We start from the raw sequence: 70,195 nt of genomic DNA on the forward strand, positions 1-70,195 counted from the left end.
GCCCCATGCTATTTGCGATAGGCTTGCAGTGACCCTGGGTAAGTGACTGGTTGGATGGATATTACTGCATGTCTCTGTTGTGTTTCAAAATAGAAGAGATATTCGGTTTCAGATTTTTATTGTGAAAAACAGCCAGCGTTCTGCCTAGTTTGCAGCATCTTCCGTGTTCGATTTGCATTCATTGTCTCCTCGACGAGAGCATCAGTCCCGGAGGGGTGTCGGATTCTGGGCAGAGGAACGCATTTCTGAAGATCAAAGACAAGCAAGTGACATGCTTTGTTCTAGCAGATTCCGAGCAATGCCCCGAGCGTGCAATCACAAACTTCTCTTCCCCTGTTCTTCTCGAAGAACATCTCGGTGAGGACAGAAGGTGATTGTTTTTCTGAAATGCTTTGACAGACTCTGCACACTTCACAAAAACACAAGCCGGCCAGTCTTCAAACAAAGAGGATTTGTACGTTACTGCAGTAATAAATATTTCAGCAGTCTCAAACAGAACATAATCCCAACAGGTCTATGAAGGCTATTCCAAGCTTTTACATTACAATAACATAAAACTTTTAATTAACTGCCTCATATCATGAACCCGCTTTAAAACAGGACAGTGGTTCATATGTTTTGGAAGGTTTTCAAAATTGTAGTTTGATGGTTATTAGTTACAATCCCAGGAAGGACCCTAATATTTTATACTTGAGAAAAGGACTCAATGCGAATAATTCCAGTAAAATATGCAGCCGGGGTAAATGCGGACCGTTTGATAAAAATTATTTCTTTCTTGTGGCTTGTGTGAAGATATTTACAGTTTTGTTTCTTGTTAGAGCTCTGTTAGTCCCACTTTTATTGGCCGCAGAAAGCACTAAAATCTTCGGAATACTTCCTTGCTCGTCCTGAAGAGATCTTACGGAAGCAGACACCACAGATGTTGTTTAGCTTATTAAGTAGGTGCGTCAGTACAATGAAATCCTCTTGGATACACTGCCGTATTAAGGTAGGGAGAGGTGCTTTGATACGGATCGACTGTCGACACCAGCCACGACCTTCACGTACACAAGCAATCAGGAAGCCTGGCGAGGACATTTTTTACGTATTATTTATTCAGCTCGTGCTTTTATCCAGAGCAATGTGCATTTTTGAGAGCAGCAGAGTCGATTGTGGTTAAGGGCCTTGCTTAGGGGCCCAATGGTAGAATCACTCTGCCGATGCTGGGTTATAAACCAGCGACCTTCCAGTCACAAGCACAGCGACTTTAGCGTGCAGAGCCGTACACCGCCCCCTGCAGGTCAGTCTCAGTGAGGAGAAGTAGTGCAGGGAGCACTGCAGTCATTCCACCGTTTATCCTCCATTCTCTGCATGGAAGGCGTGAGACTTCGGAGGAGCACCCGTGCGTCGTGCTTTTGTCTTTCATCCAGCAGGGAGGATCGTTGAACAGACTCAGACATCCCTGTTTCTGGGGGGGGGGGGGGATTGTCGCCCTTGGCAACGGCAGACAGAACATCACGTCTCCCCCGTGTTGCCTGCTTGGGTTTGTACACTTGTTTGTCATGTGTTGTCTCAGAGGGAATTTTGCTGTTGCCTCTATATTACTTATGAGCTCAAACCTTGACGACAGCAGGGGGCGTAGTGGTTAAGGTTCTCGGTTAAAGTCATAGGTAAATCGTGTTGTACTTCCCCTAAGCAAGCTGATAAATCTGAATTACTGCGGTAAAGTACCTCCGTGCAGCTTGATTAAACGTGTAGGCTAAGGAACGTGTTTCTTCCAGGTCCTTTTGAATTTGTGGCTTAGCGAATTCTGAAAAAAAAATGCCCGTCGGTTTCTAACCCGAAAGTGAGTTAAGCAAGCAGCCGGAGACGTGGTACCAGGATGCCATGCTGGCGTGGGCATTTGGGGTGAGCACCAGTGTTTGAAGTGTGCCATAGGTCTTAGGGGGTAACTGTATTATTAAATCACAAATCTTTCCGGAGGGGGGGAGACTATTCATTTGGGTGGCACTGCCCAGACCCTGGCCACCCATAACCACGCCTTTGCCTGAGTCACATCCAACCATTGGTGGATCATCTGATCAGACGATTTAGCCTCCCCCCAGGAGTGTGGTAAGAATGACCAGGGGTATCGGTGGGACTTAAGGACCCTGGGAGTTTCAAAGCGCCCAGAATACATTGAATTATATGGACAATAGGGTGTGGGGGGGGGAAACCAATTGTTTTCCAAATTTATACCTGCCCGTCACCCAGGGGCCATTGGAATCGTCCTGATCCCCCCCCCCCCCCCATGGCAAAAGTAACATATTGTCTGGGGGGCCAGAACTCCTAGGTACGATGCAGAAACACATCTTGCCATTTCTATGCAGCCTTTGGAGAGTTATGAATACAGTGGCCCACCCTAGATTTCCCAGCATGCATCACAACCTGCTCTCCCCAGCCCAAAGATCTTGATGGATTCACAATCATGGTCAGACACCCCCCCCCCCCCCCCATCCCGGACTGACTGAACGTCTAATTAGGCAGGCAGATTTAAGGCCATGCGCATTCACCAGCCCTCGTGAATACATTTACATAATGTTTAACATTTAGCATTTTACCACGGTTGATTTCCAGGACTGCAATTCATGTGGTCTCCCTGTCTGCGAAATCCATATCAGCATCCCGTTAAACTCAAGGCCTAATTAAGAGCAATCAAAATCACCATGGGTTTCTAATTAGCTTTAAATTTAGCACGGGAGGGGGGGGGGGGGGTCAAGCAAATTTTAAAAAGAACCTGGACATTATGTAGTTCAAGTGTGATTTCCTGGCTGCAGCGTATTGATGTGAGACAACGGCGTCTCCCCAAGCTGCCACACTTGAACACAATCATTCTGAGTTATATTCGTAAGCATCCTTCTTTGCCAAAGCCAATTCCTGTCACATTAGATTCAAACCCCTTTTGAAATATGCAGTAGGCAGTAATTACCACCTGAAAAGCCGCTCATCCATTCAAATCCCTGGTCAGCGTCAAACACCGGCAGAAACAAACCCCATTACCTTCGGAAAACCTCAGCATCCATTACTGATAATTTCATTAGATGCATCAGCGAACGGGGATTCATTTCATATTCAATAAAAAGGAAAATAATAGGAAACAGAGGGGTGTCATGTCAGAAAGGCAATCCGGGATGTTTGGTAAGTTTTAGTAAATGATGAGGGAAAGGAGACCAGTGGGAATCAGTGAGCATTCAAGCAGCCGAGGATTGATTGGCAATGGGAAGGTCCTGCTTTTTCCCCTTCGCCCAGTCACAGTGTTCGGTGTTTTTGTCCCCCTCCCCCTTTATCTGATTGGTTGAAAGAAAAATGTCTTGGAGACTATACTTGATGATTGCTCTGTCTTTAGACAGAATCAGAAAAGCTTGAGGCAGGATTATTCCCAAATGAAACCTTAAGTAGAATTAACAATCTTGAAGGATTTGGGAAAGCGATCTCCGTTCAGACCTGAACTTGTCCAGTGGAATTTCTTGGTAAGTGCTTAATCGCTTCCCAGTTCATTCAGCGGCATCCTTCTGAAGACCTCTTTATTTCTGGCACACGTCACCTGTTGGAAAGCTCTTAAAATTTGTTCGGCACAATACAAGCAGTAAAAAGGCATAACGTCAACATTTTTTATGTCGAGTGACAAACATATTTCTTTGTAACATCCTCCACCCTGAGATCCACTGTGAAATGTCAAAGCACATGCTTTACTTGCTGCATGGCTGCAACATCGCATGGCTGCATGAAATACAGCCTTTTGTATAAATCACAAAAGGTGAGCGCAGCCAGTTCTCTCACTCGATTCAGTTTTTCAGTCATAAGGTATGACTTCTATACTCTATCTATCTATCTATCTATCTATCTATCTATCTATCTATCTATCTATCTATCTATCTATCTGTCTGTCTGTCTGTCTGTCTGTCTGTCTGTCTATCTAGTGTAGGGTACAATTCACATCTCATTAATGGCTAACATTCCAGTTATGAGTTAACAGGAATGCCTCAAAATATTGTGATACTATTAATAATGTAATATATATGCCCTTTTTCCCTTCAGATGATTCATGCATATTGACGCAGATCACCGGTATCTGCGTGGATTTCGACCAATCAGATTGTGGCGATATAACCAGCTCGGTTTGGTCACACTTTTGGCCCTGTCAGCATGGTTCTGGTTCCGGTACGGCTTGCATACTTTGAAATGGAAAACCGTTTCTTCACCCTTCGGCTATGGTTTGGTTCAGTTGCTGGCAGAGAAGCACCATAATTCAACTTACTGTAACTTAACCTAGAGTACAACTGCCGGGTCCCGCAGACCTCATGGGCTACAGCCTTGTTCGTACTCGCCACTGCTCCTCGTGTCCAAAAAGATATTTAGATATAATTCTAAAATAAAAACAAGACAATTGCTGCATAATAGTGTTAGCTTCACTTTTCAAAATTAGTCTATGTAAGATAAAAATTAAGCAGCAATCAAGAATGTTAATCCATAAAATAATTCTATTCTTTTTTTACAACTGCTTATAAAAAAATTCTAATACTTTAAAGTATTTATGAGGATTAGACAAATTAAAACATTTAACTAACATGGTGCTAGATTAAATAGGAGCATATCACAAGGGAAGTTATATTTCGAGATCATTAATGAAATATATTTCTAATTAAAAGTTACACCCATGCTGAGGAAAAAGGCTTTCGGTTTGGCACAATCATTACATACGGCTCTTAGTTTCTTAGTAATTCATGATCACAATAACTGCAGTTTTTGGGTTTGACCTTGAAGTTACTTTATGCTTCCTGTCTAACCGCGTGATATTATTTTCAGTAAAGCCAAGTGATGAGCAGGGAAATGGAGAAGTAAAAAAGAAGGCATTTAGGTAAACCTGTCAAAGAATCTAGGCTCACGTATCATCGAGCAACTTAACTGGAATTAAAAGTAATTCTGTATCCAGCTTTTTGGAAAGTGTCAAGGGTTTAATATTCTGTAAGATATCTGCTGAAGAACTTCTTCAGAATTCCCGTGTAAGTACAGCCTGCCCGTGGAAGAGCCGCAAGAGGCATTCAGACGTTTTTAGATGTTTCAGAAATATCTTAAGCATGCTTCATTTCGTATTCAGCCATTAAGTAAATGACAATAATTATTGGGTTTTATATTCATGAGGATGAAAAAGGGAGTTCGGCAGCCCTGAAGAACTATCAGTGCCTAAATGAAGGGATCTGAATTTGGCTCCTGAGCAGAGCCACAAAACTCCTTCAGGAACTTTGTAGAATCCTTGCCCAGCATCAACAATACATAATTATGCATAAAAATATTGCTTTTATCAACAGAATACAAAACAGGTTACTTATTACTGTAGCCATTTATGTAATATATTACCCACATACTTTTGCAGCGTATTTGTTGCTTGCAAGAATTGAGGAAAAGCACTGAAATGTAGGTATGATACAATAGTCCATATAAATGACATCCATCCATTTTCCAAACCGCTTATCCTATTGGGTCGCGGGGGGTCCGGAGCCTATCCCGGAAGCAATGGGCACGAGGCAGGGAACAACCCAGGATGGGGGGCCAGCCCATCGCAGGGCACACTCACACACCTTTCACTCACGCATGCACTCCTATGGGCAATTTAGCAACTCCAATGAGCCTCAGCATATTTTTGGGCTGTGGGGGGAAACCGGAGTACCCGGAGGAAACCCCACGACGACATGGGGAGAACATGCAAACTCCACACACATGTGACCCAGGCGGAGACTCGAACCCGGGTCCCAGAGGTGTGAGGCAACAGTGCTAACCACTGCACCACCATGCCGCCCCTCATATAAATGACATGTAGGATTAAAATCGAATCCGTTAAAGTAGGGGCTCCGGACTTCTGCAGAAAGGCTTGTTAATTCCCAAAAATCACATTCACATTTTTAGTTTTTTATGACCTCATGTGTTCTGTTCTCCTCTGAAAAAAATGGAAACGATTTAACCCATGAAATCACTGATTCCATTATTCGCTAGTAACCCCAGGCCAGTCAGTGAATTGCTTGTACAATGTAAAAAGGCCCACGGGTATCAAAAAAGTGGGGAACCCCAATGTTGAAAAACAGTATATGTAGAATGGTAGGACTCCACAGAAGAGGTATTTTGCTTTGTCTACGAAATCCACACATTTACATACAGTAACTGCTGTCCTCAGTGACAAGTCGGCCACCTCAACATTGTGCTAGATGCACAACAACTGAAATAAAGTGCAGCTGGGTCCAGAATTAAATATTTTTGATGGAGCTGGGATGGGGAAGAAGATTTCTGATCCTTATAGTCCTTCTACCAGACCCCTGAGGGAAAACATCCATCCATCCATTTTCCAAACCGCTTATCCTACTGGGTCGCGGGGGGTCCGGAGCCTATCCCGGAAGCAATGGGCACAAGGCAGGGAACAACTCAGGATGGGGGGCCAGCCCATCGCAGGGCACACTCAGACACCATTCACTCATACATGCACACCTACGGGCAATTTAGTAACTCCAATTAGCCTCAGCATGTTTTTGGACTGTGGGGGGAAACCGGAGTACCCGGAGGAAACCCCACGACGACATGGGGAGAACATGCAAACTCCATACTCATGTGGCCCAGGCGGAGACTCAAACCCAGGTCCCAGAGGTATGAGGCAACAGTGCTAACCACTGCACCACCATGCGGAAAACATCTGGTAGTGATTTAGATCATTGCAGATCTGGTCAATGGATGACGCCTCATTCCTCTGATCTTCTGCTCCTACCTCACAATCCTGTATTGCTTTCCAGAGCTGCTCCTCCACCATACCAAAGTAATTCAATTCATTTTTTATATAGCGCCTTTCACGACATAGCTCAGTGCCCCAAGGCACTTGACAAGAGTGTGTGAAAATCCATCATCTATACAAAATTGTCTGTGAATTTTATTCATGGGAGTTTTACTTGCACAAGAATATTCTGAGGGCAGAAGGAGAAATGATTGATTCAGAGAGATAACCAATCAGATTGTAGAGGAGGTGGGTCCAAGCAACTAGAGGAGGCAGGACCGACCAATCAGACATCTCGGTCCCACCTTCTGTAGTTGCTTGGACCCACCTCCTCTACAATCTGATTGGTTGTTTCTCTAAATCAATCATTTTTTTAATTCTGCCTTTTTTGTGTATGCAAAACTCCCACACGCACAACACCATTGGTGAGGACTTTCCATAGTATTGCCGTAGAAGTTGGTATAGGAGGTCCTGGCCCACTTCAGCAGGAGAAGGCGCTGACAGACTCTTGTGAGGATCCCGATTTTCCCTGCCCACCTCAGCCTCTCTGACGTCCGGAGGGCGAGAGGGTTGAAGCTTCTGACGTGCCCCGCTGGAGAGCCATCACTGGTGATTGGTGTGCGACTCGTAACATGAACACCGAGGGCCCAGTCGGGGTTTGCGGGACGGGGGATGGAAGCCTCTCTGGAATATAAAGCATCGCCGCTCCTTAGAAGACATCAGGATGCTGCTTCTCCGATCAGGATTACTGGGTGCCGCTTTTCCTTTGAGGGATTTTAGGATGCAGCAGAATCTCCCGACGGCCGAATGTGGCTATAGGACACATCTGGCTCCGCCATCATACGGTAGCAAAGAGTGATTTCTACCACTTACCTCAGTGACAGGATACCTTATACGGTCAGAGCTTCTTTTTTTTTTGTTCCATTAAATCTAAAGTCAGTCTGGTTAAGTGACATATTGCAGTTGAAACCACAGCCTGTCTCATCTGTACACTGTCAGAAAAAAAAGAGTATAAAAAGAGTGTCAATTTGTACCTTTGCTTGTCACCAGGGCTGTACCCTTAAGGGTCTGCCAATTATACCCTTAGCTGTAGGTGCTTGTACATTTTAAGGTACAGAAATGGACTATGAGGAACATTTTTGTACCATTGGGGGTACATTAATGCTATTTGTACCTTGGGGAGTCCATTTCTGTACCTTAAAAGGTACAATTACATATAGCTAAGGGTACAATTGGCAGACCCTTTGAGGGTACAGCCCCAGTGACAAGCAAGGGTACAAACTAGCTAGGGGATTTTTTCTGGATGTCTGCGGATGTGCAAGACAAATGCACAACTCAATATTGGACGTTCAGAAGACGTCATAAAAAACATCCTGAAAATTTTCATTCGCCTCCTCAGAGGACGTCTTTTCAACGTCCGGCAAGACACTGAAAAGACATATTTTGAACGTATCTTAGCTCGATATGTCTTATTTCACAACAACCACAAGAACAGAAAGTGTCTGAAATGGCGATCGATAAGCCTTTTAATCTGCTTGCAGGTAAACCAGCACCGGCCAATGAAACATAAAATACCCATTTAATAAAACTGTATCACTGGTACCGGCTCATAAAATGCATTTTAAAAACAGAATCCAATTGTACCCGACCGCTAAGAATCAATGGAGGTGGTTTGGGCAGAATTAATAAGCTGAAACAACAGGACTTTTGAAATCTCTCATTTTCAGAAGCATATGAAATGTTCTTAGGATATAAGAACAAACACAAACAGCAGAAAAATGGCCTTAATCTTCTTACACAGCTCAAGAAAAGTAAAATTATTATAAGAAAATTAAAGCTTTAAATAATGTTTAAATAAGTAGCTTAGGACAAATAAGTAGTTTTAGGACAAAGTGGGGCACGTAAGGACACCTGGGGGTAACAGTGGCTAATTTTAGCGCACTGAGGCTGCACACCAGTAGGGCTATGGGTTCGAATCCCTCCCCTGTTGTACATGTGTGCCCCTCCTGAGTTGTAAGAGTTTGTATGTGTCTCATGTGTCTCCATTTGCAGGAATACAGGTACATTGTTTGGGGGGGGGGGGGGGGTCACAGCACAGGGTCATCCAATGTATATTAATTTGGGGGTTAAGGGCCTTGCTCAAGGGCCCACAGACATGTGACCTTTCTGCTTTGGTCCAAACTGACAGTTTTCCAATCACAGGCACAGAGTTAGCACACTGAGAAAGAGAGAGAGAGAGAGAGAGAGAGAGAGAGAGAGATAAAACTTGTTTTATTGTGTTTTATACGTCCAGGCTCATCAACGCTTAAATCAAATCTTACAAGATTGGTGATTCTGGTGAAGTAAATGAATGGGCTTGTCACATGATCGCACCCCACCCCAGGTCATATAACCCCCCCCCCCCCCCCCCCCCAATCTTACATCTGATGTAATGCGCACCTCTAAGTACCCAGGATTTTGCCCATTATTGCTCCTAGATGAGTATATCAAACATTTTAGTACTGAACCTTAAAATTATAAATTTAACACAAACCTAAATGACTCCGTCGCACTTGGGTCCTGGAGACTCTCGCTGTTTCAGCCAGTTGTCTACAGACGTCAGGATTTAAACAATTAACGTAGCTGTCAGAGGAAACAAATTAAAACAGTCGCTGAACTGTGCTCACATGTCTGTAAAAATTAAGTAATTATTATGATTATTTTCATGACAGACAATTGACAAGAAGATCTACGGGTGGAGCGGAATAAAGCCGGTTTTACTTGGACGCCGCAGATTGGTGCGCCCCGAACGCCCGCAAAATACACCTCTTGTTTCTCGCCATGTCTTCTCCCCGCCGCTTGGTGGCGCTCTATTGCGGACCTTTTTCAATAAAGCCCTTTAATTGACCCATGAATTGCGCGCTCTTTCTAACTCTTTCGGGTGGGGCGGGCGGGGCGCTCGTACAATCGTTGTGAAGTCCATCATCCAGCATCAGTATACAGCCCCCCTCGCCCTCACCAGCACCCTACTTTCATGTTCTATGCACTCTTTGATGTCTGCATCCAGTGGGCTGAGAAGAAATGAAAAGGGTTGAGATAATTATTTCTGGAACGCAACCAACCCCTACGCTCCCAACAAGCAGAGAATTAAAATAACGAACCGTTAGCAACAAATGTGCAGGCGGGTTTTTTTTTGTAATTATAAACAATGCCGCAGAAATTCTCACATGAAACAGATAGGCTTTTCGCTGGCATTGTTTATAATTAAATCGAATTAATTAATCCGTTTAATTAAGGTTACAGTCTAAACGTCTGGGCCTTTAATTTCTGTAACATTAATTGATGTATCTGAGCTGAAAAGCATTGTGTTTTGAAGGTTGTTTAATTAGCAGTTTTACATAGCAATCAACTTAAAAGTGGTAGCGGTAGTATTCTATCAGTAATAATACCCTGTTTTGATGTGATATGTTATTGTTGCAAATAGTTTTAACAGGATGCAAACATTCTATTGCTGGCTTCATATAGAGGATTAAGGTTATTTGATTCTGCGATGGGCTGGCCCCCTGTCCTGGGTTGTTCCCTGCCTCGTGCCCATTGCTTCCAGGATAGGGTCCGGACCCCTGAGATCCAGTAGGATAAGCGGATTGCGAAATGGATGGATGGGTTATAGGACTTTTTAACTGATATTCTTATATGTCTTGCTAACAGGCAACTACTTGCAAATGTATTTGCATAATGTCACAAAGGGATTGGGAGAAGAAGAGGCGATCCAGGAAGCAGGAAGTAAACTTTACCGCAAATAAAATATAGAAACAAAAGGGCCACATGTAGGGCCGGGAATCACGAAAGAGCACGCTAATCTAACACTGGCTTAGGTAGGGCGGGGAATCGCGAAAGAGCACGCTAATCTAACACTGGCTTAGGTAGGGCGGGGAAACGCGAAAGAGCACGCTAATCTAACACTGGGTTAGGTAGGGCGGGGAATCGCAAATGAGCACGCTAATCTAACACTGGGTTAGGTAGGGCGGGGAATCGCAAAAGAGCATGCTAATCTAACACTGGGTTAGGTTAGAACTGGGTTAGAACCTAACACAGCACTCACATCTATAATGACCAACAAAGGAATAAGGCAGGGATATGTACATATACACTCCGCTAATGAGGGCTACATGAGGGACAGGTGTGAACAATCAACTGATTACCTACACATAAGGACTGGGAATAGGGACGAAAACGGAATGACCAGCGACATCTGCTGGCCAAACAGGGACATGACAAACATGGTAGGGATAGAGTCTGACACATAACATCTATCTATCTATCTATCTATCTATCTATCTATCTATCTATCTATCTATCTATCTATCTATCTATCTATCTATCCAATCTGCCTTATGTACTGTTCCCTGTGCATCATAAGCGGTTCAGGAATACAGAAGGATTGGTGGGTATGTAAAACACTGCTGGCCCCTGTCTCAGACTCTGTGAGTGACATCTTGACAGCAGAATTTATCACGGTATCTTGGGGTCTCACAGTTTGGTCACATTCACACTGTGTCTGATGTCTCAGTCAGTCATGGAAGGTATCGTGGTTCGTCGCATAGAATAAAAATGAGCTCAGGTAACCAAATTAGGCCCCTATTCTCTTACTCTTTCTTAAGTGACGTGGTTGCATCTTCATCCGTCCATCTTCTATGACCAATTATCCAGTACAAAGTCACAGTAAACCTGAATTCTATCGCAGGAGCAGCTAATCAACATTCTGCATGGGATGCTAGTTCTTCCCAAGGTACTTACTCGCATTATGGGCAATTTGGAGATGCCAGCTTGCCTAACAGCATATTTTGGACTGTGGCAGAAAACCAGATTAGCTGGCGAAAACCCAGGTATCGCCCACCTTATCTTGAAAGCCAAGTTCTCTAATAAATTCCACGTGCTACTTGCAGCACCACTGTGCATTAAAGAAGTTGTTCTAATCTAAAGCGCAAATCCAGTTAATATCAGTAATTGGAGTGCTTTGATTAGTGTGAGTTGTACCTCTAGCTACTTGGCTTAAAAAAAAAAAAAATCCCATATGGCACAGTGCTTGTTTGTTTACATTCCGAATTAAATTAATTAATTACTAGAATCCCCATCGGCCTTTATATATAAACTGAGCCCTTAAATAAATCAATATTTTATCTAAAGATTAATCTCTGCCAGCTCCTTTTAAAAAAAAAAGAATTAAAATTCACATTTTGTATTTTTGCTTTATATAGCGAGAGCACAGAGCAATCAATGCAGATGAAAATACGCTAATAACACGATGCATTAGTTAATTAGCAAGCACCGTTCGGCCTGCTCAGAGTGTTTAATCCAACAGCTGATAGTGTGCTATACGTGGTCTAAATATAACATTTTACAGGGGGTTGTTCTGAAATGGAGGAGGCTTCCATCCTGAGAGTGGTGAGCTGAATCAGTCTCTGCTCAGGGCATTGATGTCACGCCCCTGCATTCCTGTCCGCTTGTCCAGTCTCCGGTGCGGCTCTAACAAGCGACGCCTGTTGCTAATTTGTCCTACCTCTCGTTTCACCCCTTGTGTGCCTCACTCCAGCTGCCTCTCGTCTGCTCCCTCATCAGTGCTGTATAAGAGTGCCTCCCAGTCCTGTACTCCCCAGTCCGGTCACTGATGTCATCCCAGTGTATGCGTCACTGTCTTTCCTTTAGCTAGTTGTGCCTTTTGTTTGACTCCATGTGGTCTGTTTAGTTTGCCCCACTCCCTTTCTATAAACCCCTTATTGTTTACTCTTCCACCCACTCCTTCCTCCTTTGTGTTCGGCACATGCCAATAGAGACTGACGATACTCTCATTCCTGAATTTCAACCATCTTGATGTCTGGTCGCATTGCCATGTTACTCCTAAAATGACCCCCCTGTTCTGTGTAAGTGCCGGGGGGCATGGGACCGAGGCTGACATCAGCACGGTCACTCAAGCGTTGCTGATTTTTTGTTTCTCAAGGCGGGGCCCGGATGTTTGCCAGGCCCCTAGGGTATAGCCTAGGGCAGCTTCAGCTTTAGTCGCCCATTTTTGAAATAGGAATAGCAGTTTGAAACTGTACAGTCTGTCAGTGCCGATTTGACCTAATTAAGATTCTTCAGTGAGGGGCTGCATTTCATACCGCAGTGATTCGTAAGCATTCTTGTTAATACCGTAGTTGTTTTATTAGAGCTTATTCGGGCGACGCAGACAGGATACAGGAGCAATGAGAACTCGGAAACGAAAGCTGTCGGAAGCGGCACAGCAGCACATTTTCGTCTGCGAATGATCCGCTTTCGTCAGCTCCGGGACAAAATAACGGTTTTGGGTTCTGCGAGTGTCATCTTGCCAGTGGGTTTTGAAATGCGATCTGTCATCACCTCCCGCCATTTCTTGTGCCTGGAAGAAGCTAATCATCACACTGCGTCGTTAGCGCACCTCTCAGGCCTTTGAAGGCGACGTGGCATGCGCACCGCCTGCGTTCCAGAACTCTGATCAGGAGGAACCGCGTCCCACACACTCATCCGCCTTCCTCCCCGCTGTGTTTTGATCTCCGCCTCCTTTTCTCCCCCGATCCCCGTTGCTCAAATTATTTAAAGCTCAGGGCCTAAACGAAATGGTTTCGTTTGGTGATTTTCTGCATTGTATTACATGCTGGAGGAAGGGATACAGAGAGAGAAGAAAACTAGCATTGTCGACTGACTGCTGCTGATCCGGTGCTTTCTGACTCGCCATGACAGTATAGAGAAGCCCTGTGCTGTTAGCCGGGTGGGGCAGCCTCAGGGGCTGAAACTCAAACCTTTATACATTTCGAATGTTCTCTCACTAATCCAACCAAGCCCTTCTACAGAATATGAAGAAGAATGTGTAATCTTCATTAGGTTCATTTTTGATTATTATTGACAGATGCGGTACCTTAGTAATGTACCTACAAGTTTAATGTTCTTGTCTATCTGCTTCACCACGCTTGTGTTTATATATTTATCTAGCAAAGAAACAAAAGCAGCTGAAGAAGGTGGCGTGGAGCTCGGTAGGTTAAGCTGCAGTGCTTGTAATCAGAAGGATGTTGGTTTGAAACCTGCCATCGGCAAACTGACTCCTACCAATGGGCCCCTGAAAAAGGCCCTTAACTCTCAATTGGGACAGTGATACACATTCTCAAGAATGTGTATCACTTTGGATAAAAGCATTTGCTAATTAATAAAAGTATATGAATATTATATATATATGTTTTATAATAAATATATGTAAAAACAACCCTAATGGACAGATTTCTGTAATAAGGGTTGGGGAATTAGCTTAATTGGGGATAGTAGTTATCTTATTACGGTTTCACACCTACACAGAGGCAAAACACGAATACTGAAATGAAGCGCATGTGTGAAAGTGTGCTGTATATTGCGAAAGTGGACCGGGCAGGAATCAGAGTCTGGCTGTGTTTACCACGGCAGATAAACGAAACGCAAAGAATTATCACTCCACCGACAAATAGAGACAGATGGATGGAATCGACCAGAACAGCGGCAGTCATGTGACATTTGGCTGCCACCCCTCAGAAATAAGCAACCAGAGCATCCAGGCCACCTGCTCAAGGGTACAGGAAGAGGGCAGGCTGCAGATGTGTGAGGCCAAATAATTATTTTAATAAACATTCAGTCCATCCCTGGCCAGGCACCTCACCATACGGCTGGAACTGCCTGTTTGTCCCCATTTCGAAGGTGTCAAAATCCAAAATTCAGCCAAAATATCTGGGTCAGGGTGAGACATTCTTGTTAGTGTGGCTCACTTCTCCTTAGCAAACTCAAATAGAATCTAGTTGGCTTCTTCGTCATGCCATCCATATACAAATTCGAGTTTTATTTGTCACAAACATAATCATATGCTGTATATCTCCGGGAAACCTGCTTCCAGGATTGTGATTGTGGAAATGATTGGTTCAGAGGGATTAACCAATTGGATTGTAGAGGAGGTGGGACCAACCAATCAAGTCTGCCTGCTCTAGTCGCTTGGACCCACTACTTCAACACCCCTTCTACAATCTGATTGGTTTTCTCTCTGAACCAATCATTTTACCTTCTGCCCTCAGAAGATTTTTGTGTAAATAAAACTTCCATGAGCTGATCTCTCACCTATTCTTAAGATTAGAACATTATAATATTTAGAATATTTAAGCTCAATCTAGTAAAGCTACAGGACTGTTCTGTGGAATTTATTAGTAGCTTGGTGCATCATTCTGATTCTGGAACTTTCGACATAGAAACTGGGCAATGCAATTAATCTCCGTTCATGAATGAGATGCCCTGGATGGAAACATCCAGCCATTCTGGTGTCTTGAGCTCCTGCCGGAGACCTTGGTGATTAAGCTACGAAAATACAGAAGGCAGCTTCTTCTGTGATTCCTCTTTACTGTGAAATTCGTTGAAACTGCAACCCCATTACCATGGTATAATAAGCAATGGTGTGACTTTTTTAAGCAATTTGTTCTTGGGAAGCAAATCGCTTGCAGGGACTATACACACACGTTGACGTCCTCGCACAGATTCGTCCTCGCACAGATTCGTCCTTTTTCGTTATTTCCTTTTGTCCTCAGAAATATGTCGTGAATTCTCCTTCCCTCCTCGACTACGGCCAACGTGAGCCAGTGAGGCATATACGGGTGTGCTGTAAGTGAGCATATGATTGGCTGGAAACTAAACGTGAGACTGAACGTATAAGCCTACAGTGAGCAATTCCTACTGAACGAGAGACCACCTACTGGTGTAGACCTCTCATATGCTGCAAATTGATGTTAGAGATGCAACATTTTTATGATTTAAAGCAATTTTAACCAAAGATTGTCAGCATTTGGTCTAATTAACTGTGACTGTGATGAGCTGTAACGCATCATTTTTCTCACCAATAAGTGATATTTAGCTTACTCATTGGCACCATTTAAACCCAATATAACCCTAAATAATAGGCTTTTTCGACATTCCGAGTGTTTCCAATCTATTTTATGTGAACAGGAATAGCCACTGAAAGAGTTGGTAAATGAATCGGAATGAATCTTTTAGGTTGAACTGGATCTAACGAACTGTCTCCCTCCCCCCCAAAAGGTAATTTCAGCCATACTTAAAAATAAACTGGGGGAGGAGGGGTCCTCTGTAGGCGACTCAGAAGGCCCTGACCAGTTCTTTCCACAATTGGGGCTTAATTAAAGATAAGAAATTATTTAACCAGATCAATACGCGTACTTTTCTTCAACGAATTCAGAAGCTGGAAGAACTGGTCTCTCTGCAGTTGCCTACCATGCCTGCATAACCGCCAGGGGGCGCCATCCGTACGCGGCGAAGTCAAGGAACAGCCTTTACGCAGCAAACGTCTCAGCCGTTCCACGTTGAACTTCAATAACTTGACACTTCATTAAGGGTCCAAAGCACGTAGTGCAATGGACCCTTATTGCTTTTCATAGGACTGTTATTTCCATTGAAATGTCATTCTTTGTAATTGCTTTTTTTAATCATTTAGTTTTTCAAAATTAGCATAGTGCTCACATCCCTCGTTAAAATACTTTTTGTTAATCTGAAAAAGGAACTTTAAAGGGAATTTACAATGACGGTCAGATCCGAAAAGAGTTTTGTTTATATCCATATACTGCAGGTGTTGAAAAACTAGATACATGTGGACACCTGTTTGCACAAACGTCATATAGTAGTAGTTTAATTGTAGACATATTTTCAGCAAAAAAGTGTTTACACACCGTATGTGTACCATAAAAACACAAGATCTGTAAAAATAAAATCACCCAGCGGAAAGGACATCCTCTAAGGCGATTAATTAAATCGTGACTTTATTCCACCGTGTCTCTTCTTCACAGTTCACGGTAACAAACTTCTAATAATATTCTTATTTGACTAAGAAATACTCCATCTGCGAAAGACACCCAAGAGCACCGTGGGTATTAAAAAGTGTCCAAACATCATTCTCAGTAAAGCGTAAATACAGGAGCCGTAAATGACAGAAAGTCAAGGGGAGAAGAATCACACATTTAGTCTATCTTCATAAAAGTCATTAAGGCTTACAATTAAGGTGGGCTTCTTTTAATTTATCTTACAAGATTTGCTATTGACTTACAATTGTTTCATGTCCGAATTTACGAAAAGAAAAAAAACATGGCGTCTTTTTAGGTAATTTTTATAGAAGCAAGCACAAACACACTCAGCCCTCTCTTTGTGGGAACTTAAGAACTTAAAAAGCACTTAATTATTAACTGAAGCAGAACAAATTTCAAAAACAGATTAAATAACATTTACCACTGGGTCCACCCTAGCGATTATTATGGCTGGTCCCAGACTCCATACCAACCCATAAAATCAGAAACTTTAATACACGAGTTACTGTTAAACCTCTCAAGCGAACAAAAAGATCCCCAAAGCCCAGATGAGGCAAATGCACTTGCAGCGTAAATCGGATATGTCACGGATGATAAAGCGAAAAGATAGAAAAAAAACAAATGCACAAGAGTAACTATCGTGTTATTTTATGCCGCATCTTCGACACAACAGAGTTCAGCACGCGCTGGGGACTCGGGTGAAACTGCAAGCTGAAATCAGATCGCCTTCCTGGGAAATGAGAGCAGCACATAGACGTCGGTGTTATGCCTGACATGTTAGAAATCGCCTTTATATTTAAGGTTACTTGCATCCAAAACGCCCCCTTTCTGCGATCAGAATAAGCCTACACTTAATGGAGCGGCCACTTTGGACTCATTAGTGTTTTCCTTACATTTGGTGGTCTATGGTTGCCAAATCCCATAGATCCCACCTCATTAATATTCATGAGATGCGCTACTTGATTGGCCGATGAAAGTGTCCATCTACATGTGCTACCTGGTTTTTGCTGTCAAAGGTTTGGATGATGGCGGAAAGGTAGATCATGTAGAATAGCGTTACTTCATTAAATGGCGTCATGTAGTCTTTCTGCAAATACATGTTATGTCCTTAAATAGACACGTCGACTGTAGTAACACCTTAACCAAATTAGCTATTAATGAGAGTGCTACTGGCCAATCAGGTAGCGCATCTCTCATGAATATTTATCGATTTCCCCGAACGACCCTGCAAAACGAAAATTCGCCTCCAGCACGCGGCGCAAGTTGCGAGTCAGCAGCTCCCCGCATCGCGGAGACCGGGGGGTGGGGGGGCTCGCTGGACAGGGACTGGCAGACAAACACTCACCCTCCACGAATCAATTCACAGTTTGTTTTACGCTCAATGACATTCGATCACCGCGGCATAAGGGAATGAAAGAAAGCACAGAATTCAATTCCCCGGCTTTGTACTTTAACCTCAGCTCTCAATAGCAGATTTTAGGAGGACTCTCACGTTTTTTCTACCCGTTCCTGAAGCTTTTTGTTCCCTTCAGGCTGAAATTGATACCATACACGCCGAACCGAATGGGAAAAGGAACTCGCAGTTACTATACAAAATAAATGTGTAAAAAATAATAAATATATTTTTATGCATAGAAAATGGATATCAAGGAGCCTTCTGTGAACGAATCATCACCCCCAACTGAAATGATGATGTATAAAATTGTTAGCACCAAGCAAGAAAATACGAATGGGTCTGTTTGTTGGAAGGAAAAGGGGGAAAAAACCTATTTCCATCTTATCGTAAAGTGACACGTTATTAGTCAGATAATAATGGAACGGATGCAAAGCTTGCAGCCCAACACATTAGACCAGGAGTCCGAAACCAGAAACAGAACCGTTCTGAATCACGGTGCTCATGCAGAAATCGAATTTCCAAATACAAATATATACATTTCATTACGAGTAAAATATAGAAATGTGTCACCATGGAACGTTAATGGCCAGAAAAAAAATCAAGTTCTCACACATAATTACAGCATTACAAAGCAGGGTGTGGCTATTGGTGAACTATTTGTTAGTGTAATAAATTATGATCATGCCATCGTTTCTTTCTGCAGTTCCTTTAGTAACACTGAGGACAATTAACTGAAACACTGTTACAGTTGTACAGTTGTGTTTGGAAATGCAGTTCCGTGCAGTGTAGGAGGAAAGTACCACAAACGGACAAAGTACCATGTGATTGGACAAAACTCTTCAGGACGAAGGTTAATCCCATCATAATATTCATCTCAGTGAGGGTTTGGTTACTTTTCGCAGAACAGCAGCGTCCTACATTGAACCCAACGGGCGTTTAAAGACAAGGGACAGTGCATAAATCACAACTGCCAGAATGGTTAATTAAGGTACATTACAATGATGTAATGTACTTCACATCATCTCCATTACCTGCAATGACATTTTATAAGGTGCCCCATAGCGACGATTTATTTCCAAATAACTCAATGCACTAACAACACAACAGTCTTTTTAAATCGTAGTATTGGTATCACATTCCCATTCACAGAGTCACACACATACCTGGTCCTACCAGGGGTAGCGCTATGATAATTATGGCTGTAACACCCTCTATACATTCCTAGAGAGGCCAAACCCAAATTCCACCTTCCAGCTCCACGTAAACTCAATGGAGTCAGGTGGGGGCTGGAACGCGACACTGAGGCTATTTTCGAAGAGAAATCGGCGCATTTCACGGTCTGTGCTGGGCTGACGACACTGATACAGGCCACATATAAATGAAGTAGCTCTGAATGTAGGGCACCTCTATTCCATGTTCAGTTTCTACGTAGAAAATGCCCTTAAGCTTTATTACAGACTCCTATGTGAGGTTTGAGGAAGATAAAGAGATTTGAACATGTGGGCAGAAACTTGACGGGAAATATTCTCTGATCCTTGAAAAATGTGACATCGCGTTTACTTTGGGCATTACGATTGCATACTGGGGGAATGATGCTTTAAGGTAAATCTGCCAAAATGAAGCGTAGTACTATAGGAAACATTCTATAACATTCTATATATGTGCAGATCCCAGAGCTCAACTGATAAGCTATTCATAGCTTTTATTTGCCAAGGGCCCCATCTGTTGGGGAACTTGAGTTACTGCCCCAGTCTGTTTCATTTCAGGGAATATTAACAGCAAATCATTTGGGCAAGGGGAAAGGTTTCTGTTAGTGAGTAAGGAATACATGAAAAACCCTGGTCTTTCCGCATGTGTCACATAAGTCTGGCCGAGCTAACAATGATGGCTTTGACATGACATCATAATAGCTTTGACATGACATCATAATGGCTTTGGCATGACATCACAAAAGCTTCTTATTGAAAAGACCGAATTCGGGGAAACTAAGGCCTACTGACTGCTACGGACAATCAACCATATTCGCACATTACGGGGGCAACCTGCGTCCAGCACAACCCGTTTAGGGGTCACCACTTCATTTTAAATTCAGTCAGTTGTTACCATAACCACTGATCCTTCAATGTGATCGATTACCCACTAACAAATCACCCAATATAATATCATTCATGGAAAGAAATCTAGCACCAGAGATGGGAAACTTGATGACTAAGTTCAAGCAAAGAAAACCTCTCCACCAAAATATTTACTTGTAAACATAAGAATTTTAAAAGAATTTAAAAGATAGCGGGTCTTGTAATTTCTTCTTCATTCGCCACGTTTAGGACACACCGTTTCCCAGCATTAATATGATCGTCAAAATGTATAAACAAAGACTATATGTACATAATAATTAGATGGCCCCTATTCCTGTACTACGGAGTTTGATTACCAAAGATCTTTCCCAGGTCATGCAGACTTGCTGGTTTATATATGACTTTCATAAATGACACACTTGGTGCCTTTGGTCCCCAAAATGGAAACGCAGATGGCAGTTTCTTCCTGGCCTTCCTCAGGAGGACCCGGGTCAGTGCCTTTGGGGTTTTCGGCGCTCTCCTCACGCTCCACCTCTGCGTCCCTCCTACTAGGGTTCTCCTCAATGGCCTGTCGACACCTCAGGTCAGCACGGGCCGGATCGAAGCCACCTGGGTGGGCCGCTTCGAACATGTCGCCCACGAAGGTCCGGCAGTTGAGGATGAGCGGCGGAAGGGGCACGCTGCGGGCCAGCTCCTCGATGTGACGAGCCAGCTCCATGGTCTTGAACTGAGTCACCTTGGCCAACTCCAGAGTCTTGGCCGAGGTGATGATGGGGATGCGCTTGGCGATCTCGAAGGCCTTCTGCAGCTTCTCGGCGCCCTCCGTGCGGAAGAACTCGTTGATGGCCTTCTCGGTCTTGCGCAGGTGACTGCTCACCATGCAGAGGCGCGTGACGTTGAGGATCATGGTGATGGTGAACGCCACCAGACACACCAGGACATAGTACAGACCGAGCCCACTGTGGGTGTAAGCCACCCGCAGGGTCACAGTGTAGTTCGAGCTTTCGGCCGAGCTGAACGCTATACATGTATACCTCCCTCTGTCTTCAAAGGTGACAGACGTGATGTTCAACATTCCTCTGTCTGATATCAGCCATTTTCCTCCTACAGATATATGCAAATATGCAAATAATCTTTTTAATATTAGTAAATATATCAATTCAAAATAAAGTATCTTTATACCAATATGCAATCTTACTTACCGCCCTCTTCCTCATCAAGTACGTGTCCTTTAGAGTTGTACCACAAAATGTCATCCCTCGTGCCATTCACGTTGCATTCCACTGACGTGCTGGAGCCCTCCTTCACCACCAGTTCCTGGGAAGCGGGCAATTCCGCGAGTCGGTGCACGGGAATGCGAGTCCTGTTGTGGCCGAAGATTTCCAGAGCATTTCCCGGACTAACATCGACCAGCAGGCTCGCGAAGAATGCGAGGACTATTCGACGCCCAACGCTATATCTGTCTTTCAGCAACATGATGGCGTTCGACAATTACACGTTGCACCTTGATTAGGCGTCATGTAGCTAAAGGGAAAAAATCAGGTCATTCCTACAGTTTGGTTTTCATACATATAGAAATCCAACCTATTCTATGCCAATACAATCACAATATACAAGAACGCCGTTTATCACGCTAAATTTGATCATTTCAACTACAGATCATTATAATGAAAATAATATGAAAGGACAACTGTCAGTATAAAAACCCACAATATTTTTAATACCTTAACTGTACTCTCGTCCACCTGCTCCAACATTTCTCGATCTTCGCCTATCTACTTCCTGATTTCCGGGGGCGTGGCTTACCCTTAAGGTAAACAGGAACCGGAAGTTTGCCCCGTTACGAAATATCCGGTTCTGAAGGAAAAATTCGACCAAAACATAAGGAGCGAAAGTGACGTGGCTGTGAAGGTGAGATCTGCTGCGTTGTTTTAAGATCCGAAATCATTCAAGGACAAAAACAGGTTCGTTAAGGGTTTTTTTGGCCGGACGCCTGGGCTCTAAGAATCTGGAGAAAGTGGGTCTAGTGAAGTAAAGAAACGCTTTAGCTGTCTGTTCATGTGCCTGTGACGAGATTCCACAGAAATCAATTTTCTTATATTCGTTATTATTTCTGTAGAGCTCTTGGTTTTACGTGTAAAATAAAAAAATAGCATTTTTCTCAAATGTGAATTCTCTATGGTCATTTCGTTATTGTATTTTTACTTTAATTAGAATCTCCTATTATATGTTGGGCATGCACTGAAATACCCGTTATCTTTTTGTGGTTAATTTATTTTTGTTTCTCTCTTAAAGGGATTGTTTTCTTTTACTTCTTAACAGCTGTTTTATCCGAGATTAAATGTATGATTTAGATTGCATACATTGGTTATGAAAAGACATCATTTATCAGATTGGAGTCTGTCATTGCAAGTGGAAATCGCAGTTATGGATTAACTAGAGTATCATAAACGCAGCAAACCATATGTGCCCTTGAGAGGTAAAGTGGGCTATCCCACAAAAAACAAAGATTTGAGAAAATGAGCTCCAAAGTTGTAATTAAAAAATCGGTGTGCCTATAACCTACAATTGATATATCATCATAGGTAGCGCAGAGGTATGACTTAGATAATAACAACTTATCCAACTGAAAATATTCAATAAAAAGGGGGTGGGGTCAAAAATGTGGCACATATGTAACCTCGGTTTGTATTGTAATGTTCCTGTGTGACTCATAGAGGCAGGAATGTGTTAAGATGTCGGACACCGAGAGCCAAACGGATGCCGAAAAGAAGGAAGGGGGCTCTGCTGCTGATTCCCTGGGGCGGCCACCCTCTACGGCAGACAGTGCCGCTGCGGAGGCTCACGGAGAGAATGACGGAAATGCGGCACCAGCCTGGAAGACCCGTAGGAGACCCGAGAACAGATCTCCCACTGAGCCGGAAGCTGAATCGCCGGAATATGCAGAAGACTACCCACCAGTTAGTTCTGTTACGTCTCTTTTTGTTCAAGTGATCAGACTCAGAATTCCAGGTGGTTCTACTGAATCTTTTAGGTTAAATAGAACAGTGGAGTTTACTTCTGAGCACTTAAGCAAGGTCCTCAAACCTGAGCTGCTCAGGGGTCTGGTCCTGCTTTCTCAGAAATGTGCGTTGCTCTGGAGAAAAGTGTCAGCTAAATAAATTAAAAAATCAAACATATATTTTCCACAAGTGCACATCATTTATGAAGAAAGATGACATTTCCTTTAAATGCACAATTGATGAATGCGTCGTATGTCTGTCTCCCCTGCAGGAGCCTGTTAAGACGGTGTCTGAGGGGGGATGGGGCTACTGGGGGAGTTGGGGTAAATCCATCATCTCCACGGCCTCAGCCACAGTGGCCAGCGTAGGTGAGCAGCGATCGGGCACAAGGGTGGTGTAGGCAGGTTTGGTGGAGGGTCAGCGGAGATGGTGACCCGTTACACCGAAGGGCTCTGATTGTGCAAGATCACGGAATAAGCAAGACTTGGTATTTGTAAAATTGTATTAACGTCACCACTGTAATCTCAGGTCCAATGCAAATGTGTCCTTTTAAGGTCAAGGGATTTCTCAAGTGATTGAAAAAGCAGAAACTTCGCTCGGCGTACCCAGCCCCACAGAACTCTCAGCACAGCTCCACGAGGAAGACGCCGCAGCAGCAGCAGAAGGTGATGACGGACCTCATTTCTTCTTCTTATTATTGCATTACTAGTGGAAGCACTGATGATTATTGGCATATGCTGGCTGTTGCATTGTATTTGGTTGTGTGGGGTAGCAGGGTCTGATTTGATGATGAGTAAGTTCTATAGTATAGAGTAGAGTAGTAGTTTGTGACGTGTTAAGTGTGTTTTGTTCCACAGGTGAAGCTGACCGAGGAGAAGAGAGTGAAAGTGACTCCTCTGTAATGGGCGGAGCCATGGGAATGTTGTCATCGCTCTCCAGCGTGGTTCACAGCACCGTAAGTGACATTGCCGGTTTTTATGTAGGAAGTGGTGCACTGCAGTGTTCGTCAAACCAGTCCTCAGACAATCCACATTTTTGCTTGCTCCCAGCACACCTCTAATAGGTGTTCGGTGTCTGTGATCGCTTGATTGGTTGGTTACAGATGTTCTGGGAGCTGGGAGGGTGAAGAATGTGGACTGTCTGGGGGTTCCTGAGGACTGGGTTGAGAAACACTGGAGTAAAGGTTAAGCAGCTAGTTGCACAAGGGGGGGAACATTTTCTGAAACTTTCCATTCCATGGGAAGTTAAGCTGCGGAATTTTGGAAATATTTCAAATTGGAAACTTTCCATGGGAAGTTAATATGAAAATTCCCAGAATTTTGCAGCCCTGCTGGTTATTAGTACTGCTTTTCCTTTGGTCTGGGGTTTGCCGGGTTCCCTCGGCAGTTGGCGGTCAGGTGACAATGTAAGCCTGGGTCGGGATTCTGTGTCCTACTGTCTCCATTCTTCACTTTATCGTCATGTTTCACTGTGAATACACAGGCGGCGGGCTGACTGCGAGTGTCGTTTTTATCTAGGGAAAAACGGTGATAACTGGCGGTCTGGACGCTTTGGAGTTCATTGGGAAGAAAACCATGGACGTTATCGCAGAAGGCGATCCGGGATTTAAAAGAACCAAGGGCCTGATGAACCGGACGTCCACGCTGTCCCAGGTGAACTGCTTACATATGACAAACGGGTCTTGAAATCAAGCCTGAAGCCTAACAAGTTGTTGTAGCGATTTAAGTTAATTATAAAAGGAGAAAAAAAAAAACTCGGTATGTAACAGGCTGTGATGAAATGTAACGTGAAAGGTGACAAACTTAAAGCTTGAAGGGCTGCTCACCTGTTAAGTTCTGTGTTTCCGGTAGGTTCTAAGGGAAGCCAAGGAGAGGGAAGAGATGCAAACATCAGACGAGGTTTCCACGGATACGGATAAAAAGGCCCATTACGGAATGCTGTTTGACGAATTCCAGGGTCTGTCTCACCTGGAGGCCCTGGAAATCCTCTCTAGAGAGAGTGAAACCAAGGTTGGTTTATTTTTTAATTCTTCTTCTTTTTCCTTTAAACCCCAGGAAAATATTATCCTTAAATCCAAGCAACTGGGTCATGAGTCTAATTAGGTCTTTCTTGCATGCATGTGTGATTGACTGGTGTGTGAGTGTGCCCTGCGATGGGCTGACCCCCCATCCTGGGTTCTTCCCTGCCTTTGCCCGTTGCTTATGGGATAGGCTCCGGACCCCCCGCGACCCAGTAGGATAAGCAGTTTGAAAAATGGATGGATGGAGGTCTTTCTTGCTTCCCGGTGCAGGTCAAGGCCGTGCTGTCCACCCTCTCCGGCCAGGAGCTGGTGCAGTTGAAGGAGGACCTGCAGCTCATCAGTGCTCCTTTCTCGTTGGTCGATTTTGATGAAGAGGAGCTCGATGACAGAATAGGTATGTAGGCCAGCATTCCATGGGGTATCCCTCCTTTGGAATAGAGGAACTTCAAAACCAAGAAGTCACATGATAGCTTTGTGGTTGATTAGTGGTATAATAAAAATGCTAAGATTGTGGTTTCTGGATGGCTGTCGTTGGTCCTGATCTCTGTGTTTCTCTTTAAGACGAAGATGGTTCCGAGTTCGTAACGGAGCTGACGGACGCCCTGGCGGAGCTCCAGATAGCCGTGTCTGTGGAGAAACTCAGCAAGGTATTTGGAGCATTTCAGCAGTCGGTGCGCGACAGTAAGCCTGGGAAACGGGTCGGATTGGAGGGGCAGTGTGACGGAGTGTAGTATGTGGGACAGCCTCATTAGGTTACATACATGGTGCCGAACGTCTTAAGTCTGATATGACATCTGTCGCGGCCTGAGGGGGGTATGCTGTCTCATTTAAGGCCAGCAGAAACGCGTGTGAGCGCATCGCCGAGGCAACCGGAAGCTTGTCACGGGAGGAAGGAGGGAACGGGGAGGAGGAGCCGTGTGAGAAAGGAGATGGAGTGCCATCCTGCACTGTGGAGGTCTGTCTCTCAGTCTGTCTGTCTCTCAGTATGTCTGCCTCTCTCTCTCTGCCTGTCTGTTTCTGTCTCTGCCTGTCTCTCTGTTGGGGTACTTACCCTAACCCGAACCGCCTGTCTATCTTGCTGTCTGCCTGTCACCTGTCTGTGTCTTGCTCTATCTGTTTCTCGGTCTCTGTCTGTGGCTTTTCACGTTAATCAGCTGAAGTTCTTCGATCGCCACCATTCCCAGTATTGTCTGTTTCTTGCCTTCTGTCCTTTTTTTCCCAGGACATCCACTCGTCAGCCATCAGGACTCTGGCCGAGCTGACGGCCCGCTCCATCGAGCACTTCCACAAGGTGGCGGAGCTGGTCCTGCACTGCGACAGCCCCGGGTCTAGCGCTGCGGCCCAGGCCCGCACCCTCTCCCAGTAAGTGCCCCACCCCCCATCCCCGTGACTCATGCCCAGGCACCATGTTGTACGTCTCAGTACTGGCACGTGCCTATCCCAGCTCTGAATGTATCATTTTCTGCTTTGCAGAATCACTATCATATTGTGCAAGGAGATCTCCCTTTTGTCCAAGAAGTTCACATCCTGTTTGACTACTGTCGGGGTACGTTTTTATTAAGAAGTATTTTTTTTTACGCATTTTGATGAGTGTCACAGTAAGGCTATTCAACAGCAGATCAGGCTGTTCTTGCTTTATTATTCCTATTTAATTTATTTGTCCTTAGCCTTTACTTATTAATTTACTATAATTTGAGGAAACTCGTTTCATTTGCCTGCTGCTATTCTGTTGTGCCTTTGATCTCTGATTCGATTTGTAAAGATTGTTTGATTTTGCAGTCAAATGAAAAAGGGGAGGTCTTGAATCCGCTGATAACATGCGTGTTTCTGGAGGTCAGTAGAGTTTTATTGTATTATTGTCTTGGCTGGTGACTCGTTGGCACACTGGGAATGTGACCCCTCATTCTGAATGGCGCGTGTGTCATGTGACGCGCGATGACGCAGAGCCGTTTGTCTTCAGGCCTCCAACAGCGCCTCATACATCCAGGACGCTTTCCAGCTACTGCTGCCCGTACTGCAGATGTCACACATCCAGAAGAGCGCGGGATCTTCTCGGCACTGACTGGCTGCGGCGTTTCCACCTGCGGGGACTTGACAGAGGGCCGTCCGTCTGCTCTGTCCTCGTGGCACTAGAACAGCTTAAGAAGTCGAGCTGAATTCGCAATCGTGGGACAGAAACTGTAAATTTTTCATCGACGGAGTTTATGCATTTTTTTTTTTTATGTATAGTTGATGGAGAACCACTTCAAGCAAACAGTCCCATTTCACTAATTTTAAAATTGTTATAGAATCGATGAATGTGCTTCCTTTTAATTGCAATTTGTCTAATTTGTAACACTTGTAATGTTTATATGAAGCGGTTAAGATATCATGCACCCTCTATGTTTGTGTCTGTGTTCCTTGTGAAAGGACTGCCGTGGGGTATGAGGCAGTGGTTCTCAACGGGTGGGTTGTGTCCTTAATGCGGATCACAGAACAGTTGTCATTAGTCACAGATACTGTGGTTAAAAATACTTATTTTGGAAATATTGTGGCTGCAAATGACATGCAGCGTTATTGTGGTAATAATAGTTTTATTGCCAGAACCCCCTCCCTCTGCCCCCATGTAATAAATAAATATGAACAAAGCACTTAGGGTCGTGACTTAAGGATTGAGCGATAATGTACATCCTGAGGCTAAACCGGTTGAGAACCACTGCAAAAAGGTGTTAGTGAGCCCACTGGAGGAGTGTGTATAAATTGCTATGTCAGGTTGCAGTGAGCAGCTCCTTGATATGCTCACAATTAGTGCCATTTATGGCATTAGTTGTAAATTGTCATGTGATGGAATGGACCAATTGCATTAGAGCTCGTGTACAGCATGTCACGAACCTTGTGATTTGATCACTGTTCGGTGACTAAACCACAGGGACGCTGTTAGCTAAGTTGCAGCGCAATTGATAAAATCAAATTCAGTGCTTTTTTTTTTTTTTTAAAAAAACTCAAAGGAAAAACATCTGCACAGCAGGACACATCAACTGGATCGAGGAACGTGACTCGAAAAGCAGTGGGCCTTGGGGGTGGTCTCGCACCGGATACCTTCCAAAGGTGGTGACTGCTGTTGTACCACTTACCCCCCCAGCTGAGGTACGGGAGGGGCAGCAGGTGACCCTGATGCCGCAGTCTAAGCTTCTCCTAGCAGGAGATTGTGCCCCCTCGGTCGGCAATGTACCCAGTGGAAATGTCCGCTTAGCCTCAGCGTGAACCTCCCAGCTCTCTACATTTCACCCTCTGTTGAATTGGCATTTTGTCAGCCTGTTTCCCTCAGTGACTGAATGAATTACAGGGGGGGAGGGAAGCATATAATATATTAAATGATAATTAAAACAAGTACAGTTGCTCAGTTTTCGGGAAACATTTCAGCATCCGGTGCCGACCATGGCATTTTGTAAACTTTAGTCTGGCTTAACATCACTGCTTAGGGGCTGATGTGGATACAGTTTTTCAGATGTGATCCCAGCAAAATATATAGTGATATATATATAGTGAGTATTTCACCGTCCCAGTTCAAACCTGACACAAGTCATGGTGTGAATTCCTCCAATATGATGCCAAACATTTCCATAGGCGTAAAACAGAAGCTTCTACTGGTGGATTGATATAAAAATCGGACACTCATGCCTTTCAACACTCTGAAAGTGTATTCTGCACAAAGATGACGTTCCCCCCCCTCCAGGGGCAGGAGGGGGCCTCCAGGCTGACAGTCCCCCTCTACAATTTTATTCTGCTCATACTAAACATAGATTTGTCGTCATAATTAAAAAAGGACATTTAGACATTACTGGTCTGCGTCATAAGGGCAGAGCAGTGCTGGCGATCTGCTAAGGCATTCTGGGAGGCTTTGGGGTAAAAAGCATGTCCGTGTCTGCGTAGCAGCTGGAGTGCTTGGTCCGTCAGCTGGGGAGGGACACTGTGGAGAGTCCTGGCCATGTACAGCAGGACAAGGCAGCATTCGACGACCTCGGGGAACGGAATATTCTGAAAAGGGGGGGGAAGAGAGACTCTAGTCATTGACCTCTTTCACCCTCCCGTCAAGATCAGAACGGAGGCTCCAGCCCGACACGAGACTCACTTTCAGGTGGTCAGGCAGAGCGGCCAGCTCCTTATGGTGCTCCGACACCCGGGCGATCAAGGCTGGCAGGGAATCCGAGCTGTTAACCAGAACCCAAGTGGTAAGAGACCATTTCAGGCCTGAGCCGGATAAGGGCACAGTGTGGCCACATAAGAGCCGCAGAAAGGATTAACGTTAGCAAGCTGAAGGCGAAGGGAGACGGGAATACTGAGGGCCACTGGGACCTCATCTCAGACTGGCAGCTCTAGTACTTTTTAAATGCTAATTCGATGCTAAATGCTAATTTTAAGATAATTAGCTAACACAGCACCTCTGCTCAGCGGCTTCTCCGCCCTCGGAGTCCCCGGCGGTGGCCTGGGACTTCTGGATCTGCGCGTGCTGCTGGACCATGCTGGACAGCCTCCGCTGAACCTCGGCTATAGCTCTCTGCGTGGCTTGGAGGGAGGCATGGGGCTCCGAAAGCAGGGTCTGGCAGAAGCCCAGGCTAGGTCCCACTTCTTGGCCGGGTTCCACATCCGGACCTCCCTCCAGCCAGTTCTCCAGAAGAGCCCCAGCAGAGGTCGCAGTGCTACCACTGGTAGCCCACCACACTGCATACAGTTGCACGTAGCTCAGGAAGGCCTCCAGGCCCCTCGTGACGACTGCGCCCTGCTCGTCACTGGGATCCAGCTTGGCTTTGTACTGGGAGATGGATTCGATGCCTGAAAACCGGTACATTTATACACATCACTCAACAGGCAGGCTAAACAGACCGATCCTCTCAGGAAGTCAGACTGCTCTCTTAATTACCCTCCTAAGTACCCCATCAGTCAGTTTTACCCTCGCGGGGGTTTTGGTGCTGCAAAGTCCCTGAAGTCATCTGCATTATTAAATATACCCACTAGATCTAGTGATTGTTCAAAGTTTGTTTAAAGGGACGAAGGCTGTACCACTGTCTCACCCCTCCAGGGTTGGAGGTTCGAATCCAGCCTCCGCTGCATGTGGGTGTGTTTGCATAGATCATATTTGGGTGGTAAAACCCGAAGCCTCCTTACTTTCATGGACGTTTTTCAGGTCCTCATTTGAACAAGCTCAATTTTATATATATATATAAAAAAAATGTGGAAACGCGAATCAAAAATGTAAAAATGCCATAAGTCTTGTTTGGTTACTTTTGGTTAAAGTTTGGGCATGGTAGGGGTTAAGGGTGTCGTGAAAGGGACTAGGGTTTTTCCTATGGAAATGAATAAAAGATCCCCATTTAGATAGGCACGACAATGTGTCTGTGTGTGTGTCTGTGTGTGTGTCTGTGTGTGTGTCTGTGTGTGTGTCTGTGTGCCCTGTGGACTGGCAGGTGCCCCAAGATGCCTGGGATAAGCTCACCTTGGGGAAAGAACAGCTGACAGACATCAGACATCAGACAGAAGCTCTCCGCCTCCCTGCTTCTAGCCACCGCCCTCAGCAGCTCCTCCAGCCCCGCCCCCCAGTCTCCCAGTAACCAGCTCAGCACGCAGTGTGTCATGTCCAGGGACATGTGGAACAGCAGCTTGGGGGGGGGGGGTCAAAGGAAGAGGGTACAGACAGTCACAAAGTGCAATCGATACTCTTCTCGCCATTTTCAACACCTGCATCAGGTGACTGATGCCGCCATAATAAAAGTCCTGCATCAGATAACTGATGTTACCATAATAAAAGTCCTTCGGGCTTCTGTACCGCATCCCGTTTCAGCTTCTTAAGCTTCCGACATGCAGGCTTACCTGCTTCATGGCGACACTGCTGGCCACAGAGGGATTTTCTAACGCCTTAAGCTGGCTGCGGACGGCACGTATTTTCTCCGCGTCGTCGGGCGAGACGCCAAACTCCCGTTCCCACACGTCCTTCACGTTTTCAAGGAAGCTCTGGGCATGAGGCACCGACCAGCTGTGGGTGGGGCTGCAGCTTGGCCCCATCCCATTGGTTCCAGCCAGTCTGACGACAAGCAGCTCATTGGTGCAGAACAATAACTGGTGGCCCTGTGGATCAGGATTGGCTTATTGGTGGAGGAGTTTACATGAAAAAAGTTCCTTTAAGTTGCAAAATTTCTCAGCCTGAAAATTTTGAATGAAGTACCACAATGTCAAGAAAAGTGGTACCGATGTCCCGCTGTGGGTGTGGCAAGACATTGGAACTGACCAATAAGCTGTCTTGGCTTCTTAGCACTTCCTGGGCCCCCAGCCAATCCTGAGCTGCCAGCAGCTCTTTAGCGCACCTCAGGGCGAGGGAGTGCGCCAGCTCCTTCTCCCCCACGATCCGCGCCAGCTCGGCGGCGGTCTTCATCGAGGCGACGTCCCCCTTCTTGGCAATGACCTTTGCCGCCTCGAATGGGCAGTCTGCCGCGAGGTAGCTACAACATCAAGGCCCATGAGGTTCCAAGGAACTTAACAAGTAAAAATAAATATTGACAGTCATGGGAAGTCATGAGAAGTGTTGAGGTGGACCAGCCTTCCGTCACGTACCACTTAGCGGCGGTGGAGTAATGGCCGTCCTTCTCGAGCACAGCTGCCCACGTAGTGTAGAGGTCTTTGAGCACGTGGTCTTCAGGCTGCAGTCTGGCTTTAGCCAATGCTATGGCCTCCCTGGAAGCAGGTGTGTAAGGGTTAGTCTAAGGTCTCTCCCACACTGACTAGAAGGTTTAATGTACATGCGCCCCCTTGTGGTCCTTCTAGATTTCTGCTACTTGGTACATGATGTTGTAGTTGTTAGTGCTCCACATATCATTGACCTGTAAAGGCTGTGAGACTTGAGAAGGTTGACGGCCTCGTAAATTCTGTTGATGGAAAGGAGATACGAGGCGGCCTTCACGAACTGCTCCTGGAAGCTCAGCTGCTTGACGAAGGCCTCCACCGTCCTGGACCACACCTGGTAACCAGCTAAGAGGAGAAGAGGTGGGGGTCTGATTCGTCTGCTCACAAAAGACCGGTTCACCGGAAAATGACACGTTCTTCCCAGATTATGGAAGCCAAGAATCGGATGTTTTGAATGACCATTGATGTCCTACCCATGGGAGCCATGGAGACCAGATGGTCAGTGAGTTCTCCTCTGTCGGTAGCCAGCTGTAGTGCCCCCGCGATGTCCCCCTTCCACAGCAGCAGGTAGATGGCAGAATCATAGTGACCTCCCTCTACGTGACTCTGCCCTGTCCAATCAAAAGAGAGTTATCCACAAGGGATCAAAAGAGCTTCTTCCAACCCTTAGCAACCCTTAGCTTCCTCACCTTCTTCCTGGAACATCCTGTAGAGGGCTTGCCTGTCCCCAAACAGGCCCAGATGCAGATGCTCTCCCGATCCAGGTAGGCACTGACTGGGCACTGCTAGGGAAGACAGTAGGAGGTTATTTACAGACAATGGGCGTTAACTGCATGGCCACCCCAGAGGGGACCTCGACGAAGAGGTTCAGCTTGGCTCAGGAGCTGGTCCGACCTTCCGAGTGCCTGACAGCAGCCAGGGTCAAGCAGTCCTCTTGGAGCTCCTCCTTGGGCCGGTGGTCCATGGAGGTGCTCAGGGGAAGGATGGAGCGGCCCTTCCTCTTCTTCAGGAGGGTCTCTGCGGACAGCAGTTAGAGGGAAAATTTCACCGCTCACCACAAAGCCACCATCAGTCTGTACGACTAATTAAAACACAGCAGTGAAGAACTGATTCAAGTAAACTTAAGCTTTTCCGACATCAGATGTGACTCTCGAGACTCGCACCAGGGGACGAACCTGGTCTCTCTCGTCTTTTGTCATCCCTGCTCTCCTTCTTGGTGAAGGGAGGAGGCTTCACTCCATTCTGTAGTTTCTCCGGGATGCCTCTGTCTGCCAGGCCAGTGGGCTCCTTCACTGCTAGGAGGGGAAAGGAGAGTGTTGGGTGGATTACACTGAATGCACAGTGTAATTCAATTATTATATTTACTTATGCAAACGTTTCTATCCTCGTACAATTGAGAAAGGGCCTTGTTCAGGGGCCCAGAAATGAAGTCACAGTTCTGGCCCCGGGATTTGAACCAGCAACCTTCTGACCACAGGCACAAATGAAAACATTAATTATTACCATCATCTCCGCAACTTAACCTCGCAGAACGTTTCAGAGTTGAGGGGCAGAGCTGTGCTAGAGACTCGCTTCTAGCGGGTTTACCACTGAGCGCCATCCGTCCCCTCCAACTGATTCAGAATGCAGCTGCTCGTCTTGTTTTCAACCTTCCCAAGGTCTCCCACACCACTCCTTTGCTGCGCTCCCTCCACTGGCTTCCTGTAGCTGCCCGCATCAGATTCAAAACACTGATGCTCGCATACAAAGCCAAAAATTCTCTGGCACCAGCCTACCTAAAGGACCTCATCACACCCCTCACTGCACCAAGATCTCTCCGATCCTCCAGCACTGCTCGACTAGTCCCACCTCCCCTCAAGGCACAAGGAAGACACACATCTCGGCTCTTCTCTGTCCTGGCACCTAATTGGTGGAATGAACTCCCCCTAGATGTCCGAACAGCTGAATCCTTGAATGTCTTCAAGCGACGACTCAAAACATTCCTTTTTCAGAAATACCTGACGTAGTACTTCTGTATTCTTACTCGGCTCTTTTCTGGTGTGTGTGTGTTTATTTTTTATATATATATATATATATATATATATATATATATATATATATATAATAAGAATAATAATAATAATTCTGCACTTCTCAACGGAGTTTTCAGACAGATGGTATTCATAGCTTGGGTCCTTATTGAGCTAGCATCGGAAATTCATCGCAGAGTCTCAAGCACTTATGTAAGTCGCTCTGGCTAAGGGCGTCTGCGAAATCCTGTAAATGTAAAATGTAGAGACAGACGGCTCCATACCCAGGAGGGCGAGCTTGTCGAGGGCCTCACGTTCAGCGTCGTCGTTGTCTGACGGCCCCTCTCCTCCACCTCTCTGCTCCTGCCCATTGGGAGTCTCCGCTTCCTCCATCTTGGCCGCCCCCTTATCTGCAGGCTTCTTCTTCTTGCTTTTGCTTTTGGGCTGCAGTGTCCTCTTCTTCTCCAGGTCCATGCTTTTTTTACCTGGGAGGGCCATTCAGAGGGATCTGCGCTAACTTCCTGCACGTCGTCCAGGCAACGGGCTCGTCAACCAATGGGAGTGGGTGATGCTGACGACATCACCTTACCAGGTCGAACAAACCTGGCCTTAAGAGCTGGGATCGACGCGAACGGCATGACCAGAAATGAACTCGCTGCAAAAGTAATTTCTGTGGCAAATATGCTAAGCATCGCTAGCGGAGTATGAGGATTGAGCCAAAAGGTCTCAAACAGTCTAGAGCGAGAGTTTCGCCTTAATGGCCACTGATACAAACAAACAGGCCATTTCTGGAGTTAAATACTTCTCCTCTGCCCTCTATTAAATATCACGCTCCCCTCTGGCGGTGCGCCGGTATTAGCATAAACGGCACACACCACTAACCGCTAATTAGCCCCAGTGGGCTGGGAGGTGTTCTGCCTTCAGGCACACTGGGCCGAGGTCGCGTACTCTGCCTCGGGGGTATGAGCGCGTCAATGGCTCACCTCGGGGGGGTCTGGTGTGCTCCTGCTTGGACACGGTCCACTCCTGCACGGTGAAGTCGTCGCCACCGGTCCAGACCACATCTGGGTCCACCGGGGACCACTGCACACACAGGAGGCGGCCGTGGTGGCCCCTGTAGTTACACACGGGCTCCTCGCCCAGAACGTCCCACACCTGAGTGAGACAAACCGGGTTTACATTTACGTTCATGAAGTAGACATTATCTAAACCGATGTATAACTGTGAAAGAGGGTCAGCCAGTCCCTGGAGCTATTGGGGGTTAAGAGTCTCGCTCTGGGGCCCGATGGCAAAATCTCTACACTGGGATTTGGACCAGCGAGGCCTGACCTGCTGAGCCACACAGTTATAGCAACTCAATAATTTTTATTAAACTTATTATTGGACTACAGAAAGAGGCACGAGCTCAGCCGCTCGGTGTGATGCGGCCCCCCGGGTCGATGCGTCTTTCTCCCCCAGCTTTCTCCAGCTCCCCCTGAGCACCAGAGTCACCTCCCACAGCCCAAAAATCAGCCCACCCTGGTCACACATATGCATGTCCACAAAAAAAAGACATAGAGGAGAATTCTGAGACGTGAATAAATGGCACTGAGGGGTCCAGTAAAGGGGGCCTGGGCAACCCCTCCCACCCCCCCGGTCCCAGTGGTGACTGACCTGGGCGGTACCGTCATAGCAGACGGTCACCAGGCGCCCGCTGTGGTGGGGGCTCCACGCCAGGCCAGTGATCTTCGCGGTGTGTCCTGCCAGGCTGCGGAAGGCCTCTGTGATCAGGACGGGGCTCTCGGGGGGGGATTCTGAGCAGAGTGTGAGGGGCGGTTAATAGGGAGCAGCGACAGGGAGAGTCTGGGTCGGAGGGCGTCTAAGAGGCAGCAGCGACAGGCAAAGGCTCACCGATGACGGCGCGCAGGTCGTGAACATATACCACGGCGTTGCTGGACCCCGACGCCAGCAGGTGCGCCATGCCAGACTGCCCGCCGTGCTCGTGGTGCCAACGCAGCACGTTTATGATCTTGTGGTGCTGCTGCACGCTGCAGAGGAGCCGCAGCGATGGGGCCTGGTACACGTCCACGGACCTGGGGGGCGCGGAGAGGGCGTCACCATGGAAATATGGCGGGGGCTGGGGGGTGCAGGACACTGCATCACTACGCACCCATCCTCGTTCCCGATCGCCAGTGCTTTGCCGTCCGGCTTCCAGTTGAGATCCGTGTGGGGGGACAGTTTGTGCTGCACAGTAAACACAGTGAACACAGTAAACACCTTTGCAACACCCACCCCCCCTTTGAAGAAAAAACAAACACCATACTGTGGACAGGTTCTAAGGCCTGAATGTATGAAGGTACAAAGTGACAGACGTACATTAACATATTTATGTTGTACGTTTGAAAAAAAGCAGGGTCAGACGATTCCTGGAGCAACTGGGGGATTTAAGGGCCTTGCTAAGAACTCTCAGTGGTGACGTCACTCTGCCGACCCCGGGATTTGAACCAACAACCTTCTGGTCATGTCCAAAACCATTGAGCCGCCACACCACCACAGACTTACCTTGATGTTGTTGGTTCTGCGGATGATCCCGTCGATGTCGACGGCCTCGTCCGCCAGCCCCCAGGGGTTGTGCTGGAAGATGACGCCCTCCCCAGCACAGCTGTACAGGCTGAAGGGGGGCTCGTCCGGCCCTGGGGACAGACAGAAAGATGCTCGTTAAAAAGTGCCACCACCCAATCCAGGTCTCAGCGGCAGCATAACATTTACTGTCAGAGCCAGCAGGATAGGAGCAAATTACAATTGCGGGATTTGGGGGGTGGAGGTTGTTTCTTTGTACGCTGCTTTTAAATTATTTACCAGGAAGAAGGGGGACAGGGGGACCCCATGCCAGCGAGTACACAGTCTTGCGATGGTAAGTGCTGGATATCTGCGGCGGCCTGCAGAAGTAGTGTGAGTTAGTGTCTTCAAACAAGCCACATGGGTAGAAAAGCCAGTGACGCTGAATTCGCTACCCACACAAGAAGAAATAAACGAACATGGAAAAGTATGACAACGTAGGTGAGGTTAATATGTATTCTTGAAAAAAAAAAAACAGAACAAACACTGTTACAAAAAAACTAAAAGTCCGTCAGTTTTATTGTCAAACGCACAGCGAAACGAGATCGCTGGCTCTCTCACGGCAAGCGTCACGCAGAGTAATAGCACAGAGGCTCCCCGTTTTACGACGGGCGCTTTTCTGACGCACACTGAACGGCGTACGATATTTTCTACTGATGCCAGGCGACGGCATCATCCACGCCGCCATGCTTACGGTCTTTGTAGCAACTGCGAGCGCAACCATCACAGAAGGTTTTTGGCAACGTATCGTGAAGTACTTAAGTAGACAATAGAAGACAATGTAATAATAAATAATATGAATCATTCATAAATAAAACGCTTGAGGCGGGTTGTATACTTTCCCCGCGAGAAACATCGATCTTGGATAAAAAATATCCTACTTGTTTGAGAAAACGTCGTAAATGCCAACTTTGCCGTCATCGGTCCCGAACGCCAACGATCCTTCTTTTGTTGGGTGCCAAGACAACTGTGCGGGGGAGGAGTTGAGGAAGAGGCGGGGTTAATGTGAGATTCTCACGGCACTTTACGGCTTCGTTGAGGAGCGACCCCCCCCCCCAGACACTCACGGCGGTAACTTTGGACTTGACGCCCTGCCAGAAGGTCTTCGTGTCGTACTTGTTGGTGACGGAAAGCGTGTTCCACACTCGGATCATGCTATCCCCCACCCCCATGGCGAGGCAGCCCGTGCCCACCGGGGAGAAGGTCAGCGTGTACACGAAGCCCCCCAGGGTGGGCAGCGTCCAGCAGCACTCCAGGGTTTCCAGGTCCCAGCATTTAATCTGAGGAGCAATTATCCCAAAAACAAGAAAAAAAAACAATGTATTACCACCAGAGGGCAGCAAAGTGCTTAGCTAGCTAGGTTGATGCTTAACGCCATGGCAGCGACTAGAGCTATATATAAGGTGAGAGTATAGGGGCATTAAAACAAACTGAATGACCCAAAAGGAAAAACTTTAAAATCTTACCAACAGTTACAATTATCTAAATAAAATGGCTAAGATTAGCTTTTGATAAGACATACAACAGAAAAAGGCTTGACTTTATTAAAAACTCTACTCTTCTAATGAGTCAGTAAAATAGTAACCAATCCCAAGGGAGTTCAAAGAAGGAACATAAACATGTTTTTTTTGTGTAAAAAAGTTAGTTTCACAGGTAGGACACATATGGATCTTCACTTGTGAATTTGAACATGAATCCACTTAGTACTGCCCATGTGACATCGTACGGGCGACACGATCCCGTTGATTTTTAAGGGTAACTTTTACCATCTGTTCAATAATCGGACTGATTTCTTAAAGTTCATCATTAACGTTGTGTAGCTTTTATGCTGTGGATGCAACAGGCATGTTCATCTGCCAAGCACGTCCTGGTCCCGGCCTTCTCACCTCCCTGTCCATGGAGGTGCTGAGCAGGAGTTGGTGCCCCCCCAGGCACACGGAGCTCATGTTGAAGACGATGCGGCTGTGTGCCTGGATGTCGGCCGCCCCCCCTAGCAGGCTCCACTTCTGCTTGCCCGACTTGACGAGATCCCAAATTACCAGCTCGCCCCTAAAGTGCAAAAATTAAGGCATGGAAGACAAAAAAAAAAAAAAAACAACCTGAGGACCAAGAGGAACTCAAAAGCAGCTGGAAAAAGCGACTGGAAACTAGAGAGATCAGGCATTATTATGTTTATCATACATAAAGTTACCCCTGATCAAGTTGCATCTGATCGCATTTATGTCCAAAATGCAAATTAAGTAATATACACTAATGGAGAGACTCAAAGTGAGTGTAGTAGAATGTTTTTGGGTGTATTGCTTAGTGCAAGGGTGGGCAATGTTATTCTGAAAGGGTCTTTGCGTATGTGGGTTTTCCCTGAAGCTCCTTAATTAGATTACTAATTAGAGGCTTGTCTTGAACAGTGGCTTAGTGGAACAGGTGTAGGAGAATGGGCTATCGACCGTCCAATGGCCCACAGTCCATATCGAGCGTATTATTCAGTAAGTATACAGTAATGTATACGTGATGGACAGCTATCGAGGCCCGAACTGACTTGCGTCTGGTGATCCCAGTCCCAAATGCGAACGCGAGTGGACGGAAGGCCGTACTCTGCTCTTTGTGGGGGGCTCCTTCTGAAATTTTGGCTGGAGCAATGAGAATTACTTGTGAAACTCATTAAGGCAAAGGTGTTGTTTTTTTTTTGTTTTTTTTTTTAAAACATCTTAAAAAGGTTTCTGGGAATTTCCTCAAATAAAGCTGATTCCAATTCCGAAAAAAACCTGAACGTTTCCCAGCTGGGCCGGACCATCGTCGGACGTTTAAACTGCAGGTGCTTTCAAATCAAAGTGGATCCCAATTAACCTGTGTATGTAGCGGCCAAGCGTGAGCAGATTCGCTTTAGAATTAATGCATCACATTTGAATGACTCGTGTGAAACACTGGCTGCGGTTTTACCCAAAGCAGCTGGAGACCACGTGCGTCGGCCTCCCCTTGGGCCAGTGCACCGTCAGCCAAAGTCTCTCCTTGACTCCTGGGTCGACTCCGACGCCCCTGCGTTTCAGGGAGGGCAGCTTAAGGGTCATCACACCTGTCAGGGGACAGACAGTACATCTAACCCCATAATATTCAAAGTAGCACAGCAGCACTCCTAGTACGTGCAGGCTTGAAGCTCTGGATCTATTTAAAAACGTCACATTAATGTTTTGAAATATTATTCTACCTTTTCCCCTTGTGGTGCTCCAAATCCGGACGGTCTGATCCTTACTCCCCGAAGCGAGATAGCAGCCTCTCTCACCACCAGCTGACACCTCACTGCTTGCCTCTGGAGACCAAGCCAGAAGTTAAAAACCGCCTCACCGCACCCTGCGTGCTTCACTCAGAAAGACGCAAAGCCCCCCCAAGACTCTCCAACCTGGGCTCTCCCCAAGGCGACTGTACAGCAGTTCCTCGCCGGGCTGAGGGCTCCAGGAGAGGCCGTGGACTTCGTCATCATGGCCTCTTAAGCGATGGACCACCTCGTTCTTCCTACTGATGTCCATGACTATGATCATCCCATCTTTGTACCTTTAGAATGAAAATTACTATCAGAACATACAAGGGGTGCTTCTCGTTATGTCTACTTGACCACACTCGTGTTCTCGCGTACCCATTTCATGTCATATTTCATTGCCGAAGGCCAGTTCCAATACCAGAAGGCGGCAAAAATCCCAGATACCGTTAGAGCTCCACCCCAAATATCAAGGATACATTTGCTGCATCCTTGCCGGATGAGACCGATCCCAAATTCATTCTTGGTGGGCAAGTTAGCAAGACCGATCTTGCCAAAACCACAAGTATGATCTTTGCGTTCTTGGAACTGAGAAACAGCCAAGATCTGCGTGCTTTCAAATCAAAGCTATGATTACAGTGGCGTCAAATAACCACTGGAAATATCAATGCTGGAATTTTCTGTGGTCGTCGTGACAATGATTCCACACGTGGCACCACACACATGGGTTTCCCCAGAATCAGAGCTTACCCCACTGCAATGTGGTTTTCATTATGAGGAGAGCAAGACAGGCAGAAGATGTTTCTGGGCTCTGGAAAGAAGCTGAGAGTCTCATTCCTGTTGTGCCAGTAGCAGATGATGATGCCCTTTTCATCACCAGAAACCACCAAGTCCTTCTGGACTGGAGACCAGTGGAGGGCTGTGATTGTGCTCTGAAGGAAAAACAGACTACCATCGTATCAGCTGATTCTTTTTACAAGTACAAGAAGCAGTATCCATTTGGTACCGGGAGTTAAGAGGCAGCAGGCAAGATTCTCAGTTTTTATTTTTATGTGCGTTTGAACAGCGGCAGTCTGAAATCCGTTACCTGGTGAGCTTTATGGTCTTTCAGTGAAACCTTTTGCTCGATGTCCCAGATTTTAACTGTTCCGTCGTCAGAGGCACTTGCACATACATTTTCTTGACCGGGATGGTGGCAAAACGTAAAGCCAGATACTCTCTCTCTGTGGCCTGCCAATTCACCTGAGAGCAACGAAAAAGGATCTATTATCAAGAAAGACCTATTACGCGTACTAATATAACATCATTTAAATGTTTTAAAACTTATATACCTTATACTGGATAAGAAGCATGGATGATGTGCGTGCTGCATTAATATAACATGAACTCTAACTACTACAATGGGGCTGGGTAAAGAAAACAATAAAACATTCAGAGAAAAAACACTGTGCTTACCCACTACTGCAGTCGACGATTCGGATACACTGATTAAATATATAGTGTTTTTAGCAGCAAAGCCAAAAACTCCTTTGCTATTTATGTCACTGGACCGGGAGCAATACCAGTTTGGAGAAGCCGGAAGAAGTCGCTCATGCATTCTGACACTAATATCCAAAAATGCCACGCCAAGAAAATCATTCACGACTGTGTAACAGTTATCAAATCGTCAACGAGCACCACTTCCACTCTCACGCATTTCAAGGCTTATCATGCCGCACAGCAAAAGTGCCGAAAAGCAACAACGTTTACAGCGTCGCAAAAACTACGGTGTCCGTTAAAGGACAATAGGTAAATAATCAATAGCATCATTAAACTGAAAATGGGGAAACAAATACTGAACTATATATTATTCAGTACTTTTCTTTAACATTGTACATGTCCATGTTCATTTGCGCTTTTAATATTGCGCATGAGTATTGTTTTATCTCTACTTGTAATTAAGTACAGAACTTTGCCGTAAAGCGATTTGTGTCAAAAGATGTAACATGGCGACCTCCAGTGTGGCAGGAGTGGGTACGGCCAATATCATTTTTTTAAAGAATAATTCTGCATACATTGGTATATTTGTAGTGCATTTAAAATTACGGTTTCTTTATTATTCTAGGGTTCTCGCTCATTGGAAACTTTGCGCGTCAGATCCATTCAAGGTAAAGAGAAGTTAATTAAGTGGCTTGTGTTCGTGACCTATGATAGGTGGCAATAGGAAAAATGAAAGACAACGTATTTGTCTTTCAGTTTAGAGTCGTAAAACGTAACGATATATGGCATGATTTTACAGGTTTTTCCTGAAGGTCGTTGTGTCTTTTGGATTCCGTCACTTGTTAGTCTGATCCACCTCCTACACTGCTTTTCAGGTTACTCGCTTCATTCAGCAGTCTCCATCATGCAAACTTCCACACAACCGCAACGGTAGATGCCAAAAACTGGGAGAGAAAGAATCGTATAGTTTACCCTCCCCAGCTACCAGGAGAGCCACGCAGACCAGCCGTGAGTTTTAAGCGCTGTATTACCAACGTCTGGGTGATCGTTGTAAAGTACGATCTCCGATTGTTAACAGGTTTGCCTCGTGTCGTCTAAATGCCTAAGCTTGCAAGATCATTTTACTAATTGTACGTATTTGTTTACCTAGGAGATACATCATTGCAGATACCAAATAAAGTACAGTAAGGATAAGATGTGGTATCTAGCAAAATTGGTAAGTGCATTTTTTCTTCCATCCAAACTAAATCGCATACCATTTAGCTTTATCGTATAGTGAAATTAAATTTAAAGTTTTATATTCGTGCACTCTGCTCACACATAAGAAATATTTTGGGTAATATTGTTTTGTTGTATAGATAAGAGGGATGACTATAGACCAGGCCCTCGGACAGCTTGAATTCAGTGATAAAAAGGGCGCCAAGATAATGAAGGAGGTACGTGACGCTTTAACATTTCTTACGTATTCAGTTGAATTCATTTCCACCAGTTTGGCCGCTGCACCCATTTTCTCCCTGAAGCTGAGTCCTATTTGCATTAATTAGCCGTCATATTTATACGAGCATCTTTTTCAATTTCAGGTGTTATTAGAGGCTCAAGAAATGGCTGTTAAAAACCACAATGTAGAGTACAGATCCAATTTATATGTCGGTAAGTGTATTGGGGGTTGACGCATTTTACCATTGGTAAAAGACCCACCACCACCCTTAAAAGCATGCTTATGGTATGATTTGAGAGTTCAGAGATTTAAGACTTTGGGTGGAACTGAAAATGGTAGAAATATTTATTGCAGAATTATGGAGGGAACCATCATCCTGAATCTCTGGGGACTAACAAAATTTTCTTTACAAATGTCTGACAGGCAAAAAAACATCCTGCTTAGATTTATATGGAACGAGTGGATTGGATTGTTCACATAAATAATGTGTCTGAATTATTGATTTGCAGGTAGTTTTTCCTCATTGATATACTCTGATTTACTGAGCAGTTCAATGTGCCGTTTGAATACAAATGTACAGGGTTTAAGTCAATGTCTGTCTGCTTGGCAGCCGAGTCCTTCTCTGGGAAGGGGAAGTATCTGAAACGCATCAGGATTCATGGTAGGGGCCGGTTTGGGATCATGGACAAAGTAAACTGCCACTACTTTGTGAAGCTGGTAGAGGGACTGCCCCCGAAGGTGGAGCAGAAGACCAACCTCGACATGGCCAAGGAGTACGTCCAGCAGCTGAGGAACCGCACCATCATTCACTCGCTGTAGATGGGACGAGACCCCACATCCTACTGGTTACACAAGGGAGGAAAAACTTTGAAACGTAAAGACCCCTGGCACTTTCCCAGTATTCCCTTGAGGTGAATAATCGATAAAGGCTGTATTGTTAAATTAAAGAATTTATGTCATTTTTGTGAGTGTGCTGTTTTTTTCACAAGGGGGTATTGAATGAAAGGTGTAAACATTTTAAAATATATTGACCTGAATGATGTGAAAATGATATTTTTTGGGATTGCAATGTGCAATCTAAAATGTGTTTGGCATTATAAAAGTATTTCTGGGGAATGATATCGACATACTAGGTGGCTGAATTGCACTATAAAATATGGGGCTGATGTGAATTGGCGTTTCTGAGTTATAACATTTGAATGTCTTTGTGCACCACTACGCATTAGTATCTTGCCTAGTCTCGTGCCCTGGGAACGACTTCAGATAACACAACTCCGGACTGGATTACCACTCAAGGAAGATGCATTGCATATAAACACTACAGGCAGTGTTTTATCATTATAATTATAACAATAATCGCTTGAATCATATCTGTCCGCGCATAAGAATTCACATTAATAGCAAAGTTAGTTCGTAAGTCAGTGGAGAGGTTACATTTTAATACAAAAGCAACATTAGGAAGGCAACACTCAATAAATATTGTCCCAAAAATCTTAGATTAATCAAATGATTGATCGTGATGCTCCGAATACCCGGAAGAAACGCTTCTTAAAAATAAACTGGAACGTGAAAAACAGGCGCGCTTTTAATAAAGCGATAAAGTGCAGCGTCCATCTAAAGAAGCTCATCAAGCACGTGACCTCGACTGGGCGCTAAGAGAGGATCCCCCCTGCCGCTAATTACCTTTAATGATATACAGGTAAATGGTAAGTGAATATCTTTTTATATGCACAGATTATACGTTAGTCCAGGTGGCATTTTTTAATTGTTCCCATAATATAGGACCCCAGGCAAAGCGCGTGACCAGGAAATTATCACCTTGTTACGGAAAATATATGGATACCGTTTTTATCGCGTATCTGTTTCTATTTTCCCGCTTCGCCTTTTCCCTGTTTTTCCGTCATTTTGACAGCAAGCCCCCCTCATTGGTGCTGCAGGGAACCTGCCTGCTATTTGCGAATGTTAATTGCTTCCTATTTTTTGCATTCCCCCCTGTCGCTCAGGTGCGTCTATTAAAAGTACAAAAAAATAAATAAATCAAGCTTTCGACTCTTACATGTCGGTTTCTTGAAACCGTCTATGGTAGAATATGAATTGAAGATATAGATTAGTCCGACAATAGTTACTGGTTTCCTGAAAACGATTTAAAATTATTTTTTATTATTATCATTATTATTGTTTTTGTTGCTGGCATGCATTTTTTTAATCTCACGATGATAACGTTGTTTTTATTGGTTATTCATATATTCAAATTACTAATAAACAAACAGATTCACTCAACAGTTACCCAAATATTTAGTATTTAAAGATTTTTGTTACTTAATTAAAGGAAATTATTTGCGTGTATTTATTTGCGCTTACAATTATTCATACCCTAAATATTCATAGGCAGGCTGATACCACAACTAAATGCCTAGCGGCAAATTTCAATTAAGTTAAATTATACGGTATCGACGTGATTGTATGACTATCAATATCGCCAAAGTAAAATTTTCTAAGTTTTACACATACACTGTTAATAAACAGTTCGCGGAAAATGTGCATGTAGGCCTTTATATAGCCTAAGTGCATAATTACATTTTAAGCATACACATTCACGCCAAGAATTGCAAATAGATATACATGTTTCAATGCATATTTGCTTTTTGTTACATGTTTTTTGTCCATCGGATTGTAGCTGGAAGCTGCGTTGTCTAATTTATTTATAGCGCTGAATTTGTTGTAATATCCGCTGTTTCACTGCAGGCGTCACTGTTGTTACGCATAACAGTTTATAGGCCTCTTATTTAAATAAAATCATGGCTCCTCTTGGACACGTTTTCCGAGCTTATGCATAGATAAGCGGAATATTGTGTTCTTTCGACTTTTTATGTATGAAATAAATAGCTTTGCAATGCTATATTTTGAACTAGTTATTTTATAAACAAGACGCAATCTATAGGCCTATAACATTTTATGTAGTAGAACTGTACTTTGGTATTAGTTTCCAGGTTGATTACAGATATTGGTCAGCAGGAGTGTTAAAATCCGAGTAATCGCAGTTCCCATAAACGCGTTGCGATTACAAATACACCGTATCCACTCCATACGAGAAAGACTTTTTCTTAAAATGTCACTCATAAAACCCTGGACTCGTTTTAATCTTAGAGTTATGTGGTGTCTATGCTTTCCATGACATAATCCAAAACATCCCGTCTTGTTGTTGGTACCATACAGGGACGTCGTATTTCACACCGCAACATTACCTTAGGCCACCATTCACAGGAGCGCGCACTCCGTGGCCACGGAGCATTAACGCCATAAGGAGAAGGGCTCAAGACCCGTTATATCCAGCCGAGACACTTTCGCCATTAAACCGGGAATAACAGTTTTTTTTATTCTTCTTTCTATCCCGTTAATGAAATATTGATTTTGAAATGTAGTGAGAACCTGGAAGCTTTTAAAGTGTTTAGTGGTTTGTACCAAATTACTCAACCCCCGTTTCTCCGACTTTAAACTGATAGTGTTCTTCTTGAAGAAACGATATTAATTGAATCGTTACTTTAATGAGTGGTGCTGGTCTATAAGGAGGTGGAAGAATACAATCCTTTGCACCTTACATGAAAAATGCACCCCCGTGCATTGATGATAAGTATAGGAATGCTGTTTTTTCAGCTTAAAAATGAACACCGCTAGGGAAGATATCATGCCTTCAGGGTAGTCTTTAGTCCGCGCAGCACGGAAGGTTTCATCAAGAACGATCAGAACAAAGCGCCCGGTGTTTACATCATTTTTCAGCGCTTACTGAGAAATAATGGTGTGCACATGCGTGCTGTTTGCTTTTGTATGATCCGGACTCGTTCAGTGACGCTCAGCCGCAGGCAGGTAGGTCTGTCCCCCTGTCTGCGCTCTTCCCGACTTCGTTCTCGCATCCCGCTCTTGTGAGAGTTAATTCTCCGCTGTGGAAAGACGTAAAGGGGCGACCGAGAGCAAGAGTGACCAGTGAGGGGCTGAAAGGACGGGTCAGGCTGCATGATCATCGAAATACCGAGGTGGGCTGTGACAGAGGTCTCAAGAAGATGGACTGTCAGCCGACACCCAAAGATCCACCTTCTTCTGAGTGGTAAAGGAGGATGAACGATCTGATACTGAATTCGTATAAAATCAGGGTCAAAATGTTAAGTAAGATATCGGAAAATGTGTAGAGACCCCAAAAATTATAATTTTATTTAAATAACGGATTCTTAAGCAATATTTATGAAATATTTACCTTCCTCTCTTTCAGTAAGCTGAATGGTTGACTGTGGGATAGTCATGGTAAACGCACACATTCACACATTATCATGTGTAACAAACATTTACTTTCCCGTGAATTGAATGTTTTAAATTATAATGTAAAGTTCAATGTCTAATCTCGTGCAAATTCAGTTGTTTTTAATGCCACCCGCCCCACACCAGCGCCGGCCGTGACAAATGTGGCGCACTATAGGCAAGCATCAACGTCAGTGCCCACCAGTCCGAGGCAAAGTGAAGGTTTTGCGCCCTAAGCAGCCACCCATGTCGCCTATATAATTGACCGCCCACACCTGGAAAATGTCCTTAGACCAAAATGGCAGCACGTGGTCTAACACAATCCGATAAAAACGATAGTGTGACACAAAGACGACATAAATTTGCTCCTGGCCTCTTATCCGAGGCTTTGGCGACGAAAATCAGTCCCCCTCCCCGTTTCTGTGACAGAACAAATGTTATTGGCTGCCCGAAGTTCATCTGATTCATAAATAATGAAGACCGCCATCGTGATCAGGGCTACTAATCTCCGCGGAAATCTAACTTAATTTAAAGATTAAGCGCACTGTTTCATTTCACGTCACCGAATGAATCATTAGACCCTTTTACTGTGAGAGCAGCATTTTTCATCGTCTTGAATTCATCGCTTAGTGCCGCAGGTTTTAGATTACACTAATTAAACTCTTAATTGGAAAAACTGTACTACCGTTTTTGAGGTTTTGAGTCGGACAATTTAAATATATTTCTTATAATTTAATTAATACTTTATGAGTGAGGTCATGTATCTTAACACCGTTTGAGCACATTTTTAACACTTACGTAACACATTTTGCTAGATTCATTCATAATATTAAGTTTCTCATAACCTACAGCCTGACCCTACATAAAATCCCCCTTAAATTGTGTAGTAGACATGCATTCATGCTTGACCCCATAAAAGCCACGGTCTAAAATGCCACAGTTTGAGGGATTGGATTTATAAGTCCAAATGCTCTCATTTCTTGTATTGTCAGAATCTTGTGACCTCTGTACTTCATTGCCAGTTGGATTTTATTTCCAGTATAGCCAAGGATATTTCCCATTTTTGAATATCCCCCACACAAGCACTGGCTTTAATGGATTTGTCCATCTCTGCTTTTTAATTGACTTCTTCTACTTGACACAGTTTAAATGGGGCATTTGAGGATCCACGCTTTGCATCGTGGGTAAGTGGCGGGGAAACAGAGGTGGCAGAACACTCGACGCTGGAGTCCGCCTCCTCTGAATCATTTATATAACCTTCCATCCCCCCAGTCTAGACATAAGTAGTCCGGCTCGGCTAGCCTGCGCTAATTAACTGGTGACCCCCTATGTACTTGACCCATGCATACGTGTTGATGCTAATTTGTCTGCTCTGGCTTTGGTCCTCGAGATGGGTCCTGTGGGGGAGTGAGGTGGGGGTCCGAGGTGAACAAAAAAAAAACAGACGCATCTAGTTCATTTTTACCCCCATAGCTCTATGGCTAATGGTTCCTTTAGGAGGGAGAAGAGAACAAATGAGTTTTTTATTATTTTTTTTTGGGGGGGGGGGGGGTGGTTGAAAAAAGTGGAACAAACGAACACAAGGAGCTGTGAGGATATGAGGTGATGGGCGTGTGTATGTGTGTGTGGAGTTTGGCCAAATGTCCCCTACAATGTAATAAAAACCTGTGATTTTGATGTGGTGGGGACCATTTTTCAGGTCCCCACAATGACCTATGAATGCAATCAAAAAAGTATAAGTGGCAAAAGTTTCATATTTTGTTTAGCTACTTACGGATAAGGTTAGGCCTGGGTAGGGTTAAGGTTTAGATTACAGTTTTTTTCACATAGAAATTAATGGAGAGTCCCCACAAAGATACAATTACAAACCCGTGTTTCTGTGTGTGTGTGTGTGTGTGTGTGTGTGTGTATTGGGGACAGGGCTGCACGTTTGGAGGGGAAAAGGGGAGAGCTTTTAGTGGGCCAGACACCAGGGGGCGGTAATGAGTGTGTGAGGGCAGTAGAATTTTCAATTCAATTCAGTTTTATTTATATAGCGTATTTTCATAGCGTATTACTTTGTCTCAAAGCACTTTACATGAACCCTGCCCAAAGCCCCCAGTGAGCAAGCCGGAGGCGACAGTGACAAGGGAAAAGTCCCTAGAAGGAAGAAATCTTGGGAGGAACCAGACTCAGAGGGGGAGCCCATCCTCCAGGGGCTGGCAGAGAAAGTCAAATGAACAAGATGGCAAAATCCCAATTCACACCGTCCAAACTTTAACATTTGAGTCTCAAAGCGGGGGGCAGGCCGGGGATGCCAGACAGGTGATGCCAGGTAGGTGATGCCAGGCAGGTGATGTCAGGCAGGGGATGCCAGCCAGGTGATGTCAGGCAGGGGATGTCAGGCAGGTGATGTCAGGCAGGGGATGTCAGGCAGGTGATGTCAGGCAGGGGATGCCAGGCAGGTGATGTCAGGCAGGGGATGCCAGGCAGGGGATGCCAGGCAGGTGATGTCAGGCAGGTGATGTCAGGCAGGGGATGTCAGGCAGGTGATGTCGGGCAGGGGATGCCAGGCAGGTGATGTCGGGCAGGTGATGTCAGGCAGGGGATGCCGGGCAGGGGATGTCGGGCAGGGGATGCCGGGCAGGGGATGTCAGGCAGGTGATGTCAGGCAGGGGATGCCAGGCAGGTGATGTCAGGCAGGTGATGTCAGGCAGGGGATGTCAGGCAGGTGATGTCAGGCAGGGGATGCCAGGCAGGTGATGTCAGGCAGGTGATGCCAGGTAGGTGCTGGTGCTGCCAGATGGCAGGATGAACAGTGGTACAGCAGCAGGGCATTCAGGAAAGACGTCACAGGCAGAAGGGCAAGCAGCAGAGCTTTTCATTAGTTCAGCCATGTCTTTGTGTGGCCATGACTGGTACTGGTTGTGGTTGGGGTGGGGGGGGGGGCAAGGAGAAACCAGTATACCATCCTGAATTGAACAGGGAAGCACTGGGAGCTCTGGTTTCTGTTTTGACACTGTTGCACAGGTTCGTCTTCAGGCCAGAACGGTCCAGGAATGCAGAAAAAAACTCGGCATTGAGAAATAAACCCTAAGCCACATCTCATGTTTCATTCAACAAATATATGAGGCGGACGTGTACAACGCCCCCGAGTGGGAGTGCGTGTGCTGGGTGGGACCGATGCTTTTTTCTTTAATACCTTATTAAATTAAACATAATTCGAGTCGAATTCAGTGAACAGCCTGTCTTATTTTTTGACCAAATGAATGCAGGAAGTCAGTGCTGCTCTGGAGAGGCACAGCACACAGATTTACACGAGCAGGTGTCCCACGCCCACCGTTCCTCTGTCCGTCAATAAATAAAAAAACAGTTTTTTGTTCCCGTGTCTACGCCATTGTTGTTGCGACTTCCTGGAAACAAAGAGCCTTGGGTTTCGCGAGGGCGATTCCTGCTTTAACGTCCTTTGGGGTCTCATTCGCCTTTGGCCAATTCCAGTTCCAGGACAACTTATTGGAAATGCATGCAACCCCCTCCCTGCCCCCACTTTCCTCACCCCCCTGAAGAGGCTGCCCTATTGATTGATAGTGTCACTCCAGATCGTATTATTGGGAATAGCCTTCCGATGAAAATTCCCATAGACGGCAAGGAAAACATTTCTTGTCCGTGTTGCAGTATGACGCGTGTCTAATATTTTACAAGCTGCGGAGGGTGTAGTTGTATAGATTCATGAGCAGCTTCTTACTGTCCTGCGACAATATATCCTCAACTTTCACGGACTCAGCAGGAAATACCTGTAACGTGTTACTCTCATGAAAAACTGTCACCGTAACCATGTTTTACAAGGGAGTCCGGGCTTTACCTAGACTTGGGGCAGCAACAGCAGGCTTCCTGAAATTATGCTTTATTTTCCATTTAGAAGTACACTACAACTGCTTTCACATATCCCATTTTACTGTCTTTTTGAGACGTATATACACATTTATACAGGTAAGAGCAAAGTTTATGGTCTGAGCACTGGGTCAGTCATTTATCTGGTACTCTTGATGCATTTTGGCAAGTTAAGGGCCCCTTTCAAGAGTCCAATGGACGTGTGGCTGTTCTGCAAAGGATGGGATTCGAACAAACAACCTGCTGACACACACAGAGGCCTACCCCGTGTCACTGCCAGAAGCTCAATATTTACACACTGAACACTTGGCAAAGGAAGCTAAGGACTTCTCCCTCTTGACACCCTGTCGCTCTTCTCGAACCCGGTGCCCTACTACGTCATAACAGCACTAATTGCGTGCTAATGCGCGTCGGGTAACAGGCCAGGCGTCTGCCGGAGAAGTGTAGGTCAGGCATCGCGTCGCAGCCCCGATTCAATTTATTGGAATGAAACAGAATTATGAGACTGTGTAAATAATTACAGCTACTTTTAATATTACACAATCAGGCTGAAAAACCCTATTACTTAGGACTGGAAATTTTATTTACACATAACTAGGCTATTAAACTGCTATTTACTACAGTAAATACTGTAACGGTAATATAACACTTAGAAATTAATATATCGAGTGAAATGAGAGTAATTAATCTAGCTAATGCACTTGCACGTTTCCCAATAAATAAGTTCGTCACGCAGACTTTCGGAAAGTGAATTAAAGTCAACTCGTGCATGTATACACAATCGATGCTGCAGAATTAGTTTCCCTGAGCTCTTATGCGAAATAAAACGTTTATCGCGCAATTTATGAAGCCTGTTTTCCAGGAAAGCACAAGATAACTTTTCCATTGATTTTTTTCAGACTGGACCATTTTAGGGCACTCTAAAATGGACCCTCATGAAGATCCGAGGTGGTACAGTCCACTCTATGATCCGGGATTAGAAGGTACTTTTGCATGTGTGTCTGCATACTATGGTGCGGAAGGTCCGCTTTTTCACTGTTGTAATCGAGTTCTTTTACCTGATTAGTCCCCAAGTTCCCCCTCCCCTGTCACTCACCAAGTGAAAACATATCATTGGCTAATGATAAGCTTGCCCCCTCTGCGTGAAGTATATCCCCTTTTACTCCTCCCACCTTAAAAATCCTAGAATCGCCCCTGAGCCTGAATCATGTGACTGACCAGCACAGACACATATCACGTATTTCTGACTAAAGAAACTTCCAAAGTCTGCCGTCATTAAAGCAGGCACAAATATACATTTAAATTACATTTTTAAGTCAGGCCCTTTCACACCTCTCACAGGCAATCAACAGTCATCATCTGAGGCTATATTCATCTAAGTATAGAGCCGTCAATCATAAAAGTTCTTTACAGTGAAGCTTCCTGGCAGAGAGGTGCGGCTGCCCAGCTGACAGTGTCACATTATGGATTTTGGATTTCCAGTTGTGCTCCTCACATCGTAGAAGCCTTCTGAGGATACACTTGCACGTCTAGAGAACTTACACTATCTATGACTTAGCGTTGCCTCCAGACTGAGCCTTCTAGGTACGAATCTATTTCTACGGATTTGATTTTAAAGCCACAGGCCTGTAATCTGCAGCTCTTAGCCGTCACGTCCGAATCACTATTCTTCTGCCGTTATCCGTACACGAGGCATGCGCTTTATCTGCTCTGTGTCGCGCTAATTAGCTAATAAATTATTCCTAGTCTCAGTTTGGTCACGGGGGCACGAACTGCTGGGGTTGGTGTGCTGAGGGGGGGATGGTGGTGACAATTGACAATGCAAACAGAAACATTGCTGGAAGGTAGGCAGCAAGTTATGTGGGCTGAGAGGACCCTGGGGGGCGGATTTTATACGGCGGATGAAAATCGGTATAACCGCAAAGGGACTGCGGTTGCAATATATATATGCACTTTGTCAGTCCCATTGTATTTTATATATATATAAATATATATAAAATACAAAAACAAACGAAACACACACACTCTGTATATCCTGTCTTCTGTCATGTCAGCTGTGTCAATCTATAATTATTTATTCATCAGAAGCTTTTGTCCACCAAGTTACCTTAGGCTATAAGTCATGATTGTCCAGTAGGAATTCTCTTTACCTAAACTCTCATTGGATGATCATAACGGCTAGCTTAAGCTGACCCAGCCAACTAAGAAATCCTGCTTTGTGGAACAGCCCAGCTAGTCAACCAGCAATACTGTTGGGGATGCGTTCGCCATAGATATGTAATTAGTTGCTTGGCTGTGGGATTCAAACCCATGACCTTCTGGATGTTGCCATAGGTCTCTAACCAACAGAGCTACAGACAATCCCCGTAATCATCAGCTCTCTTGTAACTTAGATTTTAGATGTGACACGTAACTTTTCTAAAACTCAACGATGCGTGTAATTATTTCCGAGGCTTAATTATGACCAGCTGTGCGTCCAATGGGGGCCAATATTGATGAACACATCGGGAGCAGTCAGGTGTTATTCCCACAATGGGTTTGTGACACATCTTGCTGCTTGCTGCACACTGATCATAGGCAGCCGAACTGTGTTTAATGCTTTGTAAATACTGGGGTGTTAATATAAAGGAATTATAAAAGCGCAAAATAAATGTAACTTTAACGTTCAAAATGCACACCGACGAACTGACACCCCACACCACAAGCGCACGTGGCGTCCAGCCTTTCAGCTTTTCGGACTTTCTTGTAGGCAAGTTGGTCACGGAGACCAAAGTAGTGACAGGGAGGCACAGACACGAGGTGGCTAGGTAGGACTGTAGGACCAAAACATTAACAGCTGAGGATGAGATCAGAGAGTCAGAGGATCAGGGAGTCAGAGTGTCATAGAGTGCATGCATCAGACAGTCAGAGTCAAAGAGTCAGGCATCAGTGAGTGAATGATCACAGTGTCAGAGCATCAGGGAGTCAGAACATCAGAGCATCAAACGGTCAGAGAGTCAGAGCATCGAGCATCAGCGAGTGAATGAGTCCGAGCATCAGAGTCAGAGAATCAGAGCATAAAGAATGTCAGAGCATCAAGTGGTCAGAGAGTCAGAACAGGACTGAGGGAAGAACAAACAGGATTTATCATCCAATTGCTTATCCTGGTTAGAGAGAATAAGGTACGAGATGGTGGTGTACATTGCATTAAATACACACTACTGAATAAGCAAACACAGTCTTCTTGCTGCAATACCAAATCAAAAAAGGACACAAAATTATACTGGAAAATATTCGATACCAGAGCTGAAGTCAACGGAACCGAACAATCATTCCGTTTCATGAGGGCAGTTCACAAAGCGAACCGAATTCAAGTACCTTTTCCAGTTAAGGGTTATCGTTTTTTTTCCCAAGGTGACGGCGGTTAATTATGCGGCGTCCTCAGAAATAATTTATGTAAACAAACACACGATGGCTATTAAACCGGGGCAGTATTAAAAAAGAGGCGTTAATCACCGGAACAGTCGTGCAGAACAAAGCGGTCTTACTGAGGCTGAAAATCTCGCCTTCGGAACGGTGAACGCATTTCGCTCTGCGTTCCTCAGACTCAAGGTTACCCTCCTATCTAAGTTTGTTGTTTCATAAATCAAGGGATAATTCAGCCGCCAGAGATCCAGGCATGGAGACTATTAATTTGCCCCCTTCTACCAGCGGCACTTAAGATGGCGTTATTAACACTTCAAATGTATTATCTCAATCAGTCGACTTTCTGGAGCTACCATTTCACGGGGAGTGGAATAAATAAACTCCGTGCAAGGGCTCTACATTTTCCGATGAGTTCTTCAACTACAGTCGAGTTAAAATGAGATTAATTTCTTTTGTTTTCTGGGAGCGCAATAAACTATTTTCCTTGGGGTGGGTGGGATGAACTATTGAACATAAACTGTGGTAATGTACATGTCATCTTCAGAACCAAATCACTTTCTCAGCTGCATCATTAATCACCCCGCCGAGAAAAGCAACTATATATTGCGAAAAGGTAATATTTCATCTGCATCATAATGTTGGGATATAATCTTTGCTCCAGTGCAGTGTAAATTATTCCATCGGAGTGCACCACCCACTTTTGCCATTGTTATACGTTCCAGGAGCGACATAGGAATATGAACAGTACAGGAAAGAAGCCAGGAAGTGCGGGTTTTAAAAATACTTTTAATATTCTATGCTTAGTTGTTATCTGAATACCTGAAGGAAAAAAAATGAGCACGATTCAAACTGGAGGGTTTCGGATTTCGATGGGTTGGCTTTTAGCGTCCAGTCATCTTGACCGTGCGCGTGAGCGATGCCAGCATGTTCCATGTGATACGTGATTCCATTTGCACTAATCCTAATAGACTCCACTTGTAAAGCATAACTTTTTTTTTTCATTTTAGAACGATGAACACTGGCTGCTCAGGGTCTAAAATTATCCGAGGAGTCCTTGTTCGCAGGTGGCCTGTTCCCAAACACCAGTGAATCCGATTAGGGAAGGAGTAGACAATGCTTTCTGCACAGATACTGAGAAACAGATAAGAAAGACCACGTGGTCACCAAGACCCCCCCCACAAATTGCGGTATAAGCATGAAGAAGATGCATTTTCCTAGGATGACTTGTTTGTGACACATCTACTGAAGCATCCCAGATTTCCAGAGCCGGCATTTCCAATTCCCGGACCGGAACCCTGCAGATTGCACTGAATGAACTGTAATAAATACATACATGTAACGATATTCATGCGATTCAGTGGGCGCCCAAGATCATTTCAGGTTCTCCAAAAGAACATAGCAATGTCACAGCCATAATTGAAAGTAAGGGAGGTGTTATTGTAGGTAATAAAGATTTATGGTTGCTGGGGCAGACCGCTGAAGCGAGGTGTCTATGCTACTTTATGGCGTGATTTGATTGGTCTCCAACTGGCCCTGTAAATAATAATCCCATCCAGTCAGATTGGAGGATCTAGCGCAATGGGCCAGGTGCTTAAAGGCCCGTCCTCATGCGATCATGGGGCCTTTGACTCTGGAGAGGACAGCCGTAAATCTGATTCCTTGCCGGGAATGTGACCCCTATGCACCCACCCCGTGGAGACTGGGGGACTAGGGGATGCACTTCATCACCGCCTAACTGTGTCGCAGCCGCTCTCCTGCGCTAAGATAAATAGAGAAGTCGCTGATGACAACCTTGGCCCCTCCTGAAGTGGTAAGGCATAAATCCTAGGAGGCTTTCACATCTGGGCGATCCTGCACAGCTTCCAGTGCGTTTGGGGGCTGGGGGGAGGGGGGCAAGGGTTGGCCGGATCAACGAAACCAGATTCAGAGATGCCGTTGGTTTTAACTTGCTCAATTAATCTAAAAAGAAAAAAATCCAGACATTACTAATCGCTCCTCTTAAGACATGGTAACATTCCTCCTTAGAAACATCTTCCTTAGAGAAATTTTACAGAAATTTAAGACAAAATTTTTTTTACTTCCTCTCTTGAATGCATAATAAATCCAGATTCAGAGATGGCCGAGGTTTGAACTTGCTGCCCTAGTTCAATTAATCTGAAATAAAAAAAATCCAGACATTACTAATCTCTCTGTTTAAGTCACGGTAACATTCCTCTTTAAAAAGCTCATGGGAGTTTTACTTACACAAAAATGTTCTGAGGGCAGAATGAAAGATGCTTGGTTCAGAGAAATAACCAATCAGATTGTACAGCAGGTGGGTCCAAGCAACTAGAGCAGGCAGGACCAACCAATCAGATGTCTTTGTCCTGCCTTCTCTACAATGTGATTGGTTATCTCTCTGAACCAATCATTTTTCTTTTTTCCCTCAGGACTTTTTTGTATGTAAGTACAACTCCCACAAGCTTTTAAAAACATCTTTTGTAGAGAAACTGAATTTTAAAAAGTAACACTTTTACTTCTTCTCTTGAAAGCATAATATATTTTTAGAGTAGTACCACAATGGAGCTGGTGATACCGCCTTATGAAGACAGCCTGTGAAACCATCAGAGGTGTGTGTAAGATAATAAAGTTGCATAAACTTTTTTATGCTCATTCTTCACCACGGAAAACTTTGTAAGACCGACAAATTTTTTTTTAAATCCTTTATGTTTTGAGCTAAACCACCTGAGATGCTCCATACAAATGACCACTTTCTCATAACTGGCTAGTTTGATCACTTGCCAATTAGCATTTAAGGAGAACAAGGCTAAAAGCAATTATAAAATCCATCCATCCATCCATCCATCCTTCCTTCTCCTGTACCCACTTGTCCTATTCAGGGTTGTGGGGGTCCGGAGCCTATCCCAGAAGCTACTGGCACAAGGCTGGGAATAACCCAGGATGGGGCGCCAACCCATCGCAGGGCATCATTACACACTCTCCACTCACACACCCTCCACTCACACACCCTCCACTCACACACCATTCGGGGCTACAGGCAATTTGGTAACTTCAGTTCACCTCAGCATGTTTTTGGACTGTGGGGAGAAACCGGAGCACCTGGAGGAAACCCGAGGACGACACAGGGAGAGCATGAAAACTCCACACACATGAGGCCCTGGAGGAGACTCGAACCCGGATCCCAGAGGTGCAATACAATAGTGCCAAGTATCCAAATTATACAATATATTTTTTAAAGAAAATTAACTAGAAATACAATATTTAGCCAAAGAATAATTTGAATGCTGATAGACGTGGCTAAACTCATATGCACCGGAGTGGACATTGTTGGCAGTACTCATAATTCTTTTGAAAACTTTTTACCGTCAAACCTTCACAGATGACAGTGTCAGACGTACATCCTAGCTATGCAAAAGGCCCCCATTTCTTGAAAACGCCAGCCGAAGAATGTCTGCATTGATGTTATTTCAGTAGAAGAGTTTTTAAAAAGTATTTCAGACAGTGTCAGGAGGTCATGTGACCTGGCATGTTTGACCAAAGCGAACCGGTGACTAAGAACGGCTTACACGGTCGCTGCTAATTGGCAGACTAGAGGTGGGGGGGGACTTGTGAGAGACGCTCGGCCGTGAAGTGCGGGGCAGAAGGTTCCGGAAATCTACCGCAAAGGCACAGTTGCTGGGCATCCGAGATGGCCTGATTAACTTGACTGGCATGTCCGCCAAGAGAGAGGGCCGGGAGGCGGGGAAAGGTTATGACACAGACAACAGAGCCGTGGGAATCACGAAACAACAAGCCCAGAAAGGTAACTCCGCTGTCAAGGACATGTTTGTTGGAGCTCAGATGTGTGGAATAGTGCAGTAAATAAATAACAGTGTGTCACTCTGATATGGTGTGGTTTCTACAAATTAAATTAGCTGCACATTTAGCTCCACAAATTGGTTCACTCATGCGATTTAACACAATTTTAGTGGGGCGGGGCCACAGGGGCACTGACCCCAGCTGAAAGCTGATTGGACCCCGGAATGCCTCCTTGCCTGTCACTCACCGATTCAAAGCATATGATTGGCTAATGATAAGGTTGTCCCCTCTGTGTCAATTATGGCCCCTCTTACCCCCTATCCCCCCCCACTTAAAAAAAATCCTACAATCGCCACTAGGAACAATTTATTCTTTTTTTTTTCGGTTTCTAATCCTCTACTAAGTAATTTCTTATAATACCGGGGTTTGAGGACGGAAGCATGTTGGTGATGCTTAGAATCCAGAATCCAGGGAGGGGCAGCGGGCAAATCTCGAGCTGCCGTAGGCGCTGGGCCTTCAGCTTCCTACTCCAGCATCGTTACACTGTGCCAGACCCCCACCCCCACCACGGACGGAGAAAAGAGAAGATAACAAGGGAGAATAAGAAAGGAGGAAGGAAACAGCGGTGAGCTTTAACCGGCCGGTGAGTTGGTGCAGTGACTACGGCCAGAGGTCCAGCCGGTAATTACCTACGTGACTCACTCGGCATTCGTCGCTTTTAATGGGAGCTCTGGGCGCCGGGAGTGTGGCAGTGGCAGCGGGGGTCATTAGCCGTCTCCCCGGTCTTCTACAGCTGGGGTGTGACCGCATGATTGTGTGCTCTACGGGCGTCTAGAATACTGCCGGTCCTGAAATTCCGATAACGAAGGTCGGGGGCGTCTTTAGAGATTTTTGAAATCTTTACTGGGGGGGGGGCTGATTGTAATGATGGTGAATGAGAACACAGAATTTAAACTAATTAGTGTACATTTATTTAGGGCGGGGGGGGGGGGGGTTAAAACCCCTGGCTAATGGGTAGGGTCAACCATCCACCATTCAAATCCTAGGAGTGCTATCATGAGAAGTAATCTGTATGTCTTCAACATGTGTACTGACTGTAACTATGACCATGGGCCCCTGAGTGACTGGGGCCCTTTATTATTCTGGGTTGGGGGCCCGAAATTTGGAACATGATTGTATTGGTCTGGTTTGGGGGCCCGATATGATGTGCTTTCGCGGGGGCCCAGAATCTCTAGTGGCATCTCAGACAACGGGTTGCGAAGTGAATGTTTAGGCGAAGTATCGATTTTCTCTTGAAAATGCTGCCTTTCTAGATCATCCTAACAGATACTAAGTGTGTATGATAATGTCCTTTTACTGAAATCACTGGGGTCTTTCCATACGTACCACTGTTGGCCTTTAAGCACCCAGTCTTGTCGGGGAAATACCTGACTTCATCTCCCGGACTGTTTGCTGAAGAATTCTGTTGAGGGCCAGGCGGATTTCACGCACGTTAAAATAAGACATCACACTCAGAGAGTCGGACTGATCAATGGCACATTATTTATGGTGACAATGACTACCTTCTGAAATTTTAAACAGAGCCCGGCAATTGGGAGCACAATCAAGTCAAATGTTCCTGCCAAGCTTAAAATTTGACAACATGCCTTGGAAGTCTGAAAGGAGGGCAATTATTTTTGATGCATCCCCCCCCCCCCCCCAAAAAAAATGACTGGATCTGGTTTGAATTCCTGGTCAGTTCCCTCAGACCCTGCAGACTTCAGACCTTGAATGCCGATGTGAGTTGAACTCAGGCAGTGATTCGTTGGAGAACGAATCGTAATGAGCATTCTGGGTAGCCACTTTAGCTCCCACCACGACATGAAAGCCTGGCAGGTGGGCTGATCTTTTCCAGGAGGGATGCCGTCAAATGCTCTTCCATTACCTGCTGTTGGTCAGCTGATATCAAATCAAAAAACCTTTATAGTGCTTTGCAAGCTTGTTTCTGATTCGCTGTGGTGTACCGCCCAGCCAATAAATTCAAAAAATGAGGGGAGGTGATTTAAAGAAATTGGGAAAACATTGTCTAGTAGGTACATTGTTATTAGAATCCAAGAGTGATTTACCATTTCGACTGTGGAAGTAGCTGACGCAGGATCTGTCTAGGAGAAAACTGTGTTGATTCCTGCTCACCTATTCATAATCCATCACAATCTGCTCCGGATTGCAGTTTTCCAGGTCCTATCCTGGGAAGGAAGTGGTGCGAGCTTTGGTCGCTTTGGGTTTTCGTCTCATATGGAAGAATGAGGAAAATCAGGAGTGGTCTGAGGTGATCCAAGGGAGAGACGACGTAAACATGAACGTTCACTAGGGGTTAAGGGTTGCATTCGAACCTGAAGGATGAAAGTGGAGACCGGGGTTTGCCCTCAGTGTCGGGTGATACCTTCACAACCCACCTGCTTACTAAAATATCAGCATGGGCAGCCCACCCATCGCAAGGCACACACAACATTCATACACCTGCAGGAAATTTGGCAACTACAAATTCAATGTTTTTGGCCTATGGGGGAAACAAGAGAGAAGCTATTTATTGCCCCCGAAACCATCATATAGCTGTTTACAGATTAACAATATAACTATACTCATCAAATAAATGAAGACATTTATGATAGACATCTGATTGTTTGGTCCCACCTCCTCTACAATCGGATTGGTTATCTCTCTGCACCAATCATTGCTCTTCCCGCAGTCAAAAAGAATATTTTTGTTTAAGTGTAACTCCCATGAGCATAGATCTTGCTCAGTGAACCATTTGCACTAATTCCCTGAGCAGGGCAGCCTGTGCTGCCCTACTTTCTCTGTACACAATCTATGGCCATCTCCCGTTACATCTATAATTCCCATAATTCTTAGGGGCTTAATCATGTACTTTTAAGGGGGCGAGAGGGTCACATAGATGCATTATACTGGCTACACAGGTTAACAATTATCCCTGAATAAAATCTCACACAAACCAACTAATAACAGACATAAATCAGGCTGGCAAGCTTAATTTATTTACACAAAAGGGGCATTTGCGGCTATTAAGGAACAAATTCAATTAATTTTAACCACTGGAATTGTGTTGCAATCTTGGGAGTGGGGGGGGGGGGGGGCGTTCATTGCACATCGCCACGTTTGCTTATCGCTCATTTTGAGACAAAGAGGACACATGTGTATCATTTCGGGCCCTGAGGAGAAGCCCGATGGGCCGTGACAACCGACACTGAGAGGTTAATGATGATGTTACCGCAGCCGGAGCAGATCGGAGGCCGTTTTTATAACGGGGGGGGCGTGAATTGGACCGGGAGGCGTCAGCATCACCTCCACTGCGGGGCGGCGTTTCCGGAACAGAGCAGCGTGTGGCTTTTTTGGTAAATAAATAAATAAAGTTAAATAAATAGGCACTGCAGCAGAAAGTTGCAGTGCACTGGAATTTATCACAATAAACATTTAAGGGAACATTTCTCCAGCTTCCGAGTTGCTGCTTTCGCTTCTCCTGTAAATCTGGACTAAGTTGTTTCTGATTGTGGGCAAGTGTGAGTTTGTTTTTTCGGGGGTCACACTCAAAAAATCACTTTGGTCCCCCCCCCCCCCCCCACATAGTCACTCCATGTGGTCAAGAGGAGGCTCCCAAATCTCGTGGACCCCCAGCAACACCCACGATATCTCAAGGTCTTGTGCGATCATGCACAGCTGCATGCGCTAACATGCTAGCACACGCTAGTGCACAAATGACACAAGCACCAGCGATTGTGCACGTGCGTTTATCTCTCTCGCGCACATGTACATCCTTTTCTCGCTTACTGACATCATGCTGGCGGGAGGATAGTCGCAAGAGGTCATCCCAACGAAACCTTACGAGATTTAAAAAAAAAAAGATGCATGATAGAACACGACGGTAAGATTCCTTCTGGGGCTGTCAGCTTACAAACCTGTGCTGATAACTACAGCGCCTCCTAGTGGTGAGAAGGTGCACCTTCCCAATCCCCTGAACATCCAGTAGCATGAAAATGTAGTGTTTTACAAACATACATTGTCCAATAGAAGCCAAGGTTCATCTACCTTTACGTTGATTTCATTTATCAGATACTTTATCCAAGCAACCTCAAAGTGAAGCAAGTCGCTCATTACAAGCACATGTGTTGCCGTGGAGTTGACTAGGCAGAAGTGCAGCTAGGCTGAACTTCCAATGAATGCCCACATTCGAGTAAGCAGTTTTGGAGCAAGAGCTACAGAAAATCTTCCAAACAAATCAAAAACCTAATAAGAGAACGATTCAAGCAGCGGAAACCAGAACATTTAGGGAGTGTGGAGTCATATTAGGTTAGTCGGACTGTTCAGCTGTGCAAAAGCACTTCATCATAAATAACCCTTTTTTTCCTGAGTATATGTGTTGTGTGTGCGAGAAAGTTTACATTGGACTGGTCTGTGGGGATACTTCTCGTCGGGTGATTTTTGAGATCGTAGAAACCGACAATAATATGTGTGATTAAAAATGCGATGTGTATTAATGCAGCCTGACACGTTACAATTCTCGGGGTTCTTAAAAGCAATCGCCCTTGAAGGATTTAATACCCTGCTTTAATTATGAGAAATCAGGAACCGAGTGGGAGACAAGGGAATCGTCAGATACAGGAAATATTTGCACGTGTTCCATTGATTGGTGTGCTATGAAAAAAGTAGCATATCTTATGTGTTTTTGTGGTCAACTGACCAACTGCCGAACAGCAAGCCCTGGATTTTGGAACCTAGCCTGCTGACATATGTACCGTGACTCTCTAGAGATCTAATCATGATACTGACCACTGTGCAAGGACAGCAGGTTTAATGAGGCTTTGTCAAGCACTGGAACACAACAGTACACCAGAATAAACAATATCTTTCTTCCAGCTGGATGGTGGCACACGATGACATACGTATGCTCAGTGACCAGTGTACTGGGTACATGCCTGTCCACTAAAGCAAACAGGCTACTCTTCCAAACAGCCAATCATCTGGCAGCGACTGGACACACTCAGCAGGCAGGCAGTAACTGCGCAGAGAAGCATCTGAACGGCTAAGATGCCCGAACGTGTTTATTGCTACCGCGCATGGAGGTCCCAGCATCTCAGAAATAGTCTCCCTCCTGATATTTTCCAACACTACAGAGTCTAGAGTTTACAGAGAAAGGCGTGACAAACAGAGAGTGTTGACTGAGCCCCGTTCAGTAGTGCGGGCCGTGTGTGGCTCAGTGGGCTACGACACTATGCTTGTTATCGGAAGGTTGCTAGTTCAAGCCTGATCTCAGTGTACCTGCTTGTTCTTCAGCAGGCCCCTTGACTCCCAACTCTCTGGGTGCCACAGCAGGTGGTTACCTTTCATGGCCAAACTTACTCTCATGGTGAGCGAGATGTCGGGGGAGAAAACAGAATTTCCACATGAGGATTTATACAATTATTATTATTATTATTATTATTATTATTATTATTATTATTATTATTAAGCACCTTGCTAATTAGAAAGATTAGAGGATAATGGCCAGATTTCTTAATGGAGCATTTCACCCCAAAACTGAAATAGATATATTCTAGAGCTTTAGTACTATCTATCCATCTAGGTTGCTCTGCTGGGAGCTGCTTAGTTTTGGAGATATTGGCCGTAGAAATGTCAGGCTTCTCTCAAATGCAATGGGAGTGAATGACATTCTCTCTTTGGTGATCAAAACGCCAGAAGATACATTTGAAAAATTCAACAGCAACGTCTCTTACCAGAAATCATGACCCGGTTATTGAAGATAGAGCCCAGAGACTTGTTAGTGAGCAGTTTAATGTAGGGACTATTTTCTTCTACCGAGCTGCACACGCCGATCGTATCACTGCGCAGAATATATTGTCAGGGTGCTTGTATCTTCTGCGCAGTGATATGATTGGTGTGTGCAGCCTAGTTTTGGGGTGTACTGCCCAGTTAAAGCTTTAGAGCTAGCAGAAAGGCCACGTGTGTGTAGATGTGTCTGTATGGAGAAAATGCAATGGAACCTGGCTCCATAACTGCTTAGTCCTAACTGTGGTCACAGGAGACGATCCTGGGAACCAACTCAGGCCAGTTGCCAATACTCAGGGCACACCCACAGGGCCGATCGAGACTTACCAATCAGCCCGCCCTGCACACTTCTGGACTGCAGGAGGGAATCGGAGCCCCCACCAGGAACCCATACAAACTCCACACAGAAAGAACCTGGGATCGAACCCAGAACCTTCTGGCTGGGAGGCAGCAGCACTAACCACTGCACCACCGTGCCACCCAGAACACACGTCTTAATCATTGAATTCAGGCGTTTCATTTAGACCCATTGCCACAGGCATATAAAATCAAGCACCTAACCATGCAGTCAGGTTTACAAACATTTGTGAAAGAACGGGTCGTTCTGAAGAGCTCAGTGAATTCAAGCATAGTGCTGTCATAGGATGCCACCTTTGCATTAAGCCAGTCTGTGAAATTTCTGCTGGATATTCCACGGTCAACTGTAAGTGGTATTATTGTAAAGTGGAAGCGTTTAGGAACAACAGAAACTCAGCAATGAAGTGGCGGACCATGTAAACCCACAGAGCGGGTGGCCGAGTGCTGAGGTGAATAGTGCATGAAAGTCGCCAACGCTCTGTTGACTCAGTAACTGCAGAGTTCCAAACTTCCTCTGGCATTAACCCCAGCATGAAAACACTGAGCACTGAGAGCTTCATGGAATCAGGTTCCATGGCCAACCTGAGGCCTCACATCAGCAAGCACAATGCCAAGCGTCGGACGCAGTGGTATAAAGCACACCGTCACTGGACTCTGGAGCAGTGGAGACGTATTCTATGGAGTGACGAATCACGCTTCTCTGTCAGGCAGTCTGATGGCCGAGTCTGGGTTTGGTAGATGCCAGGAAAACTTTACCTGCTTGACTGCATTGTGCCGACTGTAAAGTTTGGTGGAGGAGGGATAATGGTATGGGGCTGTTGTTTTGGGCAACATAGATCCATTGAACTTCAGCATACCAAGACATTTTAGACAATTCTATGCTTCCAACTCTGTGGTAACAGTTTGGGGAAGGAAGGTCCTTTCTGTTCCAGCATGACTGTACCCATTTCACAAAGTAAGGTCCATAAAGACATGGTTGGGTGAATTTGGTGGATAAAGTTGACCGGACCACAAAGAACCCTGTTTCAACCAACCAGTTGAGTATAAATAGTCACAGTCACCAAGTACTCAACTGGTTAGTTGAAACAAAATCTTGGTCTGGATTTGTACTCTCTAGACCTGAAATCTCCACCCCTGCGTTGTTCAGACACAGATTGTCCGGCTCACTTGTGCCTTCTTCAATGGTGAAGATTCACACCTCCTGTTTCTTCCAACATCTCCCCATTTTTTTTTTATCGGACTCACTGTGGGGGGGGGGGGCGTGTATCTGTCACTCGAGGGTGGAATGGCAGTGTGGGCGTGAGTTGGCCCCTCTCATTGATTAAGAGAGACATTTGATGATGGGCAGTTCTCCAGTTGAGCCGCCATTGAGGAATCCTCGCCGGCCGCTGCAGACCTGAAGCATGTCATCAAGCGGTGAAGAGGATCTCCTTCAGGGTCTCCCCTTGACAGGTTTTCGCTGGGTATCAACCGGGTTAATTGACTACGTTCCAACCACCATTACCAAAGGACGTCAAGCTACATGCCATTCCATTTATACTGAGGGGTGAGCTGACAGGGTCTTAATTAATTTATCAGGTCTGTCCCACACACGGTGTTTTGGTCCATGTGTCGATGGTCACCCACGATTGACTGCAAAATTTACTGGTCCTGAGCTTGATATATAGCCTTCTTATATAATTCAAAGTTATGTCTTACAATAAAGAGCTTGCAGAACAAATTTGCCTCTGTGCATTCTGTCCGCAGACAGTATAACTCACACTTTATTCACTTTATCCAGTGGCTGCCATGTCAAACCTAAATACTATTATACGACTTATAATTCATTCTTACTTCCTTGACAGAGGTCTTGCACTGGAGGTGACTTCATTACACTATAGGTTATTGGCTCATATATCAATCCAGCGTGGCCCCAATTTTAAATCTGCTCTCTCCCTTACTGTGAAATTGACTGCTTTCTATCAGAAAGTAATTAAATTGGACTTCCCTTAATACACGAAACAAATCCATAACTTTCCCCTGATTGTTTGATATTTGGTAAAAATAAACAAAGATGAATTATATATTTGGCTATCCCTGTTGAAACAGCGCTCACATTAAAAAACAACCTTCACATGACGTATCCAAAGTGGCAAAATTAAATTTGCTTAGCTCATTCATAAATCCGCCATTTTTAAGTACCCTAAAATACGTTCGGCGCAATTCACGCTGCTTGTGGGACTAACCTTGTTGCGTCCTTCTCTCTGCAGTTTGCTACAGTAATTTCTGTCTTATTTTTCATGCAAATGATTGATTATCTGCTGGATTAGGTTCAGATTCCAAGTAGCACATGATTGCTTTGATATTGCTCTGTTGAGTGATCCAGATTAGTGTCTTGGCCAATTGAGCTTCAGGCAGATATTTTTAACTCAGGCAGTAGATGGTACAACAGCCAAGCACATTGTGGAATATGTTAGTAATTGATATGTTGGATGTTAGTATGTGTAATTTATTTAACAGATGTTTTTGCCGTATTCTTTTCCTTGAGAAAACAAGGCCAGACAATCCCTGGAGCAACTGCACACTACGAGCCTTGCTCAAGGCCCCAGTAGTGGAGTCAGCCTACGAGTGCTGGGATTTGAACCAACAACCTTCTGATTACAGCATCCTAACCTGCTGAGCCCCACACTGTCCCCTGCTGATTTCTGACTTGTAGAGCTGCTTATAAAGATTGACAGGCACCTGACTCCGTGTCGTCCAGGGACCGTTACCTCGAGGAGATCTTGCCTTGCGGCCTTCATTCTTAACCTGTTGATGGCAGAGTGACTCCAAGGTGATGGATGACGAAGCCGGTAATGGAGATGCGACGTTATCAGTTGTCATACAGGGTCTTCACGTCTTCGGCAAGATCACCTCTCATTTCTCTTTGATGGCCTAGACTCCTGTACATCTGCTGCCCCTTGTCAATAGCTTCCTAGCCACAATAACAGCTAATAATAGCTCCCATTCTAGATCCCAGCATCTTCATGCTGCCTTTCAGTCCCCGGAGATCGGATTCCAGCCCTTTCCATTACAAGTAAGCAGAAAGGTCAGGCCTGGTCAGGCGTGAAACCTTTTGTTATCTAATGCGGTCCAAAGGAGAACAAACAGAACTGAAACTTACTGTGAAATGTGTACAGCACTGAGAACCATGTTAAATACAGGTGGGAATGTTACTGAAGCCTGTGTTTGAGGTAAATATGTTTAATATGTTAGTCTTGTACATTTCCTGCTCTCCTTGAAGGATTCGGCTTCGCACTTTTAACATAATGAGTCTTCACCGGAGTTCGTTTGTCTCGTGCGAACTTTATGGCGGCGTAATTTTCAGGAAGCGCAGCAAGGACGAGCAAATACTGCACCCGGTGCTGATTTATCAGCTTGCTTGGGAGGGGCGATTTCCGTCGCTGTTGTTGTTTTGGGAAAATGCGCTGGGTAGTTTTATACGAAGACCGGCTGTCGCATTTAGCAGTGCGGCATTTGTGTAGAATGACTGGATTCGTTTCCAGGATGCCCCCCCCGTAATTTATCGTACCCGTTGTGATGCATGGCTGTTGCCCCCATTGTTTCCTTTCGTTTAACAAGTGTGGGAAGTTGTAGGAGAATCTCTACCGCTTAGGCCGGCAGACAAACTGACCCGGCCTCTGAACGTCGGACCCCCTTTACACGGAAATGTGCTTCGCTTTGCTTTCTCTCTATCTCTCTCATTTATCTCCACGGCAGTAAACGATTCCCCACACCGGAGCGCAAACGGCCCCCACCCCAACTTGACGCTTGTTTGTGGCAATGGCTGCACCAGCCGATCAAAACAAACGACTGGCACTGGTGCATAAAGATAAAAAAACAACGGAACACACCTGCACTTTTGTTACTGCGATACTGAACAACACATAGCAAGGATGAGAATAAAACTAAACGGAGACCAAGATCAGACTAATGCTAATCTTATCATGCGGTTTTATGAAACGGATTAAAACGGAATGATGAAATCGAGACCGGGATGTAGCAGAACATGAAGGTTAACTTCACATCCTAACAATTATTCTCTGTTGCTTTTCCACAGCGATGGTAACAGTAATCACATTCTCTCAACAATCAACAAAAGCTGCGAAACAATGACATGTTTGACAAAACTCTTTGTTTTTACTGCAAAACTCAATCCTTCATTCAGAACAATAAATACATGCTGCAAAACTGTATAATTCACTCAAACGGTCACGCGAGGCTTTACCACAGTGACACGACCAAGCGTTCACTGGAAATTCACAAGCAAAACACCAACCAATCCTCTTACTGAAGCAGAGAAAGCATGGTAGGTATTATGGCATAATAATCATTTTAATTCACCGCAAACATAACCCACTAAAGAGAAGTACACACAGCAGTCCAACAAGCGAAATGCAAAAACGAGAAGATGCCTATTTACTGGAATAAAATTTTTACTGTATTGGCCAATATACTGATACGATCAAACTCAAACCGGACGCTGAGCAAGAAAATTTAACATTTACAAATGCATTATTACAGTTAGGGTGCAATTTCAATTAGCTTTAGCTTGAGAATCAAAATCAAAGTCTATAATTTTGCCCGATCAATACTGACCTTAGTCAGCATCACATAAAATTGTTTCTTTGGCAATGCAATGTGATGGATACCTTTAGGCACGGCTGATCCTACCCGGGCACATGCTGTGATTGCCCTGCTAGTCTCAGTCATATAGCATCCAGCAGCGGCATTCGGTTGTAAGGACAACGGTTATAAAACCTCCACCTTCAGGGAGAGGAAAAAAAAAACTCCTCAGTAGGACTGAGGAACAGTGAATACGGAGGAATGAACATGCTTGGATGTGCCCTAAACCAGTGTTTCCCAATCCAGTCCATGTGTTTTTGCTCCCTCCCGGCTCCCAGCCAATCAGGAACACTGAATACCTGGTACAGGTGCTCTGGGAGATGAGAGGAAGCAAAAACATGGACTGTCCGGGGGTTCCCCGAGGACTGGGTTGGGAAACGCTGGCCTAAACCTCTCCATCACTGCAGACGAGTGATGGAAAGGGACATTGCCACATTGCCGCTTATGACTGCATAATATACAGCATTGAGCCCAGCATCCTGTCTCCTTTCAGCGACCAGCAGACGTCTGAAAATCTCATCAAGGAGTGTTTAACAGTGTTATATGGACCATCCGCAGCAGGACCATTATCTGATACGGCTGCATAAAAAATAATGTTTGAACCTCTCTGCCCTGGTATATCTGTACTGTTGCTCTACGGCCTGTTATGTTCCTCCCACAGTTCCTGGTCTTGACCAGACTGACACCAGCTTCATCCATATAAAGAAATTTGTGCGGTACAGCATTGGGCTCCAGTGCCACGATCCTCTGTTGTTTTCTTGTTCTACTCTACATCCAAAATCGAACCCCACCTGCCCCTTTTATGTGTTGTAGGGTATGTTGATTGGTTTACAGCAGGGGTGTCAAACTCCAGCTTTTTTTTTTTTTTTTTGGGGGGGGGGGGGGTGGCTGTGTAGCTTAGTTCTTTCCTATTCTACCACAAATGATTCAGCTCAAGAGCTGTGTCGTTGCACAAGGAGTTAAATCAGGTGTGTTAAAGAGGGTAAACCAAAAACTGTGCAGGGTTCTGGCCCCCCCAGGACTGGAGTTTGACACCCCCGGTTTAGAGGCATGATTCACAACAAGTGTGTTTTCAATTGCAAGACTAGCCGAATTTGAGTCCGTTTTTTGAGTGAGTGCCTTAGCGACTGAGAACGTTGTTAGTTCGGCCGGGGACTTTCACGTGATTTCGGCGCAATCAAATGATCGCCTAGCGTGCTTTAGCGTTTCGCAAAAAGTCCATCGGCACTAGTAACTGACGCGACATGCGACGGGAAATAGTTTCCCGTTCCGCCGAAAATGTTTGCAGCTCTGCTCGCATGTCTTTAGAGCTGACAACATGCATGAAGAATCTTCTAAGAAACGAAGAGAAACTGTAATTGCGATCCGTGTATATCTTGGCCGTGGTACTTTTGTGGTTATATATGTCCGCTAAATAGGCAGCAGGGTGATAGTGCCTTGAAACTTGTTCCG

The 70,195-nt window shown here is 45.1% G+C and overlaps 4 protein-coding genes across 8 annotated transcripts; 2 read left to right on the top strand and 2 right to left on the bottom strand.

The window, feature by feature from the left end:
* Nucleotides 1–16,579: 16,579 nt before the first annotated feature.
* Nucleotides 16,580–21,923, bottom strand: LOC125721684 (microfibril-associated glycoprotein 3-like). 2 transcript variants are annotated; one of them, XM_048997641.1, is made up of 3 exons: nt 21,834–21,923; nt 21,312–21,633; nt 16,580–21,213 (listed from the first exon to the last, which is right to left on the bottom strand). In XM_048997641.1, the coding sequence occupies exons 2-3, from the start codon at nt 21,583–21,585 to the stop codon at nt 20,501–20,503; spliced, it is 987 nt and encodes a 328-aa protein (XP_048853598.1). In that variant the 5' UTR covers nt 21,586–21,633; nt 21,834–21,923; the 3' UTR covers nt 16,580–20,500. The 2 variants fall into 2 exon arrangements, with proteins under 2 accessions (XP_048853598.1, XP_048853597.1); XM_048997640.1 differs by having other exon boundaries at nt 21,312–21,897.
* Nucleotides 21,924–21,933: 10 nt separating this feature from the next.
* fam114a2 (family with sequence similarity 114 member A2) lies at nt 21,934–27,513 on the top strand. Of its 2 annotated transcripts, none has more exons than XM_048997629.1 (14): nt 21,934–22,020; nt 22,827–23,069; nt 23,383–23,479; nt 23,666–23,776; nt 23,969–24,066; nt 24,629–24,763; nt 24,962–25,120; nt 25,402–25,525; nt 25,693–25,778; nt 25,964–26,086; nt 26,354–26,493; nt 26,605–26,677; nt 26,911–26,964; nt 27,092–27,513. In XM_048997629.1, the coding sequence occupies exons 2-14, from the start codon at nt 22,845–22,847 to the stop codon at nt 27,191–27,193; spliced, it is 1,527 nt and encodes a 508-aa protein (XP_048853586.1). In that variant the 5' UTR covers nt 21,934–22,020; nt 22,827–22,844; the 3' UTR covers nt 27,194–27,513. The 2 variants fall into 2 exon arrangements, with proteins under 2 accessions (XP_048853586.1, XP_048853585.1); XM_048997628.1 differs by having other exon boundaries at nt 21,936–22,073.
* Nucleotides 27,514–28,792: 1,279 nt separating this feature from the next.
* Nucleotides 28,793–41,378, bottom strand: gemin5 (gem (nuclear organelle) associated protein 5). Of its 3 annotated transcripts, none has more exons than XM_048997611.1 (28): nt 41,098–41,378; nt 40,730–40,884; nt 40,393–40,574; nt 39,787–39,938; nt 39,595–39,696; nt 39,330–39,462; nt 38,279–38,441; nt 37,460–37,672; nt 37,274–37,359; nt 36,633–36,712; nt 36,336–36,466; nt 35,944–36,017; nt 35,685–35,866; nt 35,448–35,587; nt 34,778–34,949; nt 34,079–34,279; nt 32,961–33,077; nt 32,680–32,802; nt 32,475–32,570; nt 32,259–32,396; nt 31,983–32,130; nt 31,717–31,836; nt 31,394–31,604; nt 30,979–31,233; nt 30,605–30,767; nt 29,553–29,943; nt 29,243–29,321; nt 28,793–29,148 (listed from the first exon to the last, which is right to left on the bottom strand). In XM_048997611.1, exons 1-28 carry the CDS (start codon nt 41,237–41,239, stop codon nt 28,942–28,944), a joined length of 4,356 nt encoding a protein of 1,451 aa, XP_048853568.1. In that variant the 5' UTR covers nt 41,240–41,378; the 3' UTR covers nt 28,793–28,941. The 3 variants fall into 3 exon arrangements, with proteins under 3 accessions (XP_048853568.1, XP_048853567.1, XP_048853566.1); XM_048997610.1 differs by having other exon boundaries at nt 32,475–32,567; nt 32,961–33,080; XM_048997609.1 differs by having other exon boundaries at nt 32,961–33,080.
* Nucleotides 41,379–41,568: 190 nt separating this feature from the next.
* On the top strand, nt 41,569–43,518 carry mrpl22 (mitochondrial ribosomal protein L22). Its single transcript, XM_048997655.1, has 7 exons — nt 41,569–41,655; nt 41,747–41,789; nt 41,997–42,129; nt 42,272–42,337; nt 42,480–42,557; nt 42,702–42,771; nt 43,170–43,518. The coding sequence occupies exons 1-7, from the start codon at nt 41,628–41,630 to the stop codon at nt 43,376–43,378; spliced, it is 627 nt and encodes a 208-aa protein (XP_048853612.1). The 5' UTR covers nt 41,569–41,627; the 3' UTR covers nt 43,379–43,518.
* The last annotated feature ends 26,677 nt before the right edge of the window (nt 43,519–70,195 follow it).

This window comes from Brienomyrus brachyistius, unplaced genomic scaffold, assembly GCF_023856365.1.
Source record: "Brienomyrus brachyistius isolate T26 unplaced genomic scaffold, BBRACH_0.4 scaffold35, whole genome shotgun sequence".
NCBI classification, from domain to species: domain Eukaryota; kingdom Metazoa; phylum Chordata; class Actinopteri; order Osteoglossiformes; family Mormyridae; genus Brienomyrus; species Brienomyrus brachyistius.

Excerpts from the sequence above, each read along its gene's own strand:
- LOC125721684 (XM_048997641.1), bottom strand. The coding sequence starts at position 21,585 with ATGTTGCTGAAAGACAGATATAGCGTTGGGCGTCGAATAGTCCTCGCA. Across the intron at positions 21,214-21,311 it reads ACTTGATGAGGAAGAGGGCG|GAGGAAAATGGCTGATATCA; the intron begins GTAAGTAAGATT and ends ATATATCTGTAG.
- fam114a2 (XM_048997629.1), top strand. The coding sequence starts at position 22,845 with ATGTCGGACACCGAGAGCCAAACGGATGCCGAAAAGAAGGAAGGGGGC. Across the intron at positions 26,494-26,604 it reads CAGGCCCGCACCCTCTCCCA|AATCACTATCATATTGTGCA; the intron begins GTAAGTGCCCCA and ends TCTGCTTTGCAG. Across the intron at positions 26,965-27,091 it reads TAACATGCGTGTTTCTGGAG|GCCTCCAACAGCGCCTCATA; the intron begins GTCAGTAGAGTT and ends GTTTGTCTTCAG.
- gemin5 (XM_048997609.1), bottom strand. The coding sequence starts at position 41,239 with ATGCATGAGCGACTTCTTCCGGCTTCTCCAAACTGGTATTGCTCCCGG. Across the intron at positions 37,673-38,278 it reads GCACCTCCATGGACAGGGAG|ATTAAATGCTGGGACCTGGA; the intron begins GTGAGAAGGCCG and ends ATTGCTCCTCAG. Across the intron at positions 29,944-30,604 it reads TCAGCTGTTCTTTCCCCAAG|GCATCGAATCCATCTCCCAG; the intron begins GTGAGCTTATCC and ends ACCGGTTTTCAG.
- mrpl22 (XM_048997655.1), top strand. The coding sequence starts at position 41,628 with ATGGCGACCTCCAGTGTGGCAGGAGTGG. Across the intron at positions 41,656-41,746 it reads CTCCAGTGTGGCAGGAGTGG|GGTTCTCGCTCATTGGAAAC; the intron begins GTACGGCCAATA and ends TTATTATTCTAG. Across the intron at positions 42,772-43,169 it reads CAGATCCAATTTATATGTCG|CCGAGTCCTTCTCTGGGAAG; the intron begins GTAAGTGTATTG and ends TCTGCTTGGCAG.